The sequence below is a fragment of the Oncorhynchus keta genome, chromosome 1 (assembly GCF_023373465.1).
Source record: "Oncorhynchus keta strain PuntledgeMale-10-30-2019 chromosome 1, Oket_V2, whole genome shotgun sequence".
Lineage (NCBI taxonomy): Eukaryota > Metazoa > Chordata > Actinopteri > Salmoniformes > Salmonidae > Oncorhynchus > Oncorhynchus keta.
This window is the reverse complement of record NC_068421.1, coordinates 13,325,867-13,393,461: the sequence shown is the minus strand read 5'-3', so window position 1 is coordinate 13,393,461 and position 67,595 is coordinate 13,325,867. Positions and strand designations below refer to the sequence as shown.

At 48.6% G+C, this 67,595-nt stretch overlaps 1 protein-coding gene across 15 annotated transcripts; it reads left to right on the top strand.

The window, feature by feature from the left end:
• Positions 1-6,951: 6,951 nt before the first annotated feature.
• alkbh8 (alkB homolog 8, tRNA methyltransferase) lies at positions 6,952-34,387 on the top strand. 15 transcript variants are annotated; one of them, XM_052505979.1, is made up of 14 exons: positions 6,952-7,293; positions 7,528-7,759; positions 7,876-8,007; positions 9,038-9,133; positions 9,247-9,351; positions 9,632-9,702; positions 11,397-11,503; positions 28,937-29,097; positions 29,197-29,462; positions 30,649-30,918; positions 31,159-31,230; positions 32,129-32,200; positions 32,403-33,234; positions 33,975-34,387. In XM_052505979.1, the coding sequence occupies exons 1-13, from the start codon at positions 7,159-7,161 to the stop codon at positions 33,213-33,215; spliced, it is 2,532 nt and encodes an 843-aa protein (XP_052361939.1). In that variant the 5' UTR covers positions 6,952-7,158; the 3' UTR covers positions 33,216-33,234; positions 33,975-34,387. The 15 variants fall into 15 exon arrangements, with proteins under 15 accessions (XP_052361939.1, XP_052361968.1, XP_052362020.1 ...); XM_052506008.1 differs by lacking the exons at positions 31,159-31,230; positions 33,975-34,387 and having other exon boundaries at positions 6,959-7,293; positions 30,649-30,990; positions 32,177-32,200; positions 32,403-33,395; XM_052506060.1 differs by lacking the exons at positions 31,159-31,230; positions 33,975-34,387 and having other exon boundaries at positions 6,962-7,293; positions 32,403-33,395.
• Positions 34,388-67,595: the final 33,208 nt, after the last annotated feature.

Below are 67,595 nucleotides of genomic sequence, written 5' to 3'. Positions count from 1 at the left end.
CACACACACACACACACACACACACACACACACACACACACACACACACACACACACACACACTCAATGTGGGAGAATGCAAACAGTGAATCGGTGAGAGAGACAATATAGGCCTCACTCACCTCTTAAAAATAGTCCAACTATGACCAGTCTCCTGTGCTATTGTTATATTTGGAGACCAGATGATGTCTCATGTTACTTTAAATCCAATAGTCAGTTCAGTGATGATACTGGACAGTGGAAGATCCTTCCATATCCTGCTCCCCATATTAACGGAACATTCCAGCTGGCACATAACATTTTCAGAACAATATGTTTATTACAATGATTTGTATAAACCCTAGATGACTGACGGGGGTGCTGTATTGAAGCACCGCGCAGCCATATTGGTACTCCTCAAGTGTAACATTTTGGGGGGGAGCTATAGAAATTCATGTATTAATGGCTATAGTTATTCTGCATGCAACCTTCCCACAACATTCTGGTGCAGGATAGTCGCTTGGCTTTGGAACATTCTCGGAACATTTAAGAAAAAATATATATATTTTATTACTTTAACGGAAGGCATCCTAAAAGTTCAAACATGGTTACATTTAATTACATTTTGTTCTAGGAACGTTTTCCAACTGGTTTGACATTGGGAATGTTCTCAAATAGTTCAGAGAACGTTAAGAAACAACGTCCTACTGTGGGAATTTCAGTACTTCAGCATAACGTTTCCTACAGGATTCCAAACGGTTCTATTTAAAGTCATGTTCTCTAATTGTTCCGAGAACATTAAGAAAACATTCTATAAAAAGTCACAAGAAAACCTTAGTAAAGTTCAGAGAATGTTCCAAGAATATTATGTATACATTCTGTTCTCAGGATAAAGCAAACTCTCTCTGGCCTCTGTCTTGTTAAGTGAGTCCGTGTGTGTTGGCCAGTGCCTACTAATTGGCCACACCTGATATTAATGAGTGATTGTTTTCTTTGAAATGGGGTCTGTTTGAATAGACTAAAATGAACAGCTTTGCATGCATAACAATTAGAGCAGGCTCTCTCTATCCTGGTGACAAAGTGGACTAATTCCATAGATAGAGAGACAAAGGTTATACATTCAAATCTCACTGATGCCATGTCACAGTAAAAAATAAATGAGTTTACATGATTAATGCCTAAGGAAATTAATTTCCATGTGTCCTATTGGTGTTCAAAAAATAAAGCAGTGTTAAAGGTCTTGACATTCAGTGAAAGTTTTAATAAAGAAGTTATACAAAAAAAATCTAAGTAACTTATAATTTCCATTCTCAGAACATTAATAAAATCTGTAAACGTTATCAGAACCTCCCTGCAAGCTAAAGTTAATGTTCCCAGAACAGGCAAAATGTCCACTTCCTTTCTCAGGTCTTAGCGTCCTGTCAGAGGGACACCTGTCGACAACATCCAGTGAAATTGGAGGGTGCGCAATTCAAATAAATAATCAGAATATTAAACATTTATGAACATACAAGTATCTTATATCGGTTAAAAGCTTAAACTCCTGTTAATCTAACTGCATTGTCCGATTTACAATAGGCTTTAGCATACCATGCGATTGTTTGAGGATGGCGCCCGACATCAACATATTTTTCAAGCAGCACAGGCTTCATAAAATCACAAATAACCATTAAATAATCACTTTAAAAAAAATCTTCCTCTGTTTGCAATGCCAAGGGTCCCAGCTACAACATGCATGGTCGTTTTGTTAGAAAAAACGTCTTTATTTCCCAAAAAGTCAGTTTAGTTGGCGCCAGCGATTTCAGTAATCCACTCGTTTGACATGCAGACAAATGAATCCAAAAAATTACCGCTAAACTTTGTTAAAACGAGTCAAACTACATTTCTATTTAATCCTCAGGTACCCTAAAATGTAAATAAACTATAATATTCCAAACAGAAAGAAGTATGTTATAGAAAAGTAGAAGAAAAGTCAAATTAGCAAGTGCGCGTCCTCTTCGTCGCACCCCCACAGACTGATTTCAAACTGTGACTCCCTGTACCAAAACTGTAAATTCTTACTTGTTTTGGAAGAAACAAGCCTGAAACCTTGAACAAAGACTGTTGACATCTAGTGGAAGCCATAGGAATTGCAATCTGGGAGCTGGAATTGCATAGGTCCCATAGCTTTCCATTGAACAAGTATGGGATCTCAAAAAATAAATAAAGATTATTTGGATTTTTTCTGACCATATCAATTGTTATAGTCTCATTCATTATTTTAACATTTCTACAAACATCAAAGTGTTGAAGAAATTAACCAACAAAAGGATCTCAAAACCATAATGAATCATGGGGAAATTGAGACAGAATGACTGATCTACAAATAATAACGAGTAAGTTATTTAAGACGCAAGGATCGTTGAAGATCAGTCAATCGGCAGTCGCCTGCAAACCCAACATTAAGGCTTAGGTAAGACTGATTCACCATGCCCAGTTCACTATCCTTCACAAATCAAACACATGCAAGTAGCTGTAGTCCAATTTGAGTCAGTAGACCTGGTACCAATGATAACTTTAATGTAAGTGCATCAATTTAAATATAACAAATAAATCATTGGAATAATGTGAAGGGAACACTGGCGTTATCACGCTCTTCGAGGTGAATGAATTGAGGAACAAACTGAAGTGATAATTAAGCAACTCTTTGAGGACAGTGGAAGATGATAAAAGTAACACCAAAGCGTTTCAGCCCTTTTGCGTTCTTACAGATTAGAAAATGGAAGGAGGTCTTTACATTTCAAAATCATCTCCTATGGGCTCAGGGACCAATCACCAGAGGTGGATGAACGCAGTGCCCTTGTTTGGGTGTAGGGCCTGATCAGAGCCTGGAGGTACTGAGGTGCCGTTCCCCTCACAGCTCCGTAGGCAAGCACCATGGTCTTGTAGCGGATGCGAGCTTCAACTGGAAGCCAGTGGAGAGAGCGGAGGAGCGGGGTGACGTGAGAGAACTTGGGAAGGTTGAACACCAGACGGGCTGCGGCGTTCTGGATGAGTTGTAGGGGTTTAATGGCACAGGCAGGGAGCCCAGCCAACAGCGAGTTGCAGTAATCCAGACGGGAGATGACAAGTGCCTGGATTAGGACCAGCGCCGCTTCCTGTGTGAGGCAGGGTCGTACTCTGCGGATGTTGTAGAGCATGAACCTACAGGAACGGGCCACCGCCTTGATGTTAGTTGAGAACGACAGGGTGTTGTCCAGGATCACGCCAAGGTTCTTAGCGCTCTGGGAGGAGGACACAATGGAGTTGTCAACCATGATGGCGAGATCATGGAATGGGCAGTCCTTCCCGGGAGGAAGAGCAGCTCCGTCTTGCCGAGGTTCAGCTTGAGGTGGTGATCCGTCATCCACACTGATATGTCTGCCAGACATGCAGAGATGCGATTCGCCACCTGGTCATCAGAAGGGGGAAAGGAGAAGATGAATTGTGTGTCGTCTGCATAGCAATGATAGGAGAGACCATGTGAGGTTATGACAGAGCCAAGTGACTTGGTGTATAGCGAGAATAGGAGAGGGCCTGGAACAGAGCCCTGGGGGACACCAGTGGTGAGAGCGCGTGGTGAGGAGACAGATTCTCGCCACGCCACCTGGTAGGAGCGACCTGTCAGGTAGGACGCAATCCAAGCGTGGGCCGCGCCGGAGATGCCCAACTCGGAGAGGGTGGAGAGGAGGATCTGATGGTTCACAGTATCGAAGGCAGCCGATAGGCCTAGAAGGATGAGAGCAGAGGAGAGAGTTAGCTTTAGCAGTCCGTGATACAGAGAAGAGCAGTCTCAGTTGAATGACTAGTCTTGAAACCTGACTGATTTGGATCAAGAAGGTCATTCTGAGAGAGATAGCGGGAGAGCTGACCAAGGACGGCACGTTCAAGAGTTTTGGAGAGAAAAGAAAGAAGGGATACTGGTCTGTAGTTGTTGACATCGGAGGGATTGAGTGTAGGTTTTTTCAGAAGGGGTGCAACTCTCGCTCTCTTGAAGACGGAAGGGACGTAGCCAGCGGTCAGGGATGAGTTGATGAGCGAGGTGAGGTAAGGGAGAAGGTCTCCGGAAATGGTCTGGAGAAGAGAGGAGGGGATAGGGTCGAGCGGGCAGGTTGTTGGGCGGCCGGCCGTCACAAGACGCGAGATTTCATCTGGAGAGAGAGGGGAGAAAGAGGTTAGAGCACAGGGTAGGGCAGTGTGAGCAGAACCAGTGGTGTCGTTTGACTTAGCAAACGAGGATCGGATGTCGTCGACCTTCTTTTCAAAATGGTTGACGAAGTCATCTGCAGAGAGGGAGGAGGGGGGGGGGGAGGAGGATTCAGGAGGGAGGAGAAGGTGGCAAAGAGCTTCCTAGGGTTAGAGGCAGATGCTTGGAATTTAGAGTGGTAGAAAGTGGCTTTAGCAGCAGAGACAGAGGAGGAAAATGTAGAGAGGAGGGAGTGAAAGGATGCCAGGTCCGCAGGGAGGCGAGTTTTCCTCCATTTCCGCTCGGCTGCCCGGAGCCCTGTTCTGTGAGCTCGCAATGAGTCGTCGAGCCACGGAGCGGGAGGGGAGGACCGAGCCGGCCTGGAAGATAGGGGACATAGAGAGTCAAAGGATGCAGAAAGGGAGGAGAGGAGGGTTGAGGAGGCAGAATCAGGAGATAGGTTGGAGAAGGTATGAGCAGAGGGAAGAGATGATAGGATGGAAGAGGAGAGAGTAGCGGGGGAGAGAGAGCGAAGGTTGGGACGGCGCGATACCATCCGAGTAGGGGCAGTGTGGGAAGTGTTGGATGAGAGCGAGAGGGAAAAGGATACAAGGTAGTGGTCGGAGACTTGGAGGGGAGTTGCAATGAGGTTAGTGGAAGAACAGCATCTAGTAAAGATGAGGTCGAGCGTATTGCCTGCCTTGTGAGTAGGGGGAAGGTGAGAGGGTGAGGTCAAAAGAGGAGAGGAGTGGAAAGAAGGAGGCAGAGAGGAATGAGTCAAAGGTAGACGTGGGGAGGTTAAAGTCGCCCAGAACTGTGAGAGGTGAGCCGTCCTCAGGAAAGGAGCTTATCAAGACATCAAGCTCATTGATGAACTCTCCGAGGGGACCTGGAGGGCGATAAATGATAAGGATGTTAAGCTTGAAAGGGCTGGTAACTGTGACAGCATGAAATTCAAAGGAGGCGATAGACAGATGGCTAAGGGGAGAAAGAGAGAATGACCACTTGGGAGAGATGAGGATCCCGGTGCCACCACCCCGCTGACCAGAAGCTCTCGGGGTGTGCGAGAACACGTGGGCGGACGAAGAGAGAGCAGTAGGAGTAGCAGTGTTATCTGTGGTGATCCATGTTTCCGTCAGTGCCAAGAAGTCGAGGGACTGGAGGGAGGCATAGGCTGAGATGAACTCTGCCTTGTTGGCCGCAGATCGGCAGTTCCAGAGGCTACCGGAGACCTGGAACTCCACGTGGGTCGTGCGCGCTGGGACCACCAGATTAGGGTGGCGCGGCCACGCGGTGTGGAGCGTTTGTATGGTCTGTGCAGAGAGGAGAGAACAGGGATAGACAGACACATAGTTGACAGGCTACAGAAGAGGCTACGCTAATGCAAGGAGATTGGAATGACAAGTGGACTACACGTCTCGAATGTTCAGAAAGTTAAGCTTACGTAGCAAGAATCTTATTGACTAAAATGATTAAAAATGATACAGTACTGCTGAAGTAGGCTAGCTGGCAGTGGCTGCGTTGTTGACTTTGTAGGCTAGCTGGCAGTGGCTGCGTTGTTGACACTACACTAATCAAGTCGTTCCGTTGAGTGTAATAGTTTCTACAGTGCTGCTATTCGGGGGCTAGCTGGCTAGCTAGCAGTGTTGATTACGTTACGTTGCGTTAAAAGAATGACAATAGCTGGCTAGCTAACCTAGAAAATCGCTCTAGACTACACAATTATCTTTGATACACAGACGGCTATGTAGCTAGCTATGTAGCTAGCTACGATCAAACAAATCAAACCGTTGTGCTGTAATGAAATGAAATGAAAATGTGATACTACCTGTGGAGCGAAGCGGAATGCGACCGGGTTGTTGAGTGCGGAAGTTCTATTCAGTAGACGTTGGCTAGCTGTTGGCTAGCTAGCAGTGTCTCCTACGTTAAGGACGACAAATAGCTGGCTAGCTAACCTCGGTAAATTAAGATAATCACTCTAAGACTACACGATCTAAACTACACAATTATCTTGGATACGAAGACAACAAAGACAACTATGTAGCTAGCTAACACTACACTAATCAAGTCGTTCAGTTGAGTGTAATAGTTTCTACAGTGCTGCTATTCGGTAGACGGTGGACGTTTGCTAGCTGGTTAGCTGCTGGGCAGATAGCAGTGTAGACTACGTTAGGACAACGAAATACGAAGTTGCAATAGAAGTGCTAACTGTTTCACTTTGTTGTCCTCTTTCTTTTCCTTTTTCTTCTGTCCTTCTTTTGTCCTTATTTTGTCTTCCTTTCTTCTGTTAACTAGATATTTTTTGTTGTTATTCTTTGTAAGCTAGCTAGCTTCTTCCAGGAGAGTCCCTAGCAACTGCTTAGCAACAAGTAAACAATTCTGCTAGCAATTCAGCTAGCTAAGATAACTGTACAATTTTATGAAAAATAGTTAATTTTTCAAAAGCCTGTCTTTTTTGGTTTGTTCCTTGTTTTGTCTTCTATTGAGTCTTGCAGTTTTCTCTTGATTTTTTCGATGTACTTCACTCTAAAAAAACATTTAAATCTCAATATATACAGGAGCTCATTTTTCAGCTAGGCGTCATATTCCTATTGCTCAGGCGTTGCATGCATCAACCAATGATTGTGTGCAATGTCATCAACTGTGCAGTCTTGCAACAGATTATACCCTGGTTGACAGGCTACCCACATGACTATACACAAATCAAGAATTTAGAGTGAGACTGGTGTTAGCAAGACTAGCACCAGCTCACTGTAGCATGTGATCCGTAAAATACCTATCCTGGGGTTGTAAGATCTGGCATGCATTCGCAAAGTCTGATTAGGGGAACACGACTGTATGAGGCGCATTCCTCTTGCCTAGGTTTTGCTGACGCTTTCCAGATATTACAACAACGCCTGGATATGTATTTTACGTAATTCCGGAAGCAATTCTCAGGTCTGTGTAGCAGTGGGGACTTATTTAGTAGTTACACCATGGAGTCCTGCTGTGAAAACGTGAAAGCTGTCAGGAGAAGTAAAGAAGAGAAGAAACTTCTCCGAAAGCAAATCAAAGCCAGTCATACTTTACTGAAACATGAGGGTATAAGCACAGTATCACAGCCCACCAAGGTAATAACGGCAGTCTTTGTTTTGCGGGGAGAGTAAGCTAGTTTACGTGTTAGCTACTGAAGCTAGCACCTGTAGCTAGCTGCTTGACAGCAAGAACACATCTGTACGTTTATAAAGTAGACTGAACACGAATACAATAGCTATATACTGTGCAATGTGACTAGGTAGCTATTTGAGAAAATAACAGACACGGTCTAGGACTTTAATGCTAGCTACATTGATGTTTCTCTGCAGAGCCTGGTGGTGGCTAATGGTGGGCTAGGTAACGGTGTGAGCCGTGAGCAGCTCCAGGACGTGCTGGGAGAGGTCGGCGAGGTAGAAATCCTGCTTATGCCTCCACACAAACCCTACGCCCTAGTGACCTACAGGTCAGAGGTCAGCGCCCAGAGAGGACACGCCCTCAACGGACGACAGCTGCAGCGTGGGGACCAGATTGTCACACTGTACCTGAGCTATGTCAACACAGGTAAATAGGTGTGTGTGGGGGTCACCATAGTTGACTCAGTCAGATCTGAAGAAGAAAAAAAATTGTGTGTGTGTTATGCTCCGTGTAGTAACTTGTTTGTGTCTGTCTCCTTGCAGTGGACAGTGAGTTGTGGGGTTGTGTGGACCTCCCCCCAGGGTTGGTGCTGGTTGAGGAGTTTGTGTCTCCAGAGGAAGAGGCTCTCCTGCTGGATGCTATTGACTGGACGTCCCACGATGAGGATGTCACTGGTGGGCAGTCGGATTTAAACCACTCCTTCACAGACACAACACATGGGCCCTGTTCAGATATTTTAAATATGTGTTATTCCTTCTGATCAATCAGTCAACCAATCGACTAGTGACAGAATGTGGCGACGACTACAAGTTATGTGGACAACGCACACACATTTATATAGAACGATCCTAAACGTCCCTTATCTGTCACTAATGTTGAAAAATATAATAATTAAACTTACTCTGCCATTTGTCTGTGGTGTTGGTCCCTCAGCTGGTTGAAATTTGAGACAAAATATCCTCAGGAAAGTATTATTCAACCAACTTCAAAACACGGATCTATGTGTGTGGCAATTAAAACAGATGTTTGCTCATGACTGGAGGCGCGTGCACAAGACAGAAATACACAGATGCGAACCATGCATACTAACCAAAGTCTTCCGGGTGTTTACATGGTTTTGCGCCTGTGCCAGGGAATAGAAACGTCAACTTCAGTACCGGTGCTCTAAAAGGGAAACAATACTTTCCTGTAGATATTTTGTCTCAAATTTAGAGCAGCTGAAGGACTAATACCATGGACAATTGGCATAGTAAGTTCAAATATACATTTTATTCAACATTCTGGCTTGTATGTGCAGTCAAAAACGTGACTTTATATTTCCACACTATGAGTTTGGAATAATACTGTGAAAATTATAATGCCCTTTTAGTGTAAGAGCTGTTTGAAAAGACTTGAGGACCATTTCCAAAATGAAGCACTGTCACACAGCAGGTAGCCTAGCAGTTAGGAGTGTTGGGCCTGTAACCAAAAGGTCGCTGGTTTGAGTCGACTAGGTGAAAAATCTGTCTGTGCCCTTGAGCAGGGCACTTAACCCTAATTGATCATATAAGTCTCTTTGGATAAGCTCATCTGCTAAATGACAACAAAAAAATCCAGACTGTGTGTTACATATTCACCATGTAGGTCCCCAAACAACCAATCAACCAACTGTCAGTGCCTGTGCAGGTTTCAGTCACTGGCTAATAATTGTTGTTTGTCTTCCAGTGCAGAAAGTCCTGAAGCACAGGAGAGTGAAGCATTTTGGTTACGAGTTTCACTATGACAACAACAACGTGGACAAAGACAAACCGTTACCTGGAGGTATGTGTGTCTTGTCAGTCCCTATGACCATCATAATATTGTATGGTGTTTGTGTATGGAATATATTCAGTGGTTCCCTTGCTATAAATTGATGTTTGTGGTCTTGTTCCCAGGTCTTCCCCAGGTGTGTGTCCCTGTGCTGGAGAGGTGTGTGAGGGACAGACACACAGAAGTCATGCCAGACCAGCTGACTGTGAACCAGTATCAGTCTGGACAAGGTGAGTCTAATCTCATCCAGCAGCTGTAGTACCCTCCTTGACCACACAGGGGCAGCGTGCTCTGCAGTCAGAAGGCAGAGGACAATGAAGGTAGAATCAATGCTGCTGTAGAATCAGACTGTGAAGTGTGTGGAACTGGAAATGAACACAATCATTGTGTCAGTTATTCAGAGGGAATTTATAGACCTTTGTACTGGTTGATGTTTGGATAACTCATGTTAACAGTGCTGGTGTTTAAAGGCATACCATTGAGCTTATGGTTTATTTGTGTTGCTGTTAGGTATTCCTCCTCATGTGGACACTCACTCTGCCTTTGAAGACCTCATCCTCTCCCTAAGCCTGGGGGCTAAGGTATATCTTCAATCTGTTTTAATGTCCTCACAGACCATTAAGTCTATACTCTGTCCCCCACCCTTTCTCTCCGTCTCTCTCTCAAGGCAGTGGAAAAAGCTTTTCAGAGTTTTTCTGAGCGTGTTACTGTGGCAGTCTAATTAAAGGATTGAGGATGAGGAAGTGTGAGTTTGCACGTGTGTGTGTGTTAAGGTTTTGCAGTCTAATGGAGGGTTAGTTATGTTTAAGACCTTTCTTCGCTGGAGAGGCCCTCACAATGCTACTTAGGATCCCGCAAGACACACACACAAACTAGAGTGGAGAGTTCCGTCTCATAGACTGAGTTAATGATGCGTGTCTTTGAAGACTGCTTCTTTTTGGTGAATTAATGAAAGAAATGCAAAGACAGATGTTGGAAGGGGGAAGAGATTCCATATGTCTGTGTGAAGTTGTTCCCTGTCACAGCTATCTGTCATTCTGCCCATGAACAAGGCAGTTGACCCACTGTTCCTAGGCCTTAAATAAGAATTTGTCCTTAACTGACTTGCCTGGTTAAATAAATCAAAACCTCTGTTCCTCTGCTCCTGCAGTGGTCTTACACCACAAGATAAATTACAGACAGAGTACCGTACCGCCTGACAGAATGATAAGGAACTTCTCCATGTGAAGGGAAGTTTTATGCCCAGACTGATAGGAGAGAAGTTGACAGCCTTGACTGATAGTTAATATGGTATAATATAAAAGCTGTGGTAAGCAGTGTTGAGTGAGCGTTTGATACTGTAATGTGTCTTTGTGATGGAGGGACGTCTCTGTTTTGTAAGTTGTAATGTACTAGTTGACAGGTTTGAGTGGTTGGCAATGTCTTTGTTCAGTAGAAATGAATAGGCCGCTGTAAGCGATAGTTAGGCTTTTACTGTAGGTCCTTCTGTAGCTCAGTTGGTAGAGCATGGCGCTTGTAACGCCAGGGTAGTGGGTTCGATTCCCGGGACCACCCATACGTAGAATGTATGCACACATGACTGTAAGTCGCTTTGGATAAAAGCGTCCGCTAAATGGCATATATTATTATTATTATTATTATTATTATTATTATATTATTATACTCAAATCAAAATGTATTAGTCATATTGGTGAAATGCTTACATACGAGCCCCTAACCAACAGTGCAGTTTCAAAAAATCTGGATAAAAGTAACAAGTAATTAAAGAGGAGCAGTGAAAAAGAAGAGTATAAACAGGGGGGTGCCGCTACAGAGGTAGTATGTACATGTAGGTATGTGTTAATATTTCTGACGTTGTAGTGCAGTAGGTTATCTGGACTGACTGGAGGATATCTTTGTTTCCTCTGCAGTAATCATTTAACAGGAAGTTGTCAGGAAAAGGTCATGAATCAGTAACCATTGTGTGTGTTTGTGTGAATAATTGCTTGGGGTTGTAGCATAGAGAAGCTGTCTGGTTCTGGATTGATTTGGTCACAGCTGAGTGGTTCTGTTGATGGGGTGATACTCCCCAGATGATCTGAGAGGAGGAAGAGAGCCCAGATCGTGTGTGTATGAGCATGTAGATATCAGTAAGGCCTGTGATTTCATGGAGGTGAATGTTGTGATCTGTTCCTGGTTTGTAACACACCGGTTCTGAAATTCCATTATATCCTGTCACTCTCTCTCTCTCGCCATCTCTCTGTCTCCCTCTCGTTCCATTTATCTCTCATTGCAGACGGTGATGGATTTTCGTCATCCTGAAGGCCGCTCGGTTGCCGTAGTGTTGCCACGGCGCAGTCTCCTGGTGATGAAGGGAGAGAGCAGATACCTATGGACACACGGGTAAGAGAGAGAGATGGGGAGGGAGAGAGCAGATACCTATGGACACACGGGTAAGAGAGAGAGATGGGGAGGGAGAGAGAGCTGATACCTATGGACACACGGGTAAGAGAGAGAGATGGGGAGGGAGAGAGATACCTATGGACACATGGGTAAGATAGGGAGAGAGCCCTATGGACACATGGGTAAGAGAGATGGGGAGGGAGAGAGCAGATGGGGAGAGATACCTATGGACACACGGGTAAGAGAGAGATGGGGAGGAGAGAGAGCAGATACCTATGGACACACGGGTAAGAGAGAGATGGGGAGGGAGAGAGCTGATACCTATGGACACATGGGTAGAGATGGGGAGGGAGAGAGCAGATACCTATGGACACACGGGTAAGAGAGAGATGGGGAGGGAGAGAGCAGATACCTATGGACATACCTACACATGGGTAAGAGAGAGAGATGGGGAGGGAGAGAGAGCTGATACCTATGGACACACGGGTAAGAGAGAGAGATGGGGAGGGAGAGAGCTGATACCTATGGACACACGGGTAAGAGAGAGATGGGGAGGGAGAGAGCAGATACCTATGACACACGGGTAAGAGGGGGGAGGGAGAGAGAGCTGATACCTATGGACACACACACGGGTAAGAGAGAGATGGGGAGGGAGAGAGCAGATACCTATGGACACACGGGTAGGAGAGATGGGGAGGGAGAGAGCTGATACCTATGGACACACGGGTAAGAGAGAGAGATGGGGAGGGAGAGAGCAGATACCTATGGACACATGGGTAAGAGAGAGAGATGGGGAGGGAGAGAGCAGATACCTATGGACACACGGGTAGGGAGAGAGAGAGAACACACGGGTGGGGATGGGGAGGGAGAGAGCAGATACCTATGGACACACGGGTAAGAGAGATGGGAGGGAGAGAGCAGATGGGGAGAGAGAGATGGGGAGGAGAGAGCTGATACCTATGGACACATGGGTAAGAGAGAGATGGGGAGGGAGAGAGAGCTGATACCTATGGACACACGGGTAAGAGAGAGATGGGGAGGGAGAGAGCTGATACCTATGGACACACGGGTAAGAGAGAGATGGGGAGGGAGAGAGCTGATACCTATGGACACACGGGTAAGAGAGATGGGGAGGGAGAGAGAGCTGATACCTATGGACACACGGGTAAGAGAGAGATGGGGAGGGAGAGAGAGCTGATACCTATGGACACACGGGTAAGAGAGAGATGGGGAGGGAGAGAGCTGATACCTATGGACACACGGGTAAGAGAGAGATGGGGAGGGAGAGAGAGCTGATACCTATGGACACACGGGTAAGAGAGAGAGATGGGGAGGGAGAGAGAGCTGATACCTAGGGACACACGGGTAAGAGAGAGATGGGGAGGAGAGCAGATACCTGGGACACATGGGTAAGAGAGAGAGATGGGGAGGGAGAGCAGATACCTATGGACACACGGGTAAGAGAGAGAGAGATGGGGAGGAGAGAGCAGATACCTATGGACACACGGGTTAGAGAGAGAGATGGGGAGGGAGAGAGCAGATACCTATGGACACACGGGTAAGAGAGATGGGGAGGGAGAGAGCAGATACCTATGGACACATGGGTAAGAGAGAGAGATGGGGAGGGAGAGAGCAGATACCTATGGACACATGGGTAAGAGAGAGAGATGGGGAGGAGAGAGCAGATACCTAGGGACACACGGGTTAGAGAGAGAGATGGGGAGGGAGAGAGCAGATACCTATGGACACATGGGTAAGAGAGATGGGGAGGGAGAGAGCAGATACCTATGGACACACGGGTTAGAGAGAGAGATGGGGAGGGAGAGAGCAGATACCTATGAACACACGGGTAAGAGAGAGATGGGGAGGGAGAGAGCTGATACCTATGAACACACGGTAAGAGAGAGATGGGGAGGGAGAGAGAGCTGATACCTATGAACACACGGGTAAGAGAGAGAGATGGGGAGGAGAGAGCAGATACCTATGGACACATGGGTAAGAGAGAGATGGGGAGGGAGAGAGCAGATACCTATGGACACATGGGTAAGAGAGAGATGGGGAGGGAGAGAGCAGATACCTATGAACACACGGGTAAGAGAGAGATGGGGAGGGAGAGAGAGCTGATACCTATGGACACATGGGTAAGAGAGAGAGGACACATGGGTAAGAGAGGATGGGAGGAGAGAGAGCAGATACCTATGACACACGGGTAAGAGAGAGATGGGGAGGGAGAGAGAGCTGATACCTATGGACACACGGGTAAGAGAGAGATGGGGAGGAGAGAGCAGATACCTATGGACACATGGGTAAGAGAGAGATGGGGAGGGAGAGCTGATACCTATGGACACACGGGTAAGAGTGAGAGATGGGGAGGGAGAGAGCTGATACCTATGGACACACAGGTAAGAGAGAGAGATGGGGAGGAGAGAGAGCTGATACCTATGGACACACGGGTAAGAGAGAGAGATGGGGAGGGAGAGCTGATGAACACACGGGTAAGAGAGATGGGGAGGAGAGCTGATACCTATGGACACACGGGTAAGAGAGAGATGGGGAGGAGAGAGCTGATACCTATGGACACACGGGTAAGAGAGAGATGGGGAGGAGAGAGCTGATACCTATGGACACACGGGTAAGAGAGAGATGGGGAGGGAGAGAGAGCTGATACCTATGGACACACGGGTAAGAGAGAGATGGGGAGGGAGAGAGAGCTGATACCTATGGACACACGGGTAAGAGAGAGATGGGGAGGGAGAGAGAGCTGATACCTATGGACACACGGGTAAGAGAGAGATGGGAGGGAGAGAGAGCTGATACCTATGGACACACGGGTAAGAGAGAGATGGGGAGGGAGAGAGCTGATACCTATGGACACACGGGTAAGAGAGAGATGGGGAGGGAGAGAGCTGATACCTATGGACACACGGGTAAGAGAGAGAGATGGGGAGGGAGAGAGAGCTGATACCTAGGGACACACGGGTAAGAGAGAGATGGGGAGGGAGAGAGCAGATACCTAGGGACACATGGGTAAGAGAGAGAGATGGGGAGGAGAGAGCAGATACCTATGGACACATGGGTAAGAGAGAGAGAGATGGGAGGGAGAGGCAGATACCTATGGACACACGGGTTAGAGAGAGAGATGGGGAGGAGAGAGCAGATACCTAGGGACACACGGGTTAGAGAGAGATGGGGAGGAGAGAGCAGATACCTATGGACACATGGGTAAGAGAGAGAGATGGGGAGGGAGAGAGCAGATACCTATGGACACATGGGTAAGAGAGAGAGATGGGGAGGAGAGAGCAGATACCTAGGGACACACGGGTTAGAGAGAGAGATGGGGAGGGAGAGAGCAGATACCTATGGACACATGGGTAAGAGAGAGATGGGGAGGAGAGAGCAGATACCTAGGGACACACGGGTTAGAGAGAGAGATGGGGAGGGAGAGAGCAGATACCTATGAACACACGGGTAAGAGAGAGATGGGGAGGGAGAGAGCTGATACCTATGAACACACGGGTAAGAGAGAGAGATGGGGAGGGAGAGAGCTGATACCTATGAACACACGGGTAAGAGAGAGAGATGGGGAGGAGAGAGCAGATACCTATGGACACATGGGTAAGAGAGAGATGGGGAGGGAGAGAGCAGATACCTATGGACACATGGGTAAGAGAGAGATGGGGAGGAGAGAGCAGATACCTATGAACACACGGGTAAAGAGAGAGATGGGGAGGGAGAGAGAGCTGATACCTATGGACACATGGGTAAGAGAGAGATGGGGAGGGAGAGAGCAGATACCTATGGACACATGGGTAAGAGAGAGATGGGGAGGGAGAGAGCAGATACCTATGAACACACGGGTAAGAGAGAGATGGGGAGGGAGAGAGAGCTGATACCTATGGACACACGGGTAAGAGAGAGAGATGGGGAGGGAGAGCAGATACCTATGGACACATGGGTAAGAGAGAGAGATGGGGAGGGAGAGAGAGCAGATACCTATGAACACATGGGTAAGAGAGAGATGGGGAGGAGAGAGCAGATACCTATGGACACATGGGTAAGAGAGAGATGGGGAGGAGAGAGCAGATACCTATGGACACATGGGTAAGAGAGAGAGATGGGGAGGAGAGAGCAGATACCTATGGACACATGGGTAAGAGAGAGAGATGGGGAGGGAGAGAGCAGATACCTATGAACACACGGGTAAGAGAGAGATGGGGAGGGAGAGCAGATACCTATGGACACACGGGTAAGAGAGATGGGGAGGGAGAGAGCAGATACCTATGAACACACGGGTAAGAGAGATGGGGAGGGAGAGAGAGCTGATACCTATGGACACATGGGTAAGAGAGAGATGGGGAGGAGAGAGCAGATACCTATGGACACATGGGTAAGAGAGAGAGATGGGGAGGGAGGAGAGAGCAGATACCTATGAACACACGGGTAAGAGAGAGATGGGGAGGGAGAGAGAGCTGATACCTATGAACACATGGGTAAGAGAGAGAGATGGGGAGGGAGAGAGAGCTGATACCTATGGACACACGGGTAAGAGAGAGAGATGGGGAGGGAGAGAGCAGATACCTATGAACACACGGGTAAGAGATGGGGAGGGAGAGAGCAGATACCTATGGACACACGGGTAAGAGAGAGATGGGGAGGAGAGAGAGCAGATACCTATGAACACATGGGTAAGAGAGAGAGATGGGGAGGGAGAGAGCAGATACCTATGAACACACGGGTAAGAGAGAGAGATGGGGAGGGAGAGAGCAGATACCTATGGACACACGGGTAAGAGAGAGATGGGGAGGGAGAGAGCAGATACCTATGGACACATGGGTAAGAGAGAGAGATGGGGAGGAGAGAGCAGATACCTATGGACACATGGGTAAGAGAGAGAGATGGGGAGGGAGAGAGCAGATACCTATGGACACATGGGTAAGAGAGAGAGAGATGGGGAGGGAGAGAGCAGATACCTATGAACACACGGGTAAGAGAGAGATGGGGAGGGAGAGAGCAGATACCTATGGACACACACGGGTAAGAGAGAGATGGGGAGGGAGAGAGCAGATACCTATGAACACACGGGTAAGAGAGAGATGGGGAGGAGAGAGAGCTGATACCTATGGACACATGGGTAAGAGAGAGATGGGGAGGGAGAGAGAGCTGATACCTATGGACACACGGGTAAGAGAGAGATGGGGAGGGAGAGAGAGCTGATACCTATGGACACACGGGTAAGAGAGAGATGGGGAGGAGAGAGAGCTGATACCTATGGACACACGGGTAAGAGAGAGATGGAGAGGGAGAGAGAGCTGATACCTATGGACACACGGGTAAGAGAGAGATTGGGAGGAGAGAGAGCTGATACCTATGGACACACGGGTAAGAGAGAGATGGGGAGGGAGAGAGCTGATACCTATGGACACACGGGTAAGAGAGAGATGGGGAGGGAGAGAGCTGAAGCCTATGGACACACGGGTAAGAGAGAGAGATGGGGAGGGAGAGAGCTGATACCTAGGGACACACGGGTAAGAGAGAGAGATGGGGAGGGAGAGAGCAGATACCTAGGGACACATGGGTAAGAGAGAGAGATGGGGAGGAGAGAGCAGATACCTATGGACACATGGGTAAGAGAGATGGGGAGGGAGAGAGCAGATACCTATGGACACACGGGTTAGAGAGAGAGATGGGGAGGGAGAGAGCAGATACCTAGGGACACACGGGTTAGAGAGAGAGATGGGGAGGGAGAGAGCAGATACCTATGGACACATGGGTAAGAGAGAGAGATGGGGAGGGGAGAGAGCAGATACCTATGGACACATGGGTAAGAGAGAGAGATGGGGAGGAAGAGCAGATACCTAGGGACACACGGGTTAGAGAGAGAGATGGGGAGGAGAGAGCAGATACCTATGGACACATGGGTAAGAGAGAGAGATGGGGAGGGAGAGAGCAGATACCTAGGGACACACGGGTTAGAGAGAGAGATGGGGAGGGAGAGAGCAGATACCTATGAACACACGGGTAAGAGAGAGATGGGGAGGAGAGAGCTGATACCTATGAACACACGGGTAAGAGAGAGAGATGGGGAGGAGAGAGCTGATACCTATGAACACACGGGTAGAGAGAGAGATGGGGAGGGAGAGAGCAGATACCTATGGACACATGGGTAAGAGAGAGATGGGGAGGAGAGAGCAGATACCTATGGACACATGGGTAAGAGAGAGATGGGGAGGAGAGAGCAGATACCTATGAACACACGGGTAAGAGAGAGAGATGGGGAGGAGAGAGAGCTGATACCTATGGACACATGGGTAAGAGAGAGATGGGGAGGGAGAGAGCAGATACCTATGGACACATGGGTAAGAGAGAGATGGGGAGGGAGAGAGAGCAGATACCTATGAACACACGGGTAAGAGAGAGATGGGGAGGAGAGAGAGCTGATACCTATGGACACACGGGTAAGAGAGATGGGGAGGAGAGAGCAGATACCTGGACACATGGGTAAGAGAGAGAGATGGGGAGGGAGAGAGCTGATACCTATGGACACACGGGTAAGAGTGAGAGATGGGGAGGAGAGAGCTGATACCTATGGACACACAGGTAAGAGAGATGGGGAGGAGAGAGAGCTGATACCTATGGACACACGGGTAAGAGAGAGAGATGGGAGGAGAGAGAGCTGATACCTATGAACACACGGGTAAGAGAGAGATGGGGAGGGAGAGAGAGCTGATACCTATGGACACACGGGTAAGAGAGAGAGATGGGGAGGGAGAGAGCTGATACCTATGGACACACGGGTAAGAGAGAGATGGGGAGGGAGAGAGAGCTGATACCTATGGACACACGGGTAAGAGAGAGATGGGGAGGGAGAGAGCTGATACCTATGGACACACGGGTAAGAGAGAGATGGGGAGGAGAGAGAGCTGATACCTATGGACACACGGGTAAGAGAGATGGGGAGGGAGAGAGCTGATACCTATGGACACACGGGTAAGAGAGAGATGGGGAGGGAGAGAGAGCAGATACCTATGGACACACGGGTAAGAGAGAGATGGGGAGGGAGAGAGCAGATACCTATGGACACACGGGTAAGAGAGAGATGGGGAGGGAGAGAGCAGATACCTATGGACACATGGGTAAGAGAGAGAGATGGGGAGGGAGAGAGCAGATACCTATGGACACATGGGTAAGAGAGAGAGATGGGGAGGGAGAGAGCAGATACCTATGGACACATGGGTAAGAGAGAGATGGGGAGGGAGAGAGCAGATACCTATGAACACACGGGTAAGAGAGAGATGGGGAGGGAGAGAGCAGATACCTATGGACACACGGGTAAGAGAGAGATGGGGAGGGAGAGAGAGCAGATACCTATGAACACACGGGTAAGAGAGAGATGGGGAGGGAGAGAGAGCTGATACCTATGGACACATGGGTAAGAGAGAGAGATGGGGAGGGAGAGAGAGCTGATACCTATGGACACACGGGTAAGAGAGAGATGGGGAGGGAGAGAGCTGATACCTGGACACACGGGTAAGAGAGAGATGGGGAGGGAGAGAGAGCTGATACCTATGGACACACGGGTAAGAGAGAGATGGAGAGGGAGAGAGCTGATACCTATGGACACACGGGTAAGAGAGAGATTGGGAGGGAGAGAGAGCTGATACCTATGGACACACGGGTAAGAGAGAGATGGGGAGGGAGAGAGCTGATACCTATGGACACACGGGTAAGAGAGAGATGGGGAGGGAGAGAGAGCTGAAGCCTATGGACACACGGGTAAGGAGAGAGATGGGGAGGGAGAGAGCTGATACCTAGGGACACACGGGTAAGAGAGAGAGATGGGGAGGGAGAGCAGATACCTAGGGACACATGGGTAAGAGAGAGATGGGGAGGGAGAGAGCAGATACCTATGGACACATGGGTAAGAGAGAGATGGGGAGGGAGAGAGCAGATACCTATGGACACACGGGTTAGAGAGAGATGGGGAGGGAGAGCAGATACCTAGGGACACACGGGTTAGAGAGAGAGATGGGGAGGGAGAGAGCAGATACCTATGGACACATGGGTAAGAGAGAGATGGGAGGGAGAGAGCAGATACCTATGGACACATGGGTAAGAGAGAGAGATGGGGAGGGAGAGAGCAGATACCTAGGGACACACGGGTTAGAGAGAGAGATGGGGAGGGAGAGAGCAGATACCTATGGACACATGGGTAAGAGAGAGATGGGGAGGGAGAGAGCAGATACCTAGGGACACACGGGTTAGAGAGAGAGAGGGGAGGATACCTATGAACACACGGGTAAGAGAGAGAGATGGGGAGGGAGAGAGCTGATACCTATGAACACACGGGTAAGAGAGAGAGAGATGGGGAGGAGAGAGAGCTGATACCTATGAACACACGGGTAAGAGAGAGATGGGGAGGGAGAGAGCAGATACCTATGGACACATGGGTAAGAGAGAGATGGGGAGGAGAGAGCAGATACCTATGGACACATGGGTAAGAGAGAGATGGGGAGGGAGAGAGCAGATACCTATGAACACACGGGTAAGAGAGAGAGATGGGGAGGGAGAGAGAGCTGATACCTATGGACACATGGGTAAGAGAGATGGGGAGGGAGAGAGCAGATACCTATGGACACATGGGTAAGAGAGAGATGGGGAGGGAGAGAGAGCAGATACCTATGAACACACGGGTAAGAGAGAGATGGGGAGGAGAGAGAGCTGATACCTATGGACACACGGGTAAGAGAGAGAGATGGGGAGGGAGAGAGCAGATACCTATGGACACATGGGTAAGAGAGATGGGGAGGAGAGAGAGCTGATACCTATGGACACACGGGTAAGAGTGAGAGATGGGGAGGGAGAGAGAGCTGATACCTATGGACACACAGGTAAGAGAGAGAGATGGGGAGGGAGAGAGAGCTGATACCTATGGACACACGGGTAAGAGAGAGAGAGATGGGGAGGGAGAGAGAGCTGATACCTATGAACACACGGGTAAGAGAGATGGGGAGGAGAGAGAGCTGATACCTATGGACACACGGGTAAGAGAGATGGGGAGGGAGAGAGAGCTGATACCTATGGACACACGGGTAAGAGAGAGATGGGGAGGGAGAGAGAGCTGATACCTATGGACACACGGGTAAGAGAGATGGGGAGGGAGAGAGAGCTGATACCTATGGACACACGGGTAAGAGAGAGATGGGGAGGGAGAGAGAGCTGATACCTATGGACACACGGGTAAGAGAGAGATGGGGAGGGAGAGAGAGCTGATACCTATGGACACACGGGTAAGAGAGAGATGGGGAGGGAGAGAGAGCTGATACCTATGGACACACGGGTAAGAGAGAGATGGGGAGGGAGAGAGAGCTGATACCTATGGACACACGGGTAAGAGAGAGAGATGGGGAGGGAGAGAGCAGATACCTATGGACACACGGGTAAGAGAGATGGGGAGGAGAGAGCAGATACCTATGGACACATGGGTAAGAGAGAGAGATGGGGAGGAGAGAGCAGATACCTATGGACACATGGGTAAGAGAGAGAGATGGGGAGGAGAGAGCAGATACCTATGGACACATGGGTAAGAGAGAGAGATGGGGAGGGAGAGAGCAGATACCTATGAACACACGGGTAAGAGAGATGGGGAGGGAGAGAGCAGATACCTATGGACACACGGGTAAGAGAGAGATGGGGAGGGAGAGAGAGCAGATACCTATGAACACACGGGTAAGAGAGAGATGGGGAGGGAGAGAGAGCTGATACCTATGGACACATGGGTAAGAGAGAGAGAGATGGGGGAGGGAGAGAGAGAGCTGATACCTATGGACACACGGGTAAGAGAGAGATGGGGAGGGAGAGAGAGCTGATACCTATGGACACACGGGTAAGAGAGAGATGGGGAGGGAGAGAGAGCTGATACCTATGGACACACGGGTAAGAGAGAGATGGAGAGGGAGAGAGAGCTGATACCTATGGACACACGGGTAAGAGAGAGATTGGGAGGGGAGAGAGAGCTGATACCTATGGACACACGGGTAAGAGAGAGATGGGGAGGGAGAGAGCTGATACCTATGGACACACGGGTAAGAGAGAGATGGGGAGGGAGAGAGCTGAAGCCTATGGACACCGGGTAAGAGAGAGAGATGGGGAGGGAGAGAGAGCTGATACCTAGGGACACACGGGTAAGAGAGAGATGGGGAGGAGAGAGCAGATACCTAGGGACACATGGGTAAGAGAGAGAGATGGGGAGGGAGAGAGCAGATACCTATGGACACATGGGTAAGAGAGAGAGATGGGGAGGGAGAGAGCAGATACCTATGGACACACGGGTTAGAGAGAGAGATGGGGAGGAGAGAGCAGATACCTAGGGACACACGGGTTAGAGAGAGAGATGGGGAGGGAGAGAGCAGATACCTATGGACACATGGGTAAGAGAGAGAGATGGGGAGGAGAGAGCAGATACCTATGGACACATGGGTAAGAGAGAGATGGGGAGGAGAGAGCAGATACCTAGGGACACACGGGTTAGAGAGAGAGATGGGGAGGGAGAGAGCAGATACCTATGGACACATGGGTAAGAGAGAGAGATGGGGAGGAGAGAGCAGATACCTAGGGACACACGGGTTAGAGAGAGAGATGGGGAGGGAGAGAGCAGATACCTATGAACACACGGGTAAGAGAGAGATGGGGAGGAGAGAGCTGATACCTATGAACACACGGGTAAAGAGAGATGGGGAGGAGAGAGAGCTGATACCTATGAACACACGGGTAAGAGAGAGATGGGGAGGGAGAGAGCAGATACCTATGGACACATGGGTAAGAGAGAGATGGGGAGGGAGAGAGCAGATACCTATGGACACATGGGTAAGAGAGAGATGGGGAGGGAGAGAGCAGATACCTATGAACACACGGGTAAGAGAGAGATGGGGAGGGAGAGAGAGCTGATACCTATGGACACATGGGTAAGAGAGAGATGGGGAGGAGAGAGCAGATACCTATGGACACATGGGTAAGAGAGAGATGGGGAGGGAGAGAGAGCAGATACCTATGAACACACGGGTAAGAGAGAGATGGGGAGGAGAGAGCTGATACCTATGGACACACGGGTAAGAGAGAGATGGGGAGGGAGAGAGCAGATACCTATGGACACATGGGTAAGAGAGAGAGATGGGGAGGGAGAAGAGCTGATACCTATGGACACACGGGTAAGAGTGAGAGATGGGGAGGAGAGAGAGCTGATACCTATGGACACACAGGTAAGAGAGAGATGGGGAGGGAGAGAGCTGATACCTATGGACACACGGGTAAGAGAGAGAGATGGGGAGGGAGAGAGAGCTGATACCTATGAACACACGGGTAAGAGAGAGATGGGGAGGAGAGAGAGCTGATACCTATGGACACACGGGTAAGAGAGAGAGATGGGGAGGGAGAGAGAGCTGATACCTATGGACACACGGGTAAGAGAGAGATGGGGAGGGAGAGAGAGCTGATACCTATGGACACACGGGTAAGAGAGAGATGGGGAGGGAGAGAGAGCTGATACCTATGGACACACGGGTAAGAGAGAGATGGGGAGGAGAGAGAGCTGATACCTATGGACACACGGGTAAGAGAGAGATGGGGAGGAGAGAGGGAGCTGATACCTATGGACACACGGGTAAGAGAGAGATTGGGAGGGAGAGAGCTGATACCTATGGACACACGGGTAAGAGAGAGATGGGGAGGGAGAGAGCTGATACCTATGGACACACGGGTAAGAGAGAGATGGGGAGGGAGAGAGAGCTGATACCTATGGACACACGGGGTAAGAGAGAGAGATGGGGAGGGAGAGAGAGCTGATACCTAGGGACACACGGGTAAGAGAGAGATGGGGAGGAGAGAGCAGATACCTAGGGACACATGGGTAAGAGAGAGAGATGGGGAGGGAGAGAGCAGATACCTATGGACACATGGGTAAGAGAGAGAGATGGGGAGGAGAGAGCAGATACCTATGGACACACGGGTTAGAGAGAGAGATGGGGAGGGAGAGAGCAGATACCTAGGGACACACGGGTTAGAGAGAGAGAGATGGGGAGGGAGAGAGCAGATACCTATGGACACATGGGTAAGAGAGAGAGATGGGGAGGGAGAGAGCAGATACCTATGGACACATGGGTAAGAGAGAGAGATGGGGAGGGAGAGAGCAGATACCTAGGGACACACGGGTTAGAGAGAGATGGGGAGGGAGAGAGCAGATACCTATGGACACATGGGTAAGAGAGAGATGGGGAGGAGAGAGCAGATACCTAGGGACACACGGGTTAGAGAGAGAGATGGGGAGGGAGAGAGCAGATACCTATGAACACACGGGTAAGAGAGAGATGGGGAGGGAGAGAGCTGATACCTATGAACACACGGGTAAGAGAGAGAGATGGGGAGGGAGAGAGAGCTGATACCTATGAACACACGGGTAAGAGAGAGAGATGGGGAGGAGAGAGCAGATACCTATGGACACATGGGTAAGAGAGAGATGGGGAGGGAGAGAGCAGATACCTATGGACACATGGGTAAGAGAGAGATGGGGAGGGAGAGAGCAGATACCTATGAACACACGGGTAAGAGAGAGAGATGGGGAGGGAGAGAGAGCTGATACCTATGGACACATGGGTAAGAGAGAGATGGGGAGGGAGAGAACAGATACCTATGGACACATGGGTAAGAGAGAGATGGGGAGGGAGAGAGCAGATACCTATGAACACACGGGTAAGAGAGAGATGGGGAGGGAGAGAGAGCTGATACCTATGGACACACGGGTAAGAGAGAGAGATGGGGAGGGAGAGAGCAGATACCTATGGACACATGGGTAAGAGAGAGAGATGGGGAGGAGAGAGAGCAGATACCTATGAACACATGGGTAAGAGAGAGATGGGGAGGGAGAGAGCAGATACCTATGGACACATGGGTAGAGAGAGAGATGGGGAGGGAGAGAGCAGATACCTATGGACACATGGGTAAGAGAGAGAGATGGGGAGGGAGAGAGCAGATACCTATGGACACATGGGTAAGAGAGAGAGATGGGGAGGGAGAGAGCAGATACCTATGAACACACGGGTAAGAGAGAGATGGGGAGGGAGAGAGCAGATACCTATGGACACACGGGTAAGAGAGAGATGGGGAGGGAGAGAGAGCAGATACCTATGAACACACGGGTAAGAGAGAGATGGGGAGGGAGAGAGCTGATACCTATGGACACATGGGTAAGAGAGAGAGATGGGGAGGGAGAGAGCAGATACCTATGGACACATGGGTAAGAGAGAGATGGGGAGGGAGAGAGAGCAGATACCTATGAACACACGGGTAAGAGAGAGATGGGGAGGGAGAGAGAGCTGATACCTATGAACACATGGGTAAGAGAGAGATGGGGAGGAGAGAGAGCTGATACCTATGGACACACGGGTAAGAGAGAGAGATGGGGAGGGAGAGAGCAGATACCTATGAACACACGGGTAAGAGAGAGATGGGGAGGGAGAGAGCAGATACCTATGGACACACGGGTAAGAGAGAGATGGGGAGGGAGAGAGAGCAGATACCTATGAACACATGGGTAAGAGAGAGATGGGGAGGAGAGAGAGCAGATACCTATGAACACACGGGTAAGAGAGAGAGATGGGGAGGAGAGAGCAGATACCTATGGACACACGGGTAAGAGAGAGATGGGGAGGAGAGAGCAGATACCTATGGACACATGGGTAAGAGAGAGAGATGGGGAGGAGAGAGCAGATACCTATGGACACATGGGTAAGAGAGAGATGGGGAGGGAGAGAGCAGATACCTATGGACACATGGGTAAGAGAGAGATGGGGAGGGAGAGAGCAGATACCTATGAACACACGGGTAAGAGAGAGATGGGGAGGGAGAGAGCAGATACCTATGGACACACGGGTAAGAGAGAGATGGGAGGGAGAGAGAGCAGATACCTATGAACACACGGGTAAGAGAGAGATGGGGAGGGAGAGAGCTGATACCTATGGACACATGGGTAAGAGAGAGATGGGGAGGGAGAGAGAGCTGATACCTATGGACACACGGGTAAGAGAGAGATGGGGAGGGAGAGAGAGCTGATACCTATGGACACACGGGTAAGAGAGAGATGGGGAGGGAGAGAGCTGATACCTATGGACACACGGGTAAGAGAGAGATGGGGAGGGAGAGAGAGCTGATACCTATGGACACACGGGTAAGAGAGAGATGGGGAGGGAGAGAGAGCTGATACCTATGGACACACGGGTAAGAGAGAGATGGGGAGGGAGAGAGCTGATACCTATGGACACACGGGTAAGAGAGAGATGGGGAGGGAGAGAGAGCTGATACCTATGGACACACGGGTAAGAGAGAGAGATGGGGAGGGAGAGAGAGCTGATACCTAGGGACACACGGGTAAGAGAGAGATGGGGAGGAGAGAGCAGATACCTAGGGACACATGGGTAAGAGAGAGAGATGGGGAGGAGAGAGCAGATACCTATGGACACATGGGTAAGAGAGAGAGATGGGGAGGAGAGAGCAGATACCTATGGACACACGGGTTAGAGAGAGAGATGGGGAGGGAGAGAGCAGATACCTAGGGACACACGGGTTAGAGAGAGAGAGATGGGGAGGGAGAGAGCAGATACCTATGGACACATGGGTAAGAGAGAGAGATGGGGAGGGAGAGAGCAGATACCTATGGACACATGGGTAAGAGAGAGAGATGGGGAGGGAGAGAGCAGATACCTAGGGACACACGGGTTAGAGAGAGATGGGGAGGGAGAGAGCAGATACCTATGGACACATGGGTAAGAGAGAGAGATGGGGAGGGAGAGAGCAGATACCTAGGGACACACGGGTTAGAGAGAGAGATGGGGAGGGAGAGAGCAGATACCTATGAACACACGGGTAAGAGAGAGATGGGGAGGGAGAGAGCTGATACCTATGAACACACGGGTAAGAGAGAGAGATGGGGAGGGAGAGAGCTGATACCTATGAACACACGGGTAAGAGAGAGATGGGGAGGGAGAGAGCAGATACCTATGGACACATGGGTAAGAGAGAGATGGGGAGGGAGAGAGCAGATACCTATGGACACATGGGTAAGAGAGAGATGGGGAGGGAGAGAGCAGATACCTATGAACACACGGGTAAAAGAGAGAGATGGGGAGGGAGAGAGAGCTGATACCTATGGACACATGGGTAAGAGAGAGATGGGGAGGGAGAGAGCAGATACCTATGGACACATGGGTAAGAGAGAGATGGGGAGGGAGAGAGAGCAGATACCTATGAACACACGGGTAAGAGAGAGATGGGGAGGGAGAGAGCTGATACCTATGGACACACGGGTAAGAGAGAGAGATGGGGAGGGAGAGAGCAGATACCTATGGACACACGGGTAAGAGAGAGAGATGGGGAGGGAGAGAGAGCTGATACCTATGGACACACGGGTAAGAGAGAGAGATGGGGAGGGAGAGAGAGCTGATACCTATGGACACACAGGTAAGAGAGAGATGGGGAGGGAGAGAGAGCTGATACCTATGGACACACGGGTAAGAGAGAGATGGGGAGGGAGAGAGAGCTGATACCTATGGACACACGGGTAAGAGAGAGATGGGGAGGGAGAGAGAGCTGATACCTATGGACACACGGGTAAGAGAGAGATGGGGAGGGAGAGAGAGCTGATACCTATGGACACACGGGTAAGAGAGAGAGATGGGGAGGGAGAGAGCTGATACCTATGGACACACGGGTAAGAGAGAGATGGGGAGGGAGAGAGAGCTGATACCTATGGACACACGGGTAAGAGAGAGATGGGGAGGGAGAGAGAGCTGATACCTATGGACACACGGGTAAGAGAGAGAGATGGGGAGGGAGAGAGCAGATACCTATGGACACACGGGTAAGAGAGAGAGATGGGGAGGGAGAGAGAGCTGATACCTATGGACACACGGGTAAGAGAGAGAGATGGGGAGGGAGAGAGAGCTGATACCTATGGACACACGGGTAAGAGAGAGATGGGGAGGAGAGAGAGCTGATACCTATGGACACACGGGTAAGAGAGAGAGATGGGGAGGGAGAGAGAGCTGATACCTATGAACACACGGGTAAGAGAGAGATGGGGAGGGAGAGAGAGCTGATACCTATGGACACACGGGTAAGAGAGAGAGATGGGGAGGGAGAGAGAGCTGATACCTATGGACACACGGGTAAGAGAGAGAGATGGGGAGGGAGAGAGAGCTGATACCTATGGACACACGGGTAAGAGAGAGATGGGGAGGGAGAGAGAGCTGATACCTATGGACACACGGGTAAGAGAGAGATGGGGAGGGAGAGAGAGCTGATACCTATGGACACACGGGTAAGAGAGAGAGATGGGGAGGGAGAGAGAGCTGATACCTATGGACACACGGGTAAGAGAGAGAGATGGGGAGGGAGAGAGAGCTGATACCTATGGACACACGGGTAAGAGAGAGAGATGGGGAGGGAGAGAGCTGATACCTATGGACACACGGGTAAGAGAGAGATGGGGAGGGAGAGAGCAGATACCTATGGACACACGGGTAAGAGAGAGAGATGGGGAGGGAGAGAGAGCTGATACCTATGGACACACGGGTAAGAGAGAGAGATGGGGAGGGAGAGAGCAGATACCTATGGACACACGGGTAAGAGAGAGAGATGGGGAGGGAGAGAGAGCTGATACCTATGGACACACGGGTAAGAGAGAGATGGGGAGGGAGAGAGCAGATACCTATGGACACACGGGTAAGAGAGAGATGGGGAGGGAGAGAGAGCTGATACCTATGGACACACGGGTAAGAGAGAGAGATGGGGAGGGAGAGAGCAGATACCTATGGACACACGGGTAAGAGAGAGATGGGGAGGGAGAGAGAGCTGATACCTATGGACACACGGGTAAGAGAGAGATGGGGAGGGAGAGAGCTGATACCTATGGACACACGGGTAAGAGAGAGAGATGGGAGGGAGAGAGCTGAGACCTGTGGACCCATGGGTAAGAGAGAGAGGGAGTGGGGTTAAAGGGAGAGGTTGAGACTCGTGGGTGTAGGGACAGTTCAACCAAATTACAAAATGACATTGGTTTCCTTACACCATTAACAGTCTAGGGACAGGTATGACAGCAATCCACGCTTCGGGTTCAAAACATCCAGAGTATCTCAAATCTATTATGAAGCTCAACAGTCACTTATGGAGGATGTGAACATTATGTGTGAAAAATGCTAACAACAAACACATTTCTTGAGTAGGATTTGTGCTACAAATGCTAAAATGTTAGTATGTGTAAACAGTACCATGGACACTAAACCAAAAGCATGGATTGATGTCCTTACCTTGATTATTGACTGACAGAGTAAGGAAACCAACATTTGGGGGAACTTTCCAGTTAAATGAGTGTTTTCTGTGGTTTTCCAGAATAACCCCCAGGAAGTTTGATGTGGTGCCAGCCTGTGACCCAAAATCCCCTGCTGCAGTGACCTCTGACCTCAGTAACCATAGTAACCTCACCCTAAGTAGGAGGGGCACCAGGACCTCTCTCACCTTCCGTAAGGTGCGCCGCACACCATGTGACTGTGGTGAGCTCTTTTATTTGTTCAAAGCAGATGGGATTGATGTGTCTCTGTGTGTAACTTTACCTGTGCTGACCCCTTTGTCCCGGTCTCTCTTCTGTGCAGGTTACCCCTCGGCCTGTGACAGCCAGCAGCCTCCTGCCCCTCCCTCTCCCCCCTTCCTCCCTCGCAGCCAGACTGACGCCTGCCGTCTGGAGGCGGAGTTTGTGCACCGCGTGTACGAGGAGATCGCTTGTCACTTCAGCAGCACTCGACACTCTCCCTGGCCACGCGTGTGTCACTTCCTGTCTTCCCTAGAACCAGGAAGCATTCTCGCTGATGTGGGCTGTGGGAATGGAAAGTACCTGGGCGTCAACCCGGATGTGATTGCGGTAAGGGGGATCTGTGAGGGTCATTTATAAATACTTCCATCTTTTAACACTATCAATGGAAGAGAGTGTCCTGTTTATTGACCCTACTGTTCTGTTCTCGCTCTTCCATTAGCCTATCATGCACGTTTTCTGACTTTTGTACACGTCTCAGCTGTGTGAAGCCTGATGAAGAAAATCGACAGTTATAAATGCTACACTATTTTTGTAAACATTTATTATTTGTATAAAACAAAACTTTTTCCTTTATCTTGGTACTCAGACTATGCTTTAGATATACCATATAGGCTTTCAAAGACTCCAAAACAGTCTCTACACGATGTTCCTGGCATAGCGAAGACTTGTGAATGCTACTCTACTTTTGTGAAAATGGATTAGGATACCTGCAGAGACTCTACTCCCCCCTCAGCCATTCTAATAGTGATAACTTCACTACTTTGAATTGAATGCAAATGTTGACCTTCGTGTGTCTGTCTCTGTGTAAGAGTGAGTGTGTATTTCGTGGCGTGTGCGCGCACGATAAAACAGAATATCTGAAACTCTCCTCCAGCCTTCCCCCAGTCCCTTCCTTATAGGCTAGAGCAAATGACTCATGAAGCTTAATTACATTTCTCCCCTGAACAAGAGTTTTATTCAAAAGATTATTACTGCTATCAATTTCCCTCGCTCTCTCCTCACCTACTCTGCTGTGACTTGTTGCAGATGGCTAGTCTGGCTATAATTTTCATTATGCGGTATAAGTTGGGTGACTTTGATGAGGATGTGAAAGTGAATGATTCTCTCGATAAGGCAGGCCAGTAATGGGGTTTGCTGGGGTCATATAGGAGGTTTATAATCAGTATTGTGTTCATTCCTCTCACTATTTAATCAGAACACTGTGGAAAAGGACTAATTACTAATCAGGAAGTTTAGATTAAAATGCAAGTGTTGCATGTGTGTTATTTTTAATTTTATTTAACCAGGTAAGTCAGTAAAGAACAAATTCTTATTTACAATGACGGCCTAGGAACAGTGGGTTAACTGCCTGTTCAGGTGCAGAACGACAGATTTTTACCTTGTCAGCTCGGGGATTCAATCTAGCAACCTTTTGGTTACGAGCCCAACACTAAACAGTAGGCTACCTTCTGCGACGTATGGGCTATATGGATTAATAAAGTTGTGTGTGTTTGTATGTTCTTCCTGTGTGTAGGTGGGCTGTGACCGTAGCAGTGCTCTGGTCCAGATCTGCTCTGAAAGAGGCTTCCAGGCCTTTGTGTCAGATGCCCTCAATGTACCTCTACGCAGTGACACCTGTGATGCCTGCATCTCTATAGCGGTCATACACCACCTCTCCACACAGGTCATACACCACCTCTCCACACAGGTCATACACCACCTCTCCACACAGGTCATACACCACCTCTCCACACAGGTCATACACCACCTCTCCACACAGGTCATACACCACCTCTCCACACAGGTCATACACCACCTCTCCACACAGGTCACACACCACCTCTCCACACAGGTCACACACCACCTCTCCACACAGGTCACACACCACCTCTCCACACAGGTCACACACCACCTCTCCACACAGGTCACACACCACCTCTCCACACAGGTCACACACCACCTCTCCACACAGGTCACACACCACCTCTCCACACAGGTCACACACCACCTCTCCACACAGGTCACACACCACCTCTCCACACAGGTCACACACCACCTCTCCACACAGGTCACACACCACCTCTCCACACAGGTCATACACCACCTCTCCACACAGGTCATACACCACCTCCACACAGGTCATACACCACCTCCACACAGGTCACACACCACCTCTCCACACAGGTCACACACCACCTCTCCACACCGGTCATACACCACCTCCACACAGGTCACACACCACCTCTCCACACAGGTCACACACCACCTCTCCACACAGGTCACACACCACCTCTCCACACAGGTCACACACCACCTCTCCACACAGGTCACACACCACCTCCACACAGGTCACACACCACCTCTCCACACAGGTCACACACCACCTCTCCACACAGGTCACACACCACCTCTCCACACAGGTCACACACCACCTCCACACAGGTCACACACCACCTCCACACAGGTCACACACCACCTCTCCACACAGGTCACACACCACCTCTCCACACAGGTCATACACCACCTCCACACAGGTCACACACCACCTCTCCACACAGGTCACACACCACCTCTCCACACAGGTCACACACCACCTCTCCACACAGGTCACACACCACCTCTCCACACAGGTCACACACCACCTCTCCACACAGGTCACACACCACCTCTCCACACAGGTCACACACCACCTCTCCACACAGGTCACACACCACCTCTCCACACAGGTCACACACCACCTCTCCACACAGGTCACACACCACCTCTCCACACAGGTCACACACCACCTCTCCACACAGGTCACACACCACCTCTCCACACAGGTCACACACCACCTCTCCACACAGGTCACACACCACCTCTCCACACAGGTCACACACCACCTCTCCACACAGGTCACACACCACCTCTCCACACAGGTCACACACCACCTCTCCACACAGGTCACACACCACCTCTCCACACAGGTCACACACCACCTCTCCACACAGGTCACACACCACCTCTCCACACAGGTCACACACCACCTCTCCACACAGGTCACACACCACCTCTCCACACAGGTCATACACCACCTCTCCACACAGGTCACACACCACCTCTCCACACAGGTCACACACATCGACACAGATGCTTTCCTTTTAGTGATTTAATTCAACTTGATTTAATGATTTCTGTATTTCACATTGAGATTATTTCATTATCAAGCTGTCAGTGGTCATGAACTAAAACATCTTATTTCATGTTTAATCGAGTGTAGTAGTTTGAGTTATGTGTTTGTGTGTGTAGAAGCGGAGGCAGGCTGTGGTTGAGGAACTTGTTCGACTGCTGAGGCCTGGAGGACGGGCGCTGATCTATGTGTGGGCTGTGGAACAAGAATATAACAAGCAGAAGTCCAAATATCTCAAAGAGACCAGACAACAGGGTCCTACAGGCGACTCCACGGACCACAACAACCAGGAGTCAAAGAGTCTTACAGGCAATACCATAGACACCCACAACACAGCACAGGACTTTTCAGGCAATACCACAGACGCCCACAACACAGCACAGGATCTTTCAGGCAATACCACAGACGCCCACAACACAGCACAGGACTTTTCAGGCAATACCACAGACGCCCACAACACAGCACAGGATTTTTCAGGCAATACCACAGACGCCCACAACACAGCACAGGACTTTTCAGGCAATACCACAGACGCCCACAACACAGCACAGGATTTTTCAGGCAATACCACAGACGCCCACAACACAGCACAGGATCTTTCAGGCATAGCCACAGATTGCACCAAGGTCCACCGTGAGACAGAGAGTCCAGCAAAACTGAGCATTCACACCAACCGCACTGCCTTCAACTCCCAGGACCTCCTGGTGCCCTGGCACCTCAAGGGTGGAGTGAGAGGAGGGTGTAACCAGGGGAGGGGAGGGGATGAAGCCCAGGCCCCCGCTCCCAGCCCAGTGTTTCACCGCTACTACCATGTGTTCCAGAAGGGGGAGCTAGAGGAGCTGTGTGTCAGGGTTAGAGGGGTGGCCATACAGAGAAGCTACCACGACCAGGGGAACTGGTGTGTCATACTGAAGAAGACTGGAGACAGATAAACAACACTTCCACATTTAGGTAAATGTGCTCCTGAACTGATAAACATTGAATTCCGAAATAAATGAGCTTTTCGCTTCATCAGATAAAGATGGAGACAATTATACAAACCAATTAACTTTTATTATCTCTGATTTATTGTAAATAATAAAGATTGAAAAACAAAATGTCCTTCAAATGAATGAGGAAAATGCCTGCTTGATGTTCTTCACTCTAACTTCATGTACTTAGTTTTAAGCCCCAGGGTGTTGAATGGTAACCTTGAAAGATTTGTGTCGTAACATCTGAATGGTTCACTTTAAAATCATCAGTTTTCATACCTCCGTTAGATTCAAGACCACTTTGCATTTACATTTAAGTCATTTAGCAGAGCACTTTGGTGGCCTGGAGACTTTAGTTTTGGGTTAAAGTCTTCCTAACTAGTCCCCTTCATTGCCAAGTTGAGTCACTGTAAGGTCTGGTATAGTTACTACAGTGTGTTGGTCTGTTGCTGCCACCATTGCTTCCCAATGCCAGACTAATTCATCTCAATGAGGGGGGTACCAGACAATCAGAGAGAGAGGGGCCCAAAATGTCCAGCTCGTAAACTGACTGCTCCTCTCTCTTTCCATCGGTCTCTCTGTCTCTCCATTCTGCTGTAAACTGGGATCATTGTGGTCACTACACTGCCTTTATCATTGTTCTCCCTCTTTGTCTCCTCCCTTTCCCATCCTGTCTTGCTGCTTCTCTCCCCCACCACCACTATCCCTCCCTATCTGCAGAATCGCAGCTGGAGTATCAGTATTCAGGACTACGCGCTATAAGGGAGTCTGGCTCTCTAGACCACACCTGAGATGGACACACTCACACACACACAAATGTTAAGGAGATAAGGTCCAGCAGAGGAGTTAAATAGCTGAGTGGATCACTGGGTAATGGGCTCTTGTTTGTGGCAGTGGCGGTATCTCAAAGCAGCCGTGTGATAATTCAGAAATGGCTCCCGGTAAATTATCTCCGTAAATTATCTCCGCTGTCTTGAGTCCCCCGGGACAGAACTGCCAGTTATGTAGTTAAAAGGAGGAGGCTGGAGTCTACTGTGCCTGGTGTTTTATCTGGCTATCGATTGTTGTCCTGCTGTTGTCTGGCTGCAGATAGACACTTGACATTTTCAGAAAATTAAAGGTGGCTAGATGTCTGCCTGCGCCCAGTGTATTGATCAGATGGATAGAAGGTCTAATGCATTTTAAATCTATTTACTGAGGAGGTAACATCAAGACAACATTGCAAAACATTCCTATTCATTATAGGCCATTTTTCATTCTCTGTTATGGTTATGGTCAACATCCTGGCCTTAGGCAGGCCTATCTCTTATCCTTCAGCCTACTCAGCAGAACACACTGGGGCTACATTTACATTTAAGTAATTTAGCAGACGCTCTTATCCAGAGCGACTTACAAATTGGTGCATTCACCTTATGACATCCAGTGGAACAGCCACTTTACAATAGTGCATCTAAATCTTTTAAAGGGGGGTGAGAAGGATTACTTTATCCTATCCTAGGTATTCCTTAAAGAGGTGGGGTTTCAGGTGTCTCCGGAAGGTGGTGATTGACTCCGCTGTCCTGGCGTCGTGGGGGAGTTTGTTCCACCATTGGGGGGCCAGAGCAGCGAACAGTTTTGACTGGGCTGAGCGGGAACTGTACTTCCTCAGTGGTAGGGAGGCGAGCAGGCCAGAGGTGGATGAACGCAGTGCCCTTGTTTGGGTGTAGGGCCTGATCAGAGCCTGGAGGTACTGAGGTGCCGTTCCCCTCACAGCTCCGTAGGCTACCACAGAACTACACTGAACAAACATATAAATTCAACATGTTGGTTTCATGAGCTGAAATAAAAGATCCCAGAAATGTTCCATGTGCACCAAAATCATATTTCTCTAATATTTTAGGCACACATTTGATTACATTCCTGTTAGTGAGCATTTCTCCTTTGCCAAGATAATCCATCCACCTGACTGGTGTGGCATATCAAGAAGCTGATTAAACAGCATGACCATTACACAGGTGCACCTTGTTTTGGGGACAATAACAGGCCACGCTAAAATGTGCCGTTTTGTCACACAACACAATTCCATAGATGCCTTAAGTTTTGAGGCAGTGTGCAATTAGCATGCTGACTGTAGGAATGTCCACCTGAGCTGTTGCCAGATAATTTAATGTTCATTTCTCCAACATAAGCCAATGTCATTTTTGAGAATTTGGCAGTATGTCCAACCAGCCTCACAACCGCAGACCACGTGTAACCACGCCAGCCCAGGACCTACTTAACCTGCGGGATCGTCTGAGAGCAGCCACCCGGACAGCTGATGAAACTGTGGGTTTGCACAACTGAAGATTTTCTGCACAAACTGTTCAGAAACCATCTCAGGGAAACTCATCTGCATGGTTGTCCTCACCAGGGTCTTGACTTGACTGCAGTTGGCATATGCTCACCTTCGATGGCGACTGGCACACTGGAGAAGTGTGCTCTTCACGGATTAATCCCGGTTTCAACTTTCCCGGCCAGATGGCAGACAGCGTGTATGGCGTTGTGTGGGCGAGCGGTTTGCTGATGTCAGCATTGTGAACGGAGTGCCCCATGGGGTGGTTACTACGGACACAGTTGTATTTTGTTGATGGCAATGCACAGAGATACCGTGACGAGATCCGCCTTCACCTCATGTTTCAGCATGATAATTCACAGCTCCATGTCGCAAGGATCTGTAAAGAATTCCTAGGAGCTGAAAATGTCCCTGTTCTTGCATGGCCTGCATACTCACCATACATGTCACCCATTGAGCATATTTTGGATGCTCTGGATCAATGTGTATGACAGCGTGTTCCAGTTCCCCCTAATATCCAGCAACTTCGCACATCCGTATCTGTGACAAAAAAGATGCATATCTGTATTCCCAGTCATGTGAAATCTATAGATTAGGACCTAATGTGTTTATTTCAATTGGCTGAAATTGTTGCATGTTGTTTATATTTTTGTTCAGTGTAGGATGAGATTTTAGCTCTATGGGAGCTACACTATTTCCCTTCTCTCGAGTAGTGTCCTGCAGACATACAGTGAGATTGAGAAAGGATACCTTTCAATGAAGGCCTAAAGGAGGGGGGTTTGAACCTTGTGGTTATGGGATGAGTGCACTACTCTGATGGTTGCTGATAATGGGCCTCTGCACACCCATGTAGATATTCCATTCAAAAACGTCTGTTTCCAGCTACAATAGTCATTTACAACATTAACTGCGCCTACACTGTATTTGTGCTCAATTTGATGTTATTTTAATGGACCAAAAAAATTGCTTTTCTTTCAAAAACAAGGACATTTCTAAGTGACCCCAAACTTTTGAACGGTAGTGTACATGTCTACCTCCATCACTCCAGAATCCCTGCACATTGTAAATATGGTATTGGAACTGACCCTGTACATAGTATGCTTCCAAACTTGCTGTGTTCTTCACATTTCCATCATGTATGTATGTATGTCAAAAAGAATCTCTGCTCAGAGTGCTTTAGGAATATTTTTAGCAGAGAGAGAAGCTAGTGTGGAAGGAGCATATTTTCCAAATATGAGGATCATGTGTCTATCAATTCAGAGTCTGACAGTGAGTTGGAAAAAGAGGATGAGATTGACCCTCAGCCAGCCCCAGGACCAGCCAGTCAGCAGCCAGCCCCAGGACCAGCCAGTCAGCAGCCAGCCCCAGGACCAGCCCGTCAGCAACCAGCCCCAGGACCAGCCCGTCAGCAACCAGCTCATCAGCAGCCTGCAGGAGGATAAACATGGATGTAAAAACAAATGAAATTGAATCGTCTTCTTGCCCAAGGAATGAGCCACCCCGCATGGCTGTCCAATGTGATAAGGATGTAACCAGGGCCGACACAGATGGTGGTTACTCTTTTTCAGGACATAAAGCCTTCTTTTGAACTGTTCATCATCCAGAAAATCATTCTGAACTGCACTCATTTGGAGGGAAGGTGTGATTTTTGGAGAGAGTTGGAAGGAGATGGACCAAACTCATTTACATGCATACTTTGGGGTTCTTATCCTTGCTGGTGTTTTCAGATCCAATGGGAATCCACAGAATCCCTGTGGGATGCAGAAACTGGCAGAGAACTTTTCTGTGTACCAATGTCTCTGGAAAACTTCCACATTATTTCCAGGATTATCAATAACCGAAACACTAGACTAGCTCGGCGGCAGAGAGACAAGCTAGCTGCGATCAGGTCAGTGCAGAGAGACAAGCTAGCTGCGATCAGGTCAGTGCAGAGAGACAAGCTAGCTGCGATCAGGTCAGTGCAGAGAGACGAGCTAGCTGCAATCAGGTCAGTGCAGAGAGACAAGCTAGCTGCAATCAGGTCAGTGCAGAGAGACAAGCTAGCTGCGATCAGGTCAGTGCAGAGAGACAAGCTAGCTGCGATCAGGTCAGTGCAGAGAGACAAGCTAGCTGCAATCAGGTCAGTGCAGAGAGACAAGCTAGCTGCAATCAGGTCAGTGCAGAGAGACAAGCTAGCTGCGATCAGGTCAGTGCAGAGAGACAAGCTAGCTGCAATCAGGTCAGTGCAGAGAGACAAGCTAGTTGCGATCAGGTCAGTGCAGAGAGACAAGCTAGTTGCGATCAGGTCAGTGCAGAGAGTCAAGCTAGCTGCAATCAGGTCAGTGCAGAGAGACAAGCTAGCTGCGATCAGGTCAGTGCAGAGAGACGAGCTAGCTGCAATCAGGTCAGTGCAGAGAGACAAGCTAGCTGCAATCAGGTCAGTGCAGAGAGACAAGCTAGCTGCAATCAGGTCAGTGCAGAGAGACAAGCTAGCTGTGATCAGGTCAGTGCAGAGACAAGCTAGCTGCGATCAGGTCAGTGCAGAGAGACAAGCTAGCTGCGATCAGGTCAGTGCAGAGAGACAAGCTAGCTGCGATCAGGTCAGTGCAGAGAGACAAGCTAGCTGCAATCAGGTCAGTGCAGAGAGACAAGTTAGCTGCGATCAGGTCAGTGCAGAGAGACAAGCTAGCTGCGATCAGGTCAGTGCAGAGAGACAAGCTAGCTGCAATCAGGTCAGTGCAGAGAGACAAGCTAGCTGCGATCAGGTCAGTGCAGAGAGTCAAGCTAGCTGCAATCAGGTCAGTGCAGAGAGACAAGCTTGCTGCGATCAGGTCAGTGCAGAGAGACAAGCTAGCTGCAATCAGGTCAGTGCAGAGAGACAAGCTAGCTGCAATCAGGTCAGTGCAGAGAGTCAAGCTAGCTGCAATCAGGTCAGTGCAGAGAGTCAAGCTAGCTGCAATCAGGTCAGTGCAGAGAGACTAGCTAGCTGCAATCAGGTCAGTGCAGAGAGACAAGCTAGCTGCAATCAGGTCAGTGCAGAGAGACTAGCTAGCTGCAATCAGGTCAGTGCAGAGAGACAAGCTAGCTGCGATCAGGTCAGTGCAGAGAGTCAAGCTAGCTGCAATCAGGTCAGTGCAGAGAGTCAAGCTAGCTGCAATCAGGTCAGTGCAGAGAGACAAGCTAGCTGCAATCAGGTCAGTGCAGAGAGACAAGCTAGCTGCGATCAGGTCAGTGCAGAGAGTCAAGCTAGCTGCAATCAGGTCAGTGCAGAGAGTCAAGCTAGCTGCAATCAGGTCAGTGCAGAGAGACAAGCTAGCTGCAATCAGGTCAGTGCAGAGAGACAAGCTAGCTGCAATCAGGTCAGTGCAGAGAGTCAAGCTAGCTGCAATCAGGTCAGTGCAGAGAGACAAGCTAGCTGCAATCAGGTCAGTGCAGAGAGACAAGCTAGCTGCAATCAGGTCAGTGCAGAGAGTCAAGCTAGCTGCAATCAGGTCAGTGCAGAGAGTCAAGCTAGCTGCAATCAGGTCAGTGCAGAGAGACAAGCTAGCTGCTATCAGGTCAGTGCAGAGAGTCAAGCTAGCTGCAATCAGGTCAGTGCAGAGAGACAAGCTAGCTGTGATCAGGTCAGTGCAGAGACAAACAAGCTAGCTGCGATCAGGTCAGTGCAGAGAGACAAGCTAGCTGCGATCAGGTCAGTGCAGAGAGACAATTTAGCTGCGATCAGGTCAGTGCAGAGAGACAAGCTAGCTGCGATCAGGTCAGTGCAGAGAGACAAGCTAGCTGCGATCAGGTCAGTGCAGAGAGACAAGCAGCTGTGATCAGGTCAGTGCAGAGAGACAATTTAGCTGCGATCAGGTCAGTGCAGAGAGACAAGCTAGCTGCGATCAGGTCAGTGCAGAGAGACAAGCTATCTGCGATCAGGTCAGTGCAGAGAGACAAGCTAGCTGCGATCAGGTCAGTGCAGAGAGACAAGCTAGTTGCGATCAGGTCAGTGCAGAGAGACAAGCTAGCTGCAATCAGGTCAGTGCAGAGAGACAAGCTAGATGTGATCAGGTCAGTGCAGAGAGTCAAGCTAGCTGCAATCAGGTCAGTGCAGAGAGACAAGCTAGCTGCGATCAGGTCAGTGCAGAGAGACAAGCTAGCTGCAATCAGGTCAGTGCAGAGAGTCAAGCTAGCTGCAATCAGGTCAGTGCAGAGAGTCAAGCTAGCTGCAATCAGGTCAGTGCAGAGAGACAAGCTTGCTGCGATCAGGTCAGTGCAGAGAGACAAGCTAGCTGCGATCAGGTCAGTGCAGAGAGACAAGCTAGCTGCGATCAGGTCAGTGCAGAGAGACAAGCTAGCTGCGATCAGGTCAGTGCAGAGAGACAAGCTAGCTGCGATCAGGTCAGTGCAGAGAGACAAGCTAGCTGCGATCAGGTCAGTGCAGAGAGACAAGCTAGCTGCGATCAGGTCAGTGCAGAGAGACAAGCTAGCTGCGATCAGGTCAGTGCAGAGATACAAGCTAGCTGCGATCAGTGCAGAAAGACATGCTAGCTGCTATCAGGTCAGTGCAGAGAGACAAGCTAGCTGCGATCAGGTCAGTGCAGAGAGACAAGCTAGCTGCGATCAGGTCAGTGCAGAGAGACAAGCTAGCTGCGATCAGGTCAGTGCAGAGAGACAAGCTAGCTGCGATCAGGTCAGTGCAGAGAGACAATTTAGCTGTGATCAGGTCAGTGCAGAGAGATAAGCTAGCTGCGATCAGGTCAGTGCAGAGAGACAAGCTAGCTGCGATCAGGTCAGTGCAGAGAGCCAAGCTAGCTGCGATCAGGTCAGTGCAGAGAGACAAGCAGCTGTGATCAGGTCAGTGCAGAGAGACAATTTAGCTGCGATCAGGTCAGTGCAGAGAGACAAGCTAGCTGCGATCAGGTCAGTGCAGAGAGACAAGCTATCTGCGATCAGGTCAGTGCAGAGAGACAAGCTAGCTGCGATCAGGTCAGTGCAGAGAGACAAGCTAGTTGCGATCAGGTCAGTGCAGAGAGACAAGCTAGCTGCAATCAGGTCAGTGCAGAGAGACAAGCTAGATGTGATCAGGTCAGTGCAGAGAGTCAAGCTAGCTGCAATCAGGTCAGTGCAGAGAGACAAGCTAGCTGCGATCAGGTCAGTGCAGAGAGCCAAGCTGCAGCTGTGATCAGGTCAGTGCAGAGAGTGCAGAGAGACAAGCTAGCAAGCTAGCTGCAATCAGGTCAGTGCAGAGAGTCAAGCTAGCTGCAATCAGGTCAGTGCAGAGAGTCAAGCTAGCTGCGATCAGGTCAGTGCAGAGAGACAAGCTAGCTGCTATCAGGTCAGTGCAGAGAGACAAGCTAGCTGCAATCAGGTCAGTGCAGAGAGACAAGCTTGCTGCGATCAGGTCAGTGCAGAGAGACAAGCTAGCTGCGATCAGGTCAGTGCAGAGAGACAAGCTGCAGAGAGACAGCTGCAGATCAGGTCAGTGCAGAGAGACAAGCTAGCTGCGATCAGGTCAGTGCAGAGAGACAAGCTAGCTGCGATCAGGTCAGTGCAGAGAGACAAGCTAGCTGCAATCAGGTCAGTGCAGAGAGACAAGCTAGCTGCGATCAGGTCAGTGCAGAGAGACAAGCTAGCTGCGATCAGGTCAGTGCAGAGAGACAAGCTAGCTGCGATCAGGTCAGTGCAGAGAGACAATTTAGCTGTGATCAGGTCAGTGCAGAGAGACAAGCTAGCTGCGATCAGGTCAGTGCAGAGAGACAAGCTAGCTGCGATCAGGTCAGTGCAGAGAGACAAGCTAGCTGCGATCAGGTCAGTGCAGAGAGCCAAGCTAGCTGTGATCAGGTCAGTGCAGAGAGACAAGCTAGCTGCGATCAGGTCAGTGCAGAGAGACAAGCTAGCTGCGATCAGGTCAGTGCAGAGAGCCAAGCTAACTGCGATCAGGTCAGTGCAGAGAGACAAGCAGCTGCGATCAGGTCAGTGCAGAGAGACCAGCTAGCTGCGATCAGGTCAGTGCAGAGAGTCAAGCAGCTGCGATCAGGTCAGTGCAGAGAAACAAGCTAGCTGCAATCAGGTCAGTGCAGAGAGACAAGCAGCTGCGATCAGGTCAGTGCAGAGAAACAAGCTAGCTGCGATCAGGTCAGTGCAGAGAGACAAGCTAGCTGCGATCAGGTCAGTGCAGGGAGACAAGCAGCTGCGATCAGGTCAGAGTGGAACAACTGGGTGGACCGCCTTCTCCTGTTTTACAACCCTGGGCCCAACGTTACTGTAGATGAGCAGCTTATGCTGCCCCTTCAGGCAGTACATACCGTCTAAACCGGTAAAATATGGAATAAAGATCTGGGTTGCCCGTGATGCTGCTTTATCATATGCGTGGAACTTGAAATTGTATACAGGGAGAAGAACCAAGCGATGCGGGTTGTCCTGAACATGACACAAGGACTAAGTGGCCACAACATCACATGCGATAACTTTTTGACTTTTTGACTTTGCACACGCTGAGACAGGAGCTTCCTCTAAGTTTGTGTTCACAGCCGACACGTCCCTAGTGTCCTACGTGCCAAAGAAAGGCAGAAATGTGGTACTCATGAGTACGCTGCATAGGGATGGGAGAATCTGTGGCCAGGAACATCAAAAACAGATTTTCTAATATATTACAACGCCACAAAAGGACTGGTGGACAATTTAGACAAGCCTGGTGCGGGGAGCTGCTACCGGAGGACTGGTGTGTGGAGGTGGCTCTGGATAGACCGGACCGTGCAGGCGCACTGGAGCTCTTGAGCAGGCTGTGCAAGGCTGGTAGCATGTAAGCCGGCCCAAGGAGACGCACTGGGGACCAGATGCGTAGAGCCGGCTTCATGGCATTTGGCTCGACGCTCAATCTAGCCCGGCCAATACGCGGAGCTGAAATATACCGCACCGCATATCTAGCCCCCCGGTAAGCACAGGGAGTTTGCGCAGGTCTCCTACCTGGCGTAGCCATACTCCCTGTAAGCCCCCAATACATTTTTGGGGCTGATTCCCGGGCTTCCATCCACTTCGCCGTGCTGCCTCCTCATACCAGCGCCTCTCCACTTTAGCCGCCTCTAGTTCCTCCTTGGGGCGGCGATATTCACCAGGCTGAGCCCAGGGTCCTTCTCCGTCCAGTTCTTCCTCCCATGTCCAATTCTCCAAGTGGTGCAGCCTCTCCCACTGCAGCTGCTTCTGTTGCCTCTCCTGTGGCTCCTGCCTGTTAACACGCTGCTCGGTCCGTGTGTGGTGGGTGATTCTGTAACGGCATTCTTCGTTTGTTGAAAGAGCGTCGGACCGAAATGCAGCGTGGTGGTTCCTCATGTCTTTAATGAAATGAATCGCGGTACATGAAATAACTGATACAAATACAAAACAACAAAACGGAACGTGAAACCTAATTACAGCCTATCTGGTGAACACTACGCAGAGACAGGAACAATCACCCACAAAATACAAAGTGAAACCCAGGCTACCTAAATACGGTTCCCCATCAGAGACAACAAGAATCACCTGACTCTGATTGAGAACCGCCTCAGGCAGCCAAACCTATACTAGACACACCCCTAATCAACCCCAATCCCAATGCCTACAAAACCCCCAATACAACAATACAATAAACCCATGTCACACCCTGGCCTGAACAAAATAATTAAAGAAACCCAAAATACTAAGACCAAGGCGTGACAGTATGCTGTCTATATTAACCATGTATACTGTCTACTGTCTATATTAACCATGTATACTGTCTATATTAACCATGTATGCTGTCTATATTAACCATGTATGCTGTCTATATTAACCATGTATACTGTCTATATTAACCATGTATGCTGTCTATATTAACCATGTATGCTGTCTATATTAACCATGTATGCTGTCTATATTAACCATGTATACTGTCTATATTAACCATGTATACTGTCTATATTAACCATGTATGCTGTCTATATTAACCATATATACTGTGTATATTAACCATGTATGCTGTCTATATTAACCACGTATACTGTCTATATTAACCATGTATTCTGTCTATATTAACCATGTATACTGTCTATATTAACCATGTATACTGTCTATATTAACCATGTATGCTGTATACTGTCTATATTAACCATGTATACTGTCTATATTAACCATGTATACTTGAACTTGAAGCTTTCCACCTTCTCCACTGCTGTCCCGTCAATGTGGATAGGGAGGTGCTTCCTGAAGTCCATGATCAGCTCCCTCGTTTTGTTGACGTTGTGGGGAGAGGCTATTTTCCTGGCACCACTCTGCCAGGCCCCTCACCTCCTCTCTGTAAGCTATCTCGTCATTGTTGGTAATCAAACCTACTATGGTTGTGTTGTCTGGCCACGCAGTCATGGGTGAACACAGGAGTACAGGAGGGGGCTGAGCACACACCCTTGTGGAGCCCCAGTGTTGAGGTGTTGTTTCCTACCTTCACCACCTGGGGGCGGCCCGTCAGGAAGTCCAGGACCCAGTTGCACAGGGCGGGGTACAGACCCAGGGCCCGAGCTTGATGATGAGTTTGGAGGGTACTATGGTGTTGAAGGCTGAGCTATTGTCAATGAACAGCATTCTTACATAGGTCCTCTGGTCCAGATGGGATAAGGCAGTGTGCAGTGTGATGGTGATTGCATCGTCTGTGGATCTATTGGGGCGGTAATCAAATTCAAGTGTGTTTAGGGTGTCAGGTAAGGTAGAGGTGATATGATCCTTAACTTGCCTCTCAAAGCACTTTATGGTGACAGAAGTGAGTGCTATGGGAAGATAGTCATTCAGTTCAGTTATCTTTGTGTTATCTTTCTGAATGCACTTTATCAAATCGAATGTTATGGGTCACCTTCACATATTTAGCAGATGTTATTGCGGTTTTAGCTAAATGCTACACCTGTCAGGTGGATGGATTATCTTGGCAAAGGAGAAATGCTCACTAACAGGAATGTAAACTCATTTTGTGTGTATGGAACATTTCTGGGAACTTTGGGGACCAATGCTTTACATGTTGCATTTTATAGTTTTGTTCAGTCTCTTGCATTGCTTTTCAATTCCTTCCAAATTACCCAAGTACATGAACCTGTTTACCTGTCCCCCCTCGTTGCTCCTGCTACAGGACTGTGCTCTTCTTCTCTCTGATTGTCAGTCAGTTGTGATATGGGTATGGTAGACACTAGGTGGCGGTGTTCTACACAGTGGAGGTGGTGCCTACCTCTAGTCCTCTGTGAATGCACTGTCTGCTGAATGTCTACCCACCTTGCCTCAGGTGATCAATATATTACCATGGAGAAATAAAGAGCAACAGATGCTGTGCCCTCTGAGGAAAGGAAGGAAATGACAAGGCGGATAGACACTTGAATCAATGGAAGCAGATTGATGGTGTTTACAGTGGTGTGATTGATTAAGGCGCACCATAGTGTGCGTGTGCGTGTGCGTGTGTGTGTGTGTGTGTGTGTGTGTTTGTAAATATGAGGTGTCGTCAGGGAATGGCAGAACAAACACTGCTGCAGGGAGATAAGACATGTGACGTAACCACTCTGGATAGAGTTTAACACGGTTAAATTCCTGCCTGCAGAACACACATATACTCACTTACCTTACACATGCCATGCACACAAAAAAATGAGTAGTGGGATCCACTCTCTAGTGGTTAGAGAGTTGGACTAGTAACCGGAAGGTTGCAAGTTCAAACCCCCGAGCTGACAAGGTACAAATCTGTCGTTCTGCCCCTGAACAGGCAGTTAACCCACTGTTCCTAGGCTGTCATTGAAAATAAGAATTTGTTCTTAACTGACTTGCCTAGTTAAATAAAGGTAAAATAAAATAAAAAATAAAATAAATGTTATCTCCTGAGCTGCTGTGTTGACTTCATAAACATACAGTGTGAGTTTTCATTTCACTTTACCAATTTGGAATATTTTGTGTATGTCGATTACATGAAATCCAAATAAAAATCAATTTAAATTACAGTTTGTAATGCAACAAAATAGGAAAAACACTAAGGGGGATGAATACTTTTGCAAGGCACTGTACATAAGTAGTCTCCAAATTCAGCTGAGGTGCATACTGTTTCCATCGATCATCCCTGAGATGTTTCTACAACTTGGAGTCCACCTGTGGTAAATTCAATTGATTGGACATGACTTGGAAAGGCACACACGTGGCTATATAAGGTCCCACAGTTGGCAGTGCATGTCAGAGCAAAAACCAAGCCATGAAGTTGAAGGACTTTTCCATAGAGCTTCGAGACAGGATTGTGTCGTGACACAGATCTAAGGAAGGGTACCAAACTGCAGCATTGAAGGTCCCCAAGTACACAGTGACCTCCATCATTCTTAAATGGAAGATGTTTGGAATCACCAAGATTCTTCCTAGAGCTGGCTGCCTGGCAAAACTGAGCAATCAGGGGAGAAGGGCCTTGGTCAGGGAGGTGACCAAGAACCCGATGGTCGCTCTGACAGAGCTCTAGAGTTCCTCTGTGGAGATGGGAGAATCTTCCAGAAGGACAACCATCTCTGCAGCACTCCAACAATCAGGCCTTAATGGTAAAGTGGCTAGAGGAAGCCACTCCTCAGTAAAAGGCACATGACAGCCCGCTTGGAGTTTGCCATAAGGCACCTAAAGACTCAGACATGAAAAACAAGATTCTCTGGTCTGATTAAACCAAGATTGAAAGTCTTGGGAAAAGCTAGCACCATCCTTATTGTCACGATCGTCGTAGTGAGGAGACCAAGGCGGAGCGTGATATGAATACATGTTCTATATTTAATGAAGAAAGACCACTGAAACAAACTTACAAAACAACAACGTGCCGCTATATAATCTAAATGTGCAGACATAGATAATAACCCACGAAATACCCAAAGAAGATGGCTTCCTAAATATGGTTCCCAATCAGAGACAACGATAAACAGCTGCTTCTAATTGAGAACCAATCTAGGCAACCATAGACTTACATAAACACCTATATGGTAAACAACCCCATAAACCTACAAAACCCCTAGACAGTACAAAAACACATACATCACCCATGTCACACCCTGACCTAACCAAAATATATAAAGAAAACAAAGAATACTCAGGTCGGGGCGTGACACTTATGGTGAAACATGGCGGTGGCAGCATCATGCTTTGGGGATGTTTTTCAGCGGCAGGGACTGGGAGATTAGTCAGGATCGAGGGAAAGATGAACGGCGCAAAGGACAGAGAGATCCTTGATGAAAACCTGCTCCAGAGCGCTCATTGTCATTTTGGAAGGTTCACCTTCCAACATGACAATGACCCTAAGCACAAAGCCAAGACAACGCAGGAGTGGCTTGGGGACTGAATGTCCTTGAGTGGCCCAGCCAGAGCCCGGACTTGAACCCGATCAAACATTATCTGGAGAGACCTGAAAGAGACCTTTGCAGGTCCCCATGCTTCAAGTGCTTCAACAAAGTACTGATAAAGGGTATGAATACTTATGTAAATGTGATATTTCAGAGGGGGGGTGTTCACCAGGTGAAGAAGCCGCATGTGGAGGTTCTGCGCTGGCTTGGTTATGTGTGGTCTGCGGTTTAGAGGCCGGTTTGACGTATAGCCAAATTCTCTAAAACAATGTTGGAGGCGGCTTATGGTAGAAAAATGAACATTAAATTATCTCGCAACAGCTCTGTTGGACACTCCTGCAGTCAGCATGCCGATTGCACAGTCCCTCAAAACTTTAGACATCTGTGGCATTGTGTTGTGTGACATTTTAGAGCTGCCTTTTATTGTCCCCAGCACAAGGTGTACCTGTGTAATGATAATGCTGTTTAATCAGGTTCTTGATATGCCACACCTGCCAAGTGGATGGATTATCTTGGCAAAGGAAAAATGTTCACTAATGGGGATTTAATCATATTTGTGCACAACATTTGAGATAAATAAGCTTTTTGTGCATATAGAAACATTCTGGGATACTTTATTTCAGCTCATGAAACATGGGACCAACACTTTATATGTTGCGTTTATATTTCTACTTGTTTGAGAGAGCGAGATAAATAAATATTAAGAACACAATTCCTAATATTGAGTTGCACCCTCCTTTTTCCCATAGAACAGCCTTTATGTGTCACGGCATGGATTTTACAAGGTGTCGAAAGCTTTCCACAGGGTATAGACTGTGCCTTACTCTGGGACAAAATCACCTGCAGGCCAAATGCCCTAAGAGAACAAAGAGCGTTGCAATTTAGTCAAGATGGGTTTAACTGGAAGGTTTCTACGCGCTTGGTTTATAAAGTGTTGTGTGGTGTTCTTATTGAGCTGTCTCGTCTATGAAAGGTACATTTTTTTCTCTCCAAATCAAATTGTATTAATCAGGTAGACATTTTCCAGCGGGTATAAAAGGTGACATTATTGTAGTGAGGGTGTGTTTCTAGGACATTGGATCAATAGAGCCCCACTCTTAATTAGGTCTGAACGACGCACAGCCTGTGTCAACATCGCCAAACACGGATCAATAACCAGGCTTTTCAGGTTTCTGTCCAGGATGGGGGTGGTGATGTGTAAGGCAGGGGGGGCCCGGAGGGGTGCTCTGCCCTCCTTTGGATTTTGGCGTTGAACAACCTACCTGCAATCTAGAGACAAATAAAAATGTTACATAGTGGCACAGTGCCTGTCTTACATTCTCGTGCTGTCACACACCTTCCCTTATTAGATGTAGCCCCCCTGTGTGTGTTTGTGTCTGTCTGTGTGTAGAGAGAGAGAGAGAGAAAGTGTTTGTATTTGAAAATGGAGTGACTGTTAGAATGCTAGACTCTGGCTTGATAGTCATATTAGCATTGATAGTCAATTAGCATTTTTTTTGTTGTACCATTTACATTAGCATACATGTACGTTATGATTTGATGTTCCCTATTGATATCTTTATTGATTGGTTTAATGTTATTGTCAGGCAACATGTGTTTTGTCCATCGCTCTCTCTCTATCCCTGTCTCCTTCCATCCATCCGCTAGAGAGATGAGACGATGACGTTTGACTTCTTGACAGTGAGAACAACGTCAACACCAGTGAAGAGTGCTGAGAAAGAAAGTTTGAAAGAGGGGGAGAAAGAGAATGCCCGGGTCATCCAGCAGGTGTGTGTGTGTGCTGGCTATGTCTAAATAGAAGGGTGCTGGCTATGTCTAAATAGAAGGGTGCTGGCTATGTCTAAATAGAAGGGTGTTGGCTATGTCTAAATAGAAGGGTGCTGGCTATGTCTAAATAGAAGGGTGCTGGCTATGTCTAAATAGAAGGGTGCTGGCTATGTCTAAATAGAAGGGTGCTGGCTATGTCTAAATAGAAGGGTGCTGGCTATGTCTAAATAGAAGGGTGCTGGCTATGTCTAAATAGAAGGGTGCTGGCTATGTCTAAATAGAAGGGTGCTGGCTATGTCTAAATAGAAGGGTGCTGGCTATGTCTAAATAGAAGGATGCTGGAAGGACAAGGGACTTGACAAAGCTTTGTCTACGTGTGTTTATGAGTGTGTGTGTGTTGGCTATGTCTGTGTGTCTGTGTGTCTGTGTGTGAGTGAGTGAATGAGTGATTAAATGAGTGATTAAAATGAGTGATGTGAGTGATTAAGTGAGTGAGTGAGTGATTAAGTGAGTGAATGAAGTGATTGAATAGAGTGAGTGAATGAGTGATTAAATAGTGCTGGCTATGTCTTAAGGGTGCTGGAAGGACAAGGGACTGACAAAGCTTTGTCTACGTGTGTTTATGAGTGTGTGAGTGTCTGTGTGTGAGTGAGTGAATGAGTGATTAAGTGAGTGATTAAGTGAGTGAGTGAGTGATTAAGTGAGTGAGTGAGTGAGTGAGTGATTAAGTGAGTGAGTGATTAAGTGAGTGAGTGAGTGAGTGAGTGAGTGAGTGAGTGATTAAGTGAGTGAGTGATTAAGTGAGTGAGTGAGTGAATGAGTGTGTGTGTGGAACTCTGAACGCTGATCTGCACAAGCTGGAGTTGAACCTGTTCTGGAAGGGCGGGGGGAGTGACCTGCCCTCAGAATAGAAGGCCAGTAATTTTATTTAAAAAGGTCAATCGAACCACCTGCTCAACTTCATACTACATCATCAAACTTCTCTGCTCTCACACTTATACCTGAAGTTTAATCATCAAACCCATGTACACAACTCTCTATATCATCCCAGTCGTCGGTCAACACTCCACCCTCCCCCGGTCTCTTTGTCTGTGCTAGGACTCCCCCTCCCCTCTATCTGTGATAGGACTCCCCCTCCCCTCTATCTGTGATAGGACTCCCCCTCCCCACTATCTGTGCTAGGACTCCCCCTCCCCTCTATCTGTGATAGGACTCCCCCTCCCCTCTATCTGTGCTAGGACTCCCCCTCCCCCCTGTCTGTGCTAGGACTCCCCCCCCCTCTATCTGTGATAGGACTCCCCTCCCCACTATCTGTGCTAGGACTCCCCCTCCCCTCTATCTGTGATAGGACTCCCCCCCCTCTATCTGTGATAGGACTCCCCCTCCCCTCTATCTGTGATAGGACTCCCCCTCCCCTCTATCTGTGCTAGGACTCCCCCCCCTCTATCTGTGATAGGACTCCCCCTCCCCTCTATCTGTGATAGGACTCCCCCTCCCCTCTATCTGAGCTAGGACTCCCCCTCCCCTCATTCTGTGCTAGGAATGCTACACCTTCTCTATGTGAGGGGAGGGATGGGTTAAGAGTTCAGTGTTTATAGGCAGGAGGAGGCAGAGAGAAGGAGAGGAGGCAGAGAGAAAGAGGCAGGCAGAGAGAATGAGAGGAGGGAGAGAGAAGGAGAGGAGGCAGAGAGATGGAGAGGAGGCAGAGGGAAGGAGAGGAGGGAGAGAGAAGGAGAGGAGGCAGAGAGAATGAGAGGAGGGAGAGAGAAGGAGAGGAGGCAGAGAGAACGAGAGGAGGCAGAGAGAATGAGAGGAGGAGGAGAGGAGAGGAAGAGGGAGAGGGAGGCAGAGGGAAGGAGAGGAGGGAGAGGGAAGGAGGCAGAGAGAATGAGAGGAGGGAGAGAGATGAGAGGAGGGAGAGAGAGGAGAGGAGGCAGGAGAGAATGAGAGGAGGCAGAGAGAATGAGAGGAGGGAGAGAGAATGAGAGGAGGGAGAGAGAAGGAGAGGAGGCAGAGAGAACGAGAGGAGGCAGAGAGGAAAGGGGCAGAGAGAAGGAGAGAGGGAGGCAGGAAGTATTGAGATATGCTGTCTGAGAGAGGAACATTTTTAAAGTTAGAGCTGCAGAGAGAAGAGCTTGGTTCTGTTAAGCTGACAGTTTGTCAGGGGGCATGTTTACGTTGTATTATCTCAATGCCATAACTGTGTTGGATCTTGACTAGCCATCTTGTCTCAAGAGGACCACAATGGAAATAAGTCCCAGACTTTGTTGCGTGTTATCCTCCATGATTTTATTCATGTGCATGTATGGCTTTTTTAACGTTTATGTGTAATTGTTTTTTAAATGGTCGAATTAATATACTAAACCAAACTAAACTGAGGGCCCAGACACCACGTAAATAACCGATGGACGGACAGACAGACAGACAGACAGACAGACAGACAGACAGACAGACAGACAGACAGACAGACAGACAGACAGAGACAGACAGACAGACAGACAGACAGACAGACAGACAGACAGACAGACAGACAGACAGACAGACAGACAGACAGACAGACAGACAGACAGACACAAAACAAGAGAGGGGGAAAGTAGGAGTGAGAGAGGGGGAAAGTATGAGTGAGAGACGGAGTGAGAGGGGGAATCTAGGGGTGAGAAAAGGAGTGAGAGAGGGGGAAAGGAGTAGGAAAGGGAGACACTGTCAGGGAAAATTGGAGGGGCAGAGAGAAGGAGAGGGGGTAGAGAGAAGGAGAGGAGAAAGAGAGAAGAGAGGAGCCAGAAAGAAGGAGAGGAGGACAGGGCAGAGAAAAGGAGAGGGGGCAGAGAGAATGAGAGGGGGCAGAGAGAAGGAGAGAAGGACAGGGAAGAGAGAAGGAGAGGAGAAAGAGAGAGGAGAGGAGGCAGAGAGAAGGAGCGGGGGCAGAGAGAAGGAGAGGGCAGATAGAAGGAGAAGGGAAGAGAGAAGGAGAGGAGGCAGAGAGAAGGAGAGGATGCAAAGAGAAGGAGAGGGCAGAGAGAAGGAGAGGAGGAAGAGAGAAGGAGAGGAGGCAGAGAGAAGGAGAGTGGCAGAAAGAAGGAGAGGAGGCAGAGGGAAGGAGAGGCAGAGAGAATGAGAGGAGGCAGAGGAGAAGGAGAGGGAGAGAATGAGAGGAGGGAGAGGAATGAGAGGCAGAGAGAATGAGAGGAGGGAGAGGGAAGGAGAGGCAGAGAGAATGAGAGGAGGGAGAGAGAAGGAGAGGCAGAGAGAATGAGAGGAGGGAGAGGGAAGGAGAGGCAGAGAGAATGAGAGGAGGGAGAGAGAAGGAGAGGCAGAGAGAATGAGAGGAGGGAGAGAGAAGGAGAGGAGACAGAGAGGAAAGGGGCAGAGAGAAGGAGAGGAGGCAGAGAGAAGGAGAGGAGGCAGAGAGAAGGAGAGGAGGCAGAGAGAAGGAGAGGAGGCAGAGAGGAAAGAGGCAGAGAGAAGGAGAGGAGGCAGAGAGGAAAGGGGCAGAGAGAAGGAGAGGAGGCAGAGAGAACGAGAGGAGGCAGAGAGGAAAGGGGCAGAGAGAAGGAGAGGAGGCAGAGAGAACGAGAGGAGGGAGAGAGAAGGAGAGGAGGCAGAGAGAACGAGAGGAGGCAGAGAGGAAAGGGGCAGAGAGAAGGGAGGCAGAGAGAATGAGAGGAGGCAGAGAGAATGAGAGGAGGGAGAGAGAATGAGAGGAGGGAGAGAGGGAGAGAGAATGAGAGGAGGCAGAGAGAAGGAGAGGAGGCAGAGAGAATGAGAGGAGGCAGAGAGAATGAGAGGAGGCAGAGAGAAAGGGGCAGAGAGAAGGAGAGGAGGCAGAGAGGAAAGGGGCAGAGAGAAGGAGAGGAGGCAGAGAGAATGAGAGGAGGCAGAGAGAATGAGAGGAGGGAGAGAGAAGGAGAGGGGCAGAGAGAAGGAGAGGAGGCAGAGAGAATGAAGGAGGGAGAGAGAAGGAGGAGAGGAGGCAGAGAGAATGAGAGGAGGCAGAGAGAATGAGAGGAGGGAGAGGGAAGGAGAGGCAGAGAGAATGAGAGGAGGCAGAGAGAATGAGAGGAGGGAGAGAGAAGGAGAGGGGGCAGAGAGAAGGAGAGGAGGCAGAGAGAAAGAGGAGGGAGAGGGAAGGAGAGGCAGAGAGAATGAGAGGAGGCAGAGAGAAAGAGGGGGAGAGAGAAGGAGAGGAAGCAGAGAGAATGAGAGGCAGAGAGAACGAGAGGAGGCAGAGAGGAAAGGGGCAGAGAGAAGGAGAGGAGGCAGAGAGGAAAGGGGCAGAGAGAAGGAGAGAGGGAGGCAGGAAGTATTGAGATATGCCGTCTGAGAGAGGAACGTTTTTAAAGTTAGAGCTGCAGAGAGAAGAGCTTGGTTCTGTTAAGCTGACAGTTTGTCTCATCTTCACTCAGTAGGTACTCTAATATCTCCTGAGTAAGCTTCACTTTAAAAGCATGGCAGAATAAGCAGACTTAAGACACAGACACACTCACACAGACAGTGACGCACACTGTCACTTACGTATGCAAACCAAACTCTGCTAGACACAGACATGGACAGTACATACAAGAGATTAAGAAGTAGAGAGTAGAAACGGATGAGGGGATGACTTACAGTGGGGCAAAAAAGTATTTAGTCAGCCACCAGTTGTGCAAGTTCTCCCACTTAAAAAGATGAGGCCTGTAATTTTCATCATAGGTACACTTCAACTATGACAGACAAAATGAGAAAAAAAATCCAGAAAATCACATTGTAGGATCTTTAATGAATTTATTTGCAAATTATGGTGGAAAATAAGTATTTGGTCACCTACAAACAAGCAAGATTTCTGGCTCTCACAGACCTGTAACTTCTTCTTTAAGAGGCTCCTCTGTCCTCCACTTGTTACCTGTATTAATGGCACATGTTTGAACTTGTTATCAGTATAATAATATATGCCATTTAGCAGACGCTTTTATCCAAAGCGACTTACAGTCATGTGTGCATACATTCTACGTATGGGTGGTCCCGGGAGTCGAACCCACTACCCTGGCGTCACAAGCGCCATGCTCTACCAACTGAGCTACAGAACTGAGCTATAAAAGACACCTGTCCACAACCTCAAACAGTCACACTCCAAACTCCACTATGGCCAAGACCAAAGAGATGTCAAAGGACACCAGAAACAAAATTGTAGACCTGCACCAGGCTGGGAAGACTGAATCTGCAATAGGTAAGCAGCTTGGTTTGAAGAAATCAACTGTGGGAGCAAATATTAGGAAATGGAAGACATACAAGACCACTGATAATCTCCCTCGATCTGGGGCTCCACGCAAGATCTCACCCCGTGGGGTCAAAATGATCACAAGAACGGTAAGCAAAAATCCCAGAACCACACGGAGGGACCTAGTGAATGACCTGCAGAGAGCTGGGACCAAAGTAACAAAGCCTACCATCAGTAACACACTACGCCGCCAGGGACTCAAATCCTGCAGTGCCAGACGTGTCCCCCTGCTTAAGCCAGTAGATGTCCAGGCCCGTCTGAAGTTTGCTAGAGAGCATTTGGATGATCCATATGGTCAGATGAAACCAAAATATAACTTTTTGGTAAAAACTCAACTCGTCGTGTTTGGAGGACAAAGAATGCTGAGTTGCATCCAAAGAACACCATACCTACTGTGAAGCATGGGGATGGAAACATCATGCTTTGGGGCTGTTTTTCTGCAAAGGGACCAGGACGACTGATCCGTGTAAAGGAAAGAATGAATGGGGCCATGTATCGTGAGATTTTGGGTGAAAACCTCCTTCCATCAGCAAGGGCATTGAAGATGAAACGTGGCTGGGTCTTTCAGCATGACAATGATCCCAAACACACCGCCCGGGCAACGAAGGAGTGGCTTCGTAAGAAGCATTTCAAGGTCCTGGAGTGGCCTAGCCAGTCTCCAGATCTAAACCCCATAAAACATCTTTGGAGGGAGTTGAAAGTCTGTGTTGCCCAGCAACAGCCCCAAAACATCACTGCTCTAGAGGAGATCTGCATGGAGGAATGGGCCAAAATACCAGCAACAGTGTGTGAAAACCTTGTGAAGACTTACAGAAAACGTTTGACCTCTGTCATTGCCAACAAAGGGTATATAACAAAGTATTGGGATAAACTTTTGTTATTGACCCAATACTTATTTTCCACCATAATTTGCAAATAAATTCAAAAATCCTACGATGTGATTTTCTGGATTTTTTTTAAATTTTGTCTGTCATAGTTGAAGTGTACCTATGATGACAATTACAGGCCTCTCTCATCTTTTTTAAGTGGGAGAACATGCACAATTGGTGGCTGACTAAATACTTTTTTGCCCCACTGTATCTGGGAAAGGCAGATGTTTAACTGTTTAGGAGAAGAGGGGTTAACTTCTCTAGAGATGGCAGATGTCAAACTGTTTAGGAGAAGAGGGATGATGGGTTAACTTCTCTGGGGAAGGCAGATGTCTAACTGTTTAGGAGAGGAGGGATGAGGGGTTAACTTCTCTTGAGAAGGCAGATGTCAAACTGTTTAGGAGAAGAGGGATGATGGGTTAACTTCTCTGGGGAAGGCAGATGTCAAACTGTTTAGGAGAAGAGGGATGATGGGTTAACTTCTCTGGGGAAGGCAGATGTCAAACTGTTTAGGAGAAGAGGGATGAGGGGTTAACTTCTCTTGAGAAGGCAGATGTCAAACTGTTTGGGAGAGGAGGGATGAGGGGTTAACTTCTCTGGGGAAGGCAGATGTCAAACTGTTTAGGAGAGGAGGGATGATGGGTTAACTTCTCTGGGGAAGGCAGATGTCAAACTGTTTAGGAGAAGAGGGATGAGGGGTTAACTTCTCTGGGGATGGCAGATGTCAAACTGTTTAGGAGAAGAGGGATGAGGGGTTAACTTCTCTGGGGAAGGCAGATGTCAAACTGTTTAGGAGAAGAGGGATGAGGGGTTAACTTCTCTGGGGAAGGCAGATGTCAAACTGTTTAGGAGAAGAGGGATGAGGGGTTAACTTCTCTGGGGAAGGCAGATGTCAAACTGTTTAGGAGAAGAGGGATGAGGGGTTAACTTCTCTGGGGAAGGCAGATGTCAAACTGTTTAGGAGAAGAGGGATGAGGGGTTAACTTCTCTGGGGAAGGCAGATGTCAAACTGTTTAGGAGAAGAGGGATGAGGGGTTAACTTCTCTGGGGATGGCAGATGTCAAACTGTTTAGGAGAAGAGGGATGAGGGGTTAACTTCTCTGGGGAAGGCAGATGTCAAACTGTTTAGGAGAAGAGGGATGAGGGGTTAACTTCTCTGGGGAAGGCAGATGTCAAACTGTTTAGGAGAAGAGGGATGAGGGGTTAACTTCTCTGGGGAAGGCAGATGTCAAACTGTTTAGGAGAAGAGGGATGAGGGGTTAACTTCTCTGGGGAAGGCAGATGTCAAACTGTTTAGGAGAGGAGGGATGAGGGGTTAACTTCTCTGGGGAAGGCATGATGGGGAAGGCAGATGTCTAACTGTTTAGGAGAGGAGGGATGAGGGGTTAACTTCTCTAGAGAAGGCAGATGTCAAACTGTTTAGGAGAGGACGGATGAGGGGTTAACTTCTCTGGGGAAGGCAGATGTCTAACTGTTTAGGAGAGGAGGGATGAGGGGTTAACTTCTCTTGAAACTGTTTAAGGCAGATGTCAAACTGTTCAGGAGAGGAGGGATGAGGGGTTAACTTCTCTGGGGATGGCAGATGTCAAACTGTTTAGGAGAAGAGGGATGATGGGTTAACTTCTCTGGGGAAGGCAGATGTCTAACTGTTTAGGAGAGGAGGGATGAGGGGTTAACTTCTCTGGGGAAGGCAGATGTCAAACTGTTTAGGAGAGGAGGGATGAGGGGTTAACTTCTCTGGGAAGGCAGATGTCAAACTGTTTAGGAGAAGAGGGATGAGGGGTTAACTTCTCTGGGGAAGGCAGATGTCAAACTGTTTAGGAGAAGAGGGATGAGGGGTTAACTTCTCTGGGGAAGGCAGATGTCAAACTGTTTGGGAGAGGAGGGATGAGGGGTTAACTTCTCTTGAGAAGGCAGATGTCAAACTGTTTAGGAGAAGAGGGATGAGGGGTTAACTTCTCTGGGGAAGGCAGATGTCAAACTGTTTAGGAGAAGAGGGATGAGGGGTTAACTTCTCTGGGGAAGGCAGATGTCAAACTGTTTAGGAGAGGAGGGATGAGGGGTTAACTTCTCTAGAGAAGGCAGATGTCAAACTGTTTAGGAGAGGAGGGATGAGGGGTTAACTTCTCTTGAGAAGGCAGATGTCAAACTGTTCAGGAGAGGAGGGATGAGGGGTTAACTTCTCTTGAGAAGGCAGATGTCAAACTGTTTAGGAGAAGAGGGATGAGGGGTTAACTTCTCTGGGGAAGGCAGATGTCAAACTGTTTAGGAGAAGAGGGATGAGGGGTTAACTTCTCTGGGGATGGCAGATGTTTAACTGTTTAGGAGAGGAGGGATGAGGGGTTAACTTCTCTGGGGAAGGCAGATGTCTAACTGTTTGGGAGAGGAGGGATGAGGGGTTAACTTCTCTAGAGATGGCAGATGTCAAACTGTTTAGGAGAGGAGGGATGAGGGGTTAACTTCTCTGGGGATGGCAGATGTTTAACTGTTTAGGAGAGGAGGGATGAGGGGTTAACTTCTCTGGGGAAGGCAGATGTCTAACTGTTTGGGAGAGGAGGGATGAGGGGTTAACTTCTCTGGGGAAGGCAGATGTCAAACTGTTTGGGAGAGGAGGGATGAGGGGTTAACTTCTCTTGAGAAGGCAGATGTCTAACTGTTTAGGAGAGGAGGGATGAGGGGTTAACTTCTCTGGGGGCAAGGCAGATGTCTAACTGTTTAGGAGAGGAGGGATGAGGGGTTAACTTCTCTAGAGAAGGCAGATGTCAAACTGTTTAGGAGAGGACGGATGAGGGGTTAACTGTCTGTTCTGGGGAAGGCAGATGTCAAACTGTTTAGGAGAGGAGGGATGAGGGGTTAACTTCTCTTGAGAAGGCAGATGTCAAACTGTTTAGGAGAGGAGGGATGAGGGGTTAACTTCTCTGGGGAAGGCAGATGTCAAACTGTTTAGGAGAAGAGGGATGATGGGTTAACTTCTCTGGGGAAGGCAGATGTCAAACTGTTTAGGAGAGGAGGGATGAGGGGTTAACTTCTCTTGAGAAGGCAGATGTCAAACTGTTTAGGAGAGGAGGGATGAGGGGTTAACTTCTCTGGGGAAGGCAGATGTCAAACTGTTTAGGAGAGGAGGGATGAGGGGTTAACTTCTCTGGGGAAGGCAGATGTCAAACTGTTTAGGAGAAGAGGGATGAGGGGTTAACTTCTCTTGAGAAGGCAGATGTCAAACTGTTTAGGAGAAGAGGGATGAGGGGTTAACTTCTCTTGAGAAGGCAGATGTCAAACTGTTTAGGAGAGGAGGGATGAGGGGTTAACTTCTCTTGAGAAGGCAGATGTCTCTGGGGAAGGCAGATGTCTAACTGTTTAGGAGAAGAGGGATGAGGGTTAACTTCTCTGGGGAAGGCAGATGTCTAACTGTTTAGGAGAGGAGGGATGAGGGGTTAACTTCTCTGGGGAAGGCAGATGTCTAACTGTTTAGGAGAGGAGGGATGAGGGGTTAACTTCTCTGGGGAAGGCAGATGTCTAACTGTTTAGGAGAAGAGGGATGATGGGTTAACTTCTCTGGGGAAGGCAGATGTCTAACTGTTTAGGAGAGGAGGGATGATGGGTTAACTTCTCTGGGGAAGGCAGATGTCTAACTGTTTAGTGAGGGGTTAACTTCTCTGGGAAGGCAGATGTCAAACTGTTTAGGAGAGGAGGGATGAGGGGTTAACTTCTCTGGGGAAGGCAGATGTCAAACTGTTCAGGAGAGGAGGGATGAAGGGATAACTGTTCTGGGGAAGGCAGATGTCAAACTGTTTAGGAGAGGAGGGATGAGGGGTTAACTTCTCTGGGGAAGGCAGATGTCAAACTGTTCAGGAGAGGAGGGATGAGGGGTTAACTTCTCTGGGGAAGGCAGATGTCAAACTGTTTAGGAGGAGGGATGGATGAGGGGTTAACTTCTCTGGGGAAGGCAGATGTCAAACTGTTCAGGAGAGGAGGGATGAGGGGTTAACTTCTCTGGGGAAGGCAGATGTCAAACTGTTTAGGAGAAGAGGGATGAGGGGTTAACTTCTCTGGGGAAGGCAGATGTCAAACTGTTCAGGAGAGGAGGGATGAGGGTTAACTTCTCTGGGGAAGGCAGATGTCAAACTGTTTGGGAGAAGAGGGATGAGGGGTTAACTTCTCTGGGGAAGGCAGATGTCAAACTGTTTGGGAGAAGAGGGATGAGGGGTTAACTTCTCTGGGGAAGGCAGATGTCAAACTGTTTGGGAGAAGAGGGATGAGGGGTTAACTTCTCTGGGGAAGGCAGATGTCAAACTGTTTGGGAGAAGAGGGATGAGGGGTTAACTTCTCTGGGGAAGGCAGATGTCTAACTGTTTAGGAGAAGAGGGATGTGAGGAGAGGGAGCTAAAGGCGCAGCTGTTATCTTTGGAAGTTGGATATGTTATTCTGTTCTCTGTGAAAGATAAAAGTTTAACGGTAATTATTTCCTCTGGTCTCTCTCAATCTCTCTCTCTCTTACCTCTCTCCCCCTTCCCTCCTCTGTCTGTATCTGCAACTGTAGATGATGCAGGACTAGGTTGGCTCAGGAAGTCTTACCAGAGGATGATAATTAATTTCCCCCTGGTGAGTTAATAAAGTTGATCTGAATCTGAGAGAGAAGGCACAGAGAAAGCAGTGCATTATGGAGGTCCGAGTGGCAGAACCATATGGGGTGAGAGTACACACACACACACACACACACACACACACACACACACACACACACACACACACACACACACACACACACACACACACACACACACACACACACACACACACACACACACACACACACAGTCACTCTCAACCATCACTCAACCCAACTCTCAAACACACGCAGGTTGACAGACACATAGTCCATACAAAAAACACCTGTAAACATCATAAACAGCTAATTACAGTGCCTACGGAAAGTATTCAGACACCATGACACTTTCCACACTTTGTTACATTACAGCCTTATTCTGAAATAGATTTTTTTTTAAATCTACACACAATACAACATAGTGACAAAGTGAAAATAGGTTGTTAGAAATTGTTAGAAAAACTGAAATACCATATTTACAGAAGTATTCAGACCTTTTGCCATGAGACTCGAAACAGGTGCATCCTGTTTCCATTGATCATTCTTGAGATGTTTCTACAACTTGATTGGAGTTATTTTGTGGTAAATTCAATTGATTGGATATGATTTGGAAAGGCACACACCTGTCTATATAAGGTCCCACAGTTGACAGTGCATGTTAAATCAAAAACTAAGCCATGAGATCGAAGGAATTGTCCGTAGAGCTCCGAGACAGGATTGTGTCGAGGCACAGAGCTGGTGAAGAGTACCAAAACATTTCTGCAGCATTGAAGGTCCCCAAGAACACAGGGCCTCCATCTCTCTTAAATGGAAGAAGTTTGGAAACACCAAGACTCTTCCCAGAGCTGGCCACCGGCCAAACTGAGCAATCAGGGGGAGAAGGGCCTTGGTCAGGGAGGTGACCAAGAACCTGATGGTCACTCTGACAGAGATCTAAAGTTCCTCTGTAGAGATGGGAGAACCTTCAAGAAAGACAACCATCTCTGCAGCACTCCACCAATCAGACCTTTATGGTGGAGTGGCCAGACGGAAGCCACTCTTCAGTAAAAGGTTCACCTTCCAACAGGACAACAACTCTAAGCACAAAGCCAAGACAATGCAGGAGTGGCTTCGGGACAAGTCTGAATATCCTTGAGAGACCCAGCCAGAGCACGGACTTAAACCCGATCTAACATCTCTGGAGAGACCTGAAAATAGCTGTGCAGCAACGCTCCCCATCCCATCTGACTGAGCTTGAGAGGATCTGCAAAGAAGAATGGGAGAAACTCCCCAAATACAGGTGTAGCGTCATACCCAAGAAGAATCAAGGCTGTAATCACTGCCAAAGGTGCTTCAATATAGGACAGAATAAATGGTCTGAATACTTATTTAAATGTGCTATTTCAGTTTTCATTTATTTTTTATTTGCTAAAATATCAAATAAACTGTACTTGCTTTGTCATTACGGGGTATTGTGTTTAGATTGATGTGGGAAAAAAATATTTAATACATTTTAGAATAAGGCTGTAACGTTATAAAATGTGTCAAAAGTCAAGGTGTCTGAATTCTTTCCGAAGGCGCACTGTATGTTAACATTCTCTCATGCACAGAAATCCTACAATATGCATCCTTCCATACACAGTCCTACTGACAGAAGCACTCCCACTACCTATCTCTCTGGTTAATTCCCTCTCTGCAGTGTTGACGCTTGTCTGAAAGGCTCTCTGTCTGTCAAACGTTAGAAGGCTTCTAACTAAGTGCAACTTAGGTACACTGCAACGCACCGTTGCAACATCATGTCACTGCAACGCACCGTTGTAACATCATGTCACTGCAACGCACCGTTACAACATCATGTCACTGCAACGCACCGTTACAACATCATGTCACTGCAACTCACCGTTACAACATCATGTCACTGCAACGCACCGTTACAACATCATGTCACTGCAACGCACCGTTGGGAACATCATGTCACTGCAACTCACCGTTACAACATCATGTCACTGCAACGCACCGTTACAACATCATGTCACTGCAACGCACCGTTACAACATCATGTCACTGCAACGCACCGTTACAACATCATGTCACTGCAACGCACCGAGGAACATCATGTCACTGCAACGCACCGCTACAACATCATGTCACTGCAACGCACCGCTAAACATCATGTCACTGCAACGCACCGTTACAACATCATGTCACTGCAACGCACCGTTACAACATCAGTGTCACTGCAACGCACCGTTACAACATCATGTCACTGCAACGCACCGCTACAACATCATGTCACTGCAACGCACCGCTACAACATCATGTCACTGCAACGCACCGCTGCAACATCATGTCACTGCAACGCACCGCTACAACATCATGTCACTGCAACGCACCGTTACAACATCATGTCACTGCAACGCACCGATACAACATCATGTCACTGCAACGCACCGCTACAACATCATGTCACTGCAACGCACCGCTACAACATCATGTCACTGCAACGCACCGTTACAACATCATGTCACTGCAACGCACCGCTACAACATCATGTCACTGCAACGCACCGCTGTGGTACAACATCATGTCACTGCAACGCACCGTACAACATCATGTCACTGCAACGCACCGTTGGAGGTAACATCATGTCACTGCAACGACCGTTACAACATCATGTCACTGCAACGCACCGTTACAACATCATGTCACTGCAACGCACCGTTACAACATCATGTCACTGCAACGCACCGGTACAACATCATGTCACTGCAACGCACCGTTACAACATCATGTCACTCAACTCACCTGTGTGTGTATGTATTATATGGTCAATTGTGTTTGTTTGTTTCTCACCTGCAGTCCATGGAGAAGTTTCTGAAGAGGATGGATGAGGATGAGATGGATACAAGAGAGGAGAGGAAGGGAAGGGTTGGGCAGAGGGAGAGGAAAAGGGTGGAGAGAAGAGGAAGATGGGAGAGATGGAGAAAGATGGAGGAGAGGACAGTAAGAGGGAATAGGCAGAGAGAGGTGGTGGAGGGGATGGATAGCGAGAGGTGGAGGAGACCAGACAAGGGTAGGGACTCCTTATCTGGAGAGAAAGAGAGTGACAAAGGAAAGTGAAAGAGAGAGAGATGGAGAGGGGGATCGAGAGAGGAATAGAGATTGTCACTGGGACAGACATCAGGATGGGGGTAGTAGCAAAGATAAAGATGGTGATAGAGATGGAGGAAGAGACCGAGAAATAGGTGGAGAGAGGGCTGGGGGTACATCTAGTGACTGGGATAGAGAGAGGGCTGGAGGTACATCTAGTGACTGGGATAGAGAGAGGGCTGGAGGTACATCTAGTGACTGGGATAGAGAGAGGGCTGGAGGTACATCTAGTGACTGGGATAGAGAGAGGGATGGAGGTAGACCTAGTGACTGGGATAGAGAGAGGGATGGAGGTAGACCTAGTGACTGGGATAGAGAGAGGGCTGGAGGTACATCTAGTGACTGGGATAGAGAGAGGGCTGGAGGTACATCTAGTGACTGGGATAGAGAGAGGGCTGGGGGTACATCTAGTGACTGGGATAGAGAGAGGGATGGAGGTAGACCTAGTGACTGGGATAGAGAGAGGGCTGGAGGTACATCTAGTGACTGGGATAGAGAGAGGGCTGGAGGTACATCTAGTGACTGGGATAGAGAGAGGGATGGAGGTAGACCTAGTGACTGGGATAGAGAGAGGGATGGAGGTAGACCTAGTGACTGGGATAGAGAGAGGGCTGGAGGTACATCTAGTGACTGGGATAGAGAGAGGGCTGGAGGTACATCTAGTGACTGGGATAGAGAGAGGGCTGGGGTACATCTAGTGACTGGGATAGAGAGAGGGATGGAGGTAGACCTAGTGACTGGGATAGAGAGAGGGATGGAGGTAGACCTAGTGACTGGGATAGAGAGAGGGATGGAGGTACATCTAGTGACTGGGATAGAGAGAGGGATGGAGGTACATCTAGTGACTGGGATAGAGAGAGGGATGGAGGTACATCTAGTGACTGGGATAGAGAGAGGGATGGAGGTAGACCTAGTGACTGGGATAGAGAGAGGGCTGGAGGTACATCTAGTGACTGGGATAGAGAGAGGGATGGAGGTACATCTAGTGACTGGGATAGAGAGAGGGCTGGAGGTACATCTAGTGACTGGGATAGAGAGAGGGATGGAGGTAGACCTAGTGACTGGGATAGAGAGAGGGATGGAGGTAGACCTAGTGACTGGGATAGAGAGAGGGATGGAGGTACATCTAGTGACTGGGATAGAGAGAGGGATGGAGGTACATCTAGTGACTGGGATAGAGAGAGGGATGGAGGTAGACCTAGTGACTGGGATAGAGAGAGGGATGGAGGTAGACCTAGTGACTGGGATAGAGAGAGGGATGGAGGTAGACCTAGTGACTGGGATAGAGAGAGGGATGGAGGTAGACCTAGTGACTGGGATAGAGAGAGGGATGGAGGTACATCTAGTGACTGGGATAGAGAGAGGGCTGGGGGTACATCTAGTGACTGGGATAGAGTGAGGGATGGAGGTAGACCTAGTGACTGAGATAGAGCTTCCATGGGTTTCCTGAAACCTGGGTCTGACAATGAGTCTTAATGGAAGAGCAGTGGACCGGCCTGGAGGAATAGCAGATCTGGACAGAAATCTGCTTCAGGAAAAACGATGCAGGATAAAGAGAGTGAATCTGGGAAAACTCCTGTAATGTCCACTCCTGACGAGGGTCATAGCAGCAACAGGCCTCAGTGACATAATTCAGGTCAGATGTCACAGTCGCCATAGCACTGTTCCAACTGTCCTGCAAATCATTTTGGCTTCCTCTCTCCCCTGTACTAATCACTCATCTAACCTGCTTGGATATGTAAGCAAGAGTTCCAATAAGATCCATAGATATGCATGTTGGTGACAAGAGCAGGTTATCATGCTTGAATAACAAGTGCAGGTTACTATACTTGGATGACCAGGGCAGGTTAATATACTTGGATGACCAGGGCAGGTTAATATGCTTGGGTGACCAGGGCAGGTTAATATGCTTGGATGACCAGGGCAGGTTAATATACTTGGATGACCAGGGCAGGTTAATATGCTTGGATGACCAGGGCAGGTTAATATGCTTGGGTGACCAGGGCAGGTTAATATGCGTGGATGACCAGGGCAGGTTAATATGCTTGGATGACCAGGGCAGGTTAATATGCTTGGATGACCAGGGCAGGTTAATATGCTTGGGTGACCAGGGCAGGTTAATATGCTTGGGTGACCAGGGCAGGTTAATATACTTGGATGACCAGGGCAGGTTAATATACTTGGATGACCAGGGCAGGTTAATATGCTTGGATGACCAGGGCAGGTTAATATGCTTGGATGACCAGGGCAGGTTAATATGCTTGGATGACCAGGGCAGGTTAATATGCTTGGATGACCAGGGGCAGGTTAATATACTTGGATGACCAGGTCAGGTTAATATGCTTGGATGACCAGGGCAGGTTAATATGCTTGGATGACCAGGGCAGGTTAATATACTTGGATGACCAGGGCAGGTTAATATGCTTGGATGACCAGGGCAGGTTAATATACTTGGATGACCAGGGCAGGTTAATATGCTTGGGTGACCAGGGCAGGTTAATATGCTTGGATGACCAGGGCAGGTTAATATGCTTGGATGACCAGGGCAGGTTAATATACTTGGATGACCAGGGCAGGTTAATATGCTTGGATGACCAGGGCAGGTTAATATGCTTGGGTGACCAGGGCAGGTTAATATGCTTGGGTGACCAGGGCAGGTTAATATACTTGGATGACCAGGGCAGGTTAATATGCTTGGATGACCAGGGCAGGTTAATATACTTGGATGCACAACATTTCAACTGAATAGGTTGTAAAAGAAGAAGCATTCTTCCAATCCCCAGAATATTCTCTGAATATCTGAACTCTGAACCTGAAGTAATTTATTCTCTGTAAGACTAAGATAGAAGTTTTCTACGCACACACTGTCCTTGACCCTGGCCCTGTCTACTGATTGGGAAAACGTTCTCATTACTTCATCCAAACTTTAAAATGACCCCTCAGATGATTCTTTCCTCCATTTGACCTCCTCCCCCTTTTTTACTCTCAATCATTCCCTCTGCTTCCAAAGTGGCAGTAGCTGTTCCAAAGGGGCAGCAGCTATTCCAAAAGGGCAGTAGCTGTTCCAAAGGGGCAGTAGCTGTTCCAAAAGGGCAGTAGCTGTTCCAAAGGGGCAGTAGCTGTTCCAAAGGGGCAGTAGCTGTTCCAAAGGGGCAGTAGCTGTTCCAAAGGGGCAGTAGCTGTTCCAAAGGGGCAGCAGCTGTTCCAAAAGGGCAGTAGCTGTTCCAAAGGGGCAGTAGCTGTTCCAAAAGGGCAGTAGCTGTTCCAAAAGGGCAGTAGCTGTTCCAAAGGGGCAGTAGCTGTTCCAAAGGGGCAGTAGCTGTTCCAAAGGGGCAGTAGCTGTTCCAAAGGGGCAGTAGCTGTTCCAAAGGGTCAGTAGCTGTTCCAAAGGGGCAGTAGCTGTTCCAAAGGGGCAGCAGCTGTTCCAAAAGGGCAGTAGCTGTTCCAAAGGGGCAGTAGCTGTTCCAAAGGGGAAGTATCTGTTCCAAAGGGGCAGTAGCTGTTCCAAAGGGGCAGTAGCTGTTCCAAAGGGGCAGTAGCTGTTCCAAAGGGGCAGTAGCTGTTCCAAAGGGGCAGTAGCTGTTCCAAAGGGGCAGTAGCTGTTCCAAAGGGTCAGTAGCTGTTCCAAAGGGGCAGTAGCTGTTCCAAAGGGTCAGTAGCTGTTCCAAAGGGTCAGTAGCTGTTCCAAAGTGGCAGTAGCTGTTCCAAAGGGTCAGTAGCTGTTCCAAAGGGGAAGTAGCTGTTCCAAAGGGGCAGTAGCTGTTCCAAAAGGGCAGTAGCTGTTCCAAAAGGGCAGTAGCTGTTCCAAAAGGGCAGTAGCTGTTCCAAAAGGGCAGTAGCTGTTCCAAACGGGCAGTAGCTGTTCCAAAAGGGCAGTAGCTGTTCCAAAGGGGCAGTAGCTGTTCCAAAGGGGCAGTAGCTGTTCCAAAGGGGAAGTAGCTGTTCCAAAGGGGCAGTAGCTGTTCCAAAAGGGCAGTAGCTGTTCCAAAAGGGCAGTAGCTGTTCCAAAAGGGCAGTAGCTGTTCCAAAAGGGCAGTAGCTGTTCCAAAAGGGCAGTAGCTGTTCCAAAGGGGCAGTAGCTGTTCCAAAGGGGCAGTAGCTGTTCCAAAGGGGCAGTAGCTGTTCCAAAGGGGCAGTAGCTGTTCCAAAGGGGGAAGTAGCTGTTCCAAAGGGGAAGTAGCTGTTCCAGAGGGGCAGTAGCTGTTCCAAAAGGGCAGTAGCTGTTCCAAAAGGGCAGTAGCTGTTCCAAAAGGGCAGTAGCTGTTCCAAAAGGGCAGCAGCTGTTCCAAAAGGGCAGTAGCTGTTCTAAAAGGAATGTAGCTGTTACAAAGGGGCAGTAGCTGTACCAAAGGGGCAGTAGCTGTTCCAAAAGGGCAGTAGCTGTTCCAAAAGGAATGTAGCTGTTCCAAAGGGGCAGTAGCTGTTCCAAATGGGCAGTAGCTGTTCCAAAAGGAAAGTAGCTGTTCCAAAAGGGCAGTAGCTGTTCCAAAAGGGCAGTAGCTGTTCCAAAGGGGCAGTAGCTGTTCCAAAAGGGCAGTAGCTGTTCCAAATGGGCAGTAGCTGTTCCAAAAGGAATGTAGCTGTTCCAAAGGGGCAGTAGCTGTTCCAAAGGGGCAGTAGCTGTTCCAAAAGGGCAGTAGCTGTTCCAAAGGGGCAGTAGCTGTTCCAAAGGGGCAGTAGCTGTTCCAAAGGGGCAGTAGCTGTTCCAAAAGGGCAGTAGCTGTTCCAAAGGGGCAGTAGCTGTTCCAAAGGGGAAGTAGCTGTTCCAAAGGGGAAGTAGCTGTTCCAAAGGGGAAGTAGCTGTTCCAAAAGGGCAGCAGCTGTTCCAAAAGGGCAGTAGATTTTCCAAAAGGAATGTAGCTGTTCCAAAGGGGCAGTAGCTGTTCCAAAGGGGCAGTAGCTGTTCCAAAGGGGCAGTAGCTGTTCCAAAAGGGCAGTAGCTGTTCCAAAAGGAATGTAGCTATTCCAAAGGGGAAGTAGCTGTTCCAAAGGGGAAGTAGCTGTTCCAAAAGGGCAGCAGCTGTTCCAAAAGGGCAGTAGCTGTTCCAAAAGGGCAGTAGCTGTTCCAAAGGGGAAGTAGCTGTTCCAAAAGGGCAGCAGCTGTT

What these genes read in the sequence shown, in the direction of transcription:
- alkbh8 (XM_052505979.1), top strand. Translation starts at nt 7,159, where the DNA reads ATGGAGTCCTGCTGTGAAAACGTGAAAGCTGTCAGGAGAAGTAAAGAA. An exon ending in CCACGATGAGGATGTCACTG is followed by an intron (nt 8,008 to 9,037) that starts GTGGGCAGTCGG and finishes TTTGTCTTCCAG; the next exon opens with TGCAGAAAGTCCTGAAGCAC. An exon ending in CCCTAAGCCTGGGGGCTAAG is followed by an intron (nt 9,703 to 11,396) that starts GTATATCTTCAA and finishes CTCTCATTGCAG; the next exon opens with ACGGTGATGGATTTTCGTCA.